Source organism: Calonectris borealis, chromosome 1, assembly GCF_964195595.1.
Source record: "Calonectris borealis chromosome 1, bCalBor7.hap1.2, whole genome shotgun sequence".
NCBI lineage: Eukaryota > Metazoa > Chordata > Aves > Procellariiformes > Procellariidae > Calonectris > Calonectris borealis.
In genome coordinates this window covers 168,256,424-168,328,512 of record NC_134312.1, presented here as the reverse complement: position 1 = coordinate 168,328,512, position 72,089 = coordinate 168,256,424, and positions in this window count along the sequence as shown.

The following is a 72,089-nucleotide window of genomic DNA, read 5'->3' as shown; positions in this document are numbered from 1 at the left end:
TTCAATGTCTTTCTTCTGTGGATCCCAAAACTGGACAGTGTTCCAGATATTTTTCACATGTGCAGAAGAAAGGGGAATTATATCTTCCCTTAACCTGTTAGTTACACTCTTAGTAATACAGCTCAGGGTGCTATAGACCTTCACCATTACAAGGGCATACCCTTGACTCGCTTAAACCCTGACTTCTGCAAAACTGTTTTGCATTCAGTCTTCAGTGCTTTCTAAAAATCTCCTGCATTGCTTGTAGTCAGCCACATTGCCCTTCAGAAAATACTGGTGTGGTTAAAGTCCTCCATCCAATCTCGGTCTTGTAATCTTGACACTTTTCTATGTAGGCTTCATCCCTTCTTGATCAGACATTATGTAACAGACACCTGACTATGACATCGTTCCTTTTGTCTCCCTTCTTACTCTCACCTAAAAAGCTCTTAGCTAGTTAACTTGTCATTCCCAAGCAGAGCTCTGTGCATTTGAGCCTCTCCTGAAGTTCAGAATGCAACTCCTGTCCTCTCCTTCCTGACCTGTCCTTTTTGAAGAACCTGGACCCATCACAGTTCTGCAGTTGTGCAACCTATGCTGCCACATCTCTGTAATCTCAGTGGGATCATACCTTCAACATCACCCAAAGACACTTAAATTCTTCCTGTCTATTTCCCATAGTGCACATGTTTGTGTACAGTCAGTCAAGGTGGTTTCCCAGTCACACTGTTTTCTCAATGGAAATGAGAGACCCTCCCCTTAGCATGCCTCCTCATTGCTCTTTAGGCTTTGTATAACTTCCCTGAACAAACCTAGTTTGAAGCCCTCCGTAATAGGTCGGGCAAAGATATCCACTTTCAAAGATAGATCCTGCACCTCCCCAGCCATTCCTATTCCTCAAAGAGGGTCCTGGGGCCAAAAAGACTGGCACATGACACCAACTGTCCAATCAGATGTTGACTGGCAGACTGCAGCTGCATCTACTTGATTCTTTTCCGTTGTCTGGCAGAAGCAAGGACACCACCACATGAGCTACTATGCCTTCCTTCCTTACACCCAGAGTGCTGTGCTCATCCTTGGTATGCTCAGTGTTTACTTTGGTGGTATCATTGGTGCTCACGTGGATGAGCAGCAAGAGGTACTTGTCCAAGGCCTCAGAAGTTTCTCCACACATTCTGGATACAAGACCCTGAGAAACAGCAAAACCTGTTAGACACCCCAGCTGGTGAGCAGATGGTGCCTTCATCTTCACCCCACACTCACCCTGCCAGAAGAAAGTTTCCAAATAGCACGGACTGCTCTGTCTTTGTGTCAGTGCATGGATCATACTTGGCTGCCTGAGATGCCTTTCCTAGTGGGAATTGTTCCTCCTCACCTGTTACCAGGACTCAGTTCCTCTTCTCTAAGAGCACATCTGCAAGAGGCAAAAAACTTTCTTCCCGCTGCCAGAAGAGCCAGGCTTTCAGCCTGCCCCAACCTTGTAGTCTCCAAGCTTTACTGATTCAAGCACAACCTTATCTCTCCTTCCCTAGTAAAGCAGGGCTGAGGCAGTTGCACTTTCAGGGACTCTGTGAAGAACTCATCAATCTTCTTTCTGTTCAGCACCGCTCTGATGTTTTGCAGACTATTCAGCCCTTCCTGCAGCCCCCTCACTGAGTGACTCAGTGCCTAGCTGGAGTTTACCTGCATGAGGGTGGGGGTCACAACCATCCCAGCCCAGTCCCAGGGAGAAGTCCAGTATTCACTGCAACCTAGCACTAGGAAACCGTGTCCTCTCACAGGACTCAGTAGAGTAAAGCATTCTGATCTGCCCTTGCAGGTCACTGGGCAATGCCACTGAGGGCTGTGTCCTGTAGTGCATTACCACTATGGTTGTACCAACCTTGGCAATCCCATTGCATCTCAAGCAGTGCCTTCAGGACCCCTGCCCTGACAAGTTGACTGCCAAATCCCTTTTTGCTGCCCATGGTTGCTGTTATTCCTAGCAACAGTTAAATAAACACTCCATGATTGCACAGGAGCTCCCCATGCAGAAAGGGCTTGAAGGTGTAGGTCCTCCTTAATCAGGGAAGAGCAAACAGATATAGAAGTCTATCCCTCTGAACAACAAATAGCTGCTGTGCTAACTGTACAGTTCCTGTTTGCCAGCCCTGTTTGGCCTTCTCAATATAATGTAATTGGGGGAGGATGGGAGGGGAAGGAGGAAAACACTGTTGTGCAACAATCACTTTAATTTTTGCAATGTGTGGCGTTTTATTTGTATGACACTATGTATGTTATATCGCTCTAAAAAGGCAACAGACAAGAAATCTCACAGGTGTGCAGTACAACAAAGATTTAAATAATGTTACAAATAAAGGTCAAAGAGTGAGAAAGAAAGAAAACCTAGGAACCAGAAGGGACTGTCTAAAACCCAACATTTGAAAAAGAAACTGAGTTTCCAGGCTGAAATGAAGCTAGGAGCAAAGGATCAGTCTGCAAGGACACAAAAGGCAAAAGACCCTTTTTGGTTTATTCCTGTCTCCTCTGAGTTTCCTCTACTTTTTAAAGTTACTTGTTCTACCATATAGTAAAATACAACTTTTTTTAAAGCACTTTTTGTCTTTTGAGGGTGCTTACCGAAACAACAACAAAAAATTTTTGACAGATACCTTTTAGAAGTCTGGTCAAGTTAGGTTCGTACTATAACTCTCCTAGCATTTTGGACTTGTTTCAATAACAGGAGTAATTGAGCATTGTATTTCAAATATGCTCTTATTAACTAAATTCTGTACTTCAGATATGCAGGTTAGCTCCTTCTCAATTGATGTCAGCAAAAAGCTCCCCATTGGTGAAGACAGGCTACTCGCCGTCACTGCAGCTGTTTATTACATCCTAATTAAACTTTGTTCAGTGAAAAGTTTAATCTATACTTCTCAATCAGTTTCTGTCACTTGTCTACATTTTAGGAGACCTTCCCTGAGGGGATCTAGACATTCCCATGTGGTGTCAGTATTCGTTTTATCTGTAAGCTTTATCATCTGCTCAATATTTTGACAGTAAGAATTTTTGATGCCCTGCATTGCTTTTCAGCACTTTCATTTCTGTGATCTAACAACATACTGGGTTTTTTTAGACAATGTCAGATGACTTTCAGACTGTTTTTCTCACAGTTGCCTGATCTGCATTCCTGGTACACAGTTCCTAGGTTTGTAGCTTGGCACACCTTTTCATGTTTGGCTCATGAACACTTTGTTAATACCATGTTTTCTCCTTCCAAATGGTAACAGAAGAGCAATTCTAACACCACCATGTCTTGTTCTGTCACTAATACAGAGAAGGGGTGGTCAAATAGTGGTGTAGCAGAAGACTACTGCACCACTACTGGAACAGCATCAGCAGTTACTTACTGCTGATTTATATAATGTAAAATTTAACTATTTTTTCTTCTTCACATTTTTATTATCATTACAGGAATGCAGTGAAACGTTAGCTTTTGTGTGCACTCCAGATCTTATCCCTTACTCTCTTCTTCACTGCTCTTTAGCTGACTGAATGAACCAAAGTCCATCTCAGGAATTTGATGCAAGAGATATACAAGGGTAATAGAAATGTTTTGGTTTTTTTGTTTTTTTTTTTTTAAGAGTTCAGTTCCTGTAAACTATCTCAAATTACTTTTCATGTGTCTTTGAACCAAAGAGGAGTATGGATGTTAACACACACTTAGTCATCTTGACTATTCATTCTTGCTCTTCTGAAAGACTCAAAGCTTGAAGAACTGTCCCTAAAGGCTTCTTTGCATCCAGCTTGTATAAGGTTAAGATTCTTGATTAAATTATATGTTTTTCTATTTTTTCTAAGACCAGTTCAAATGTAAAATACAAAAATACTTTATATTTGAAACTGGTACCCTCATGTTCCTCAGTAGCTGTGAATCAGGACTTTACAAGTTACATTTGCAGTGATAGAGATTTTCCTTTCTATAGGACCTCTCTTCATTTTGCCAAGTATTGCAGATTGGTTTGCTTCTACACTGCTAGATTGCTCTCTCTGGGATGGACTACCTGTGTCCACTCTACATAGCACTTGGCATAGGTCTTCTCTGGGTCCCACATGGTATGTCTGTGGAGTATCATTACACTTGGTCTAGGGAGAAGTGGTAGTGCAAAAAATGTAAATGGTATGAAAGCAGCGTCCCAGCCCTGAGAAGTAGTACTTAAATAATGTGAGCCTAAGGGTGTATGTTAGTGTGTGATATGAAGGTAACTAGGATTTTCTGAAGTGTGAGGTCTTCAAAACAGCATTGGAGACCTATCTGGAGCAGAGGTAGCCAACTGTGATGGTTTTTCTGGATTAAGCTCTTAGGAGGCAGTTCCTGAAATGATGTTTGGAGAGTACTACTCAATTTGCTGCAAAGGGGAGCCCTTGAGGAACTAAAATAGATGTTGTGGGGATGTTCAGGAGTTCACAACCCCAGGAAGACCTGTGAAGTTAAGTTAATCAGGTATATTGCTGCACCAACACGGCCTTTAAAATAATCCAGTACAACAGTCACATAAACATCATAAAGCCACCATATATCAATATGGAGAAGGGACATATAAGTGTCTTCTGTTGTAAGTGGAGGATATGATGGATGTCATTCTGTCGGAAAGTAATAGTAACAGGAAGAGGCAGTCTGGGCACCAGTTATGCATATAATCGGCTCCGGTTTAGATAATCTAAGAAATCCAAATTTTAGTATATCTTACTTTGGTAATTAATACTGCTAAACTGGTGAAGCTGACTGAATGAAATTTGTTTATTTGTTTTGCCTTTTCCTTGAAAGAGGTTGCCAAGAATAATTCTTCTCTGTTCTTGTCAGGAGTAAGATGCGAGCTATAAATAATTTGGTTTTAACCCCACCAGATGGCATTGTTGAGAGGCTTAATTAAATTCTGACAGCATAACATCTTGTTAAATTATGGTGACAATTAAAAAGGGAATGAGGGAGAGTGAGAAAGACAAGACTCATTATTATTCCTCTGAATTAGTAAAGCCAATCAATAAATAACCTTAATATAGTATAGAAGTTAGACTACTGGAAGAACTTTTTGTTTAAGTGAAATTTAAATTCTAGATTCTCAGTCCTTGCGTACTAGCAGAAACACTTCTTTCTAGTCTCTAATGCCTGCCTTGCACTGTGAAACAAGCGAAAAAAGAACTACTTATGTGAAAAGTCTATTTAAATGTACCAGTTTCAGGCTAGGTGATGAAAACTTTTATCACTGTATGCAAAAAACTGATGTGAAGTAATTTTGTGCTATGCAGTGTACAAACTCGGGTAGATTTCAACAACTTAGAAGTAAGTATGTTTTTGAAAATGTTTTGGGTTTTTTTATGCATGCAGATGCTACAAATGTCTTACATTAAAAGGTTGGATTTTAATATAAGTTTTTACAAAATATCTTCAAGTACAACTCTGCTACATATTGTGAATCCTTTTCCTACTCTTGAAAATGATACAACAAACCATATCCTCCAGACAACTTTACATAAGCAAAACAATGTGTTCTCAATTATCCAGTTATTGTAACTTTAGTCTAGTGTATGTACTTTCCTGAAAATTTGAACGAAGTTAGCAGATTTTTTTCAGTTAAACAAGCTTAACTTTTTTCCATTAATTAAATGTAGAACTTTTGGTTGTTAAATACATGCAGGATTAGTAATTGCCCAAATGCTTGATTAGTAATCTAATCTAAACCATTTTCTCCTCTTAACACTAATATTATTTATTTATTTATTTATTGCTATTTATCATCATAGGGCTTAATGTCACCTCAGAGGACTAATAAGGAATGGTTGAAATGAAATACTAAGAAGAAGTGTAAATCTCCAAGAGTTTGTCAGCTATAATAAACCAATATACACACAGTCGATAAGAGCAGGTGGATGAAATGGGGACATGAATACAGGGAGGAATATATCCTCATTGACTGGAAGACATTGTATTCTCAATCTGTGTCTACATTAACAGTTCACTTTGTAAAACAGAAGCAGATCACTGAAGTTTGATACAAGATCTACAGTGTGCATGGGTTAGGATTTTTACTTTGGTTTAGTTTTTGTCTGCTCTCTGGCCTGAACATTTGGTTCAAAGTTGTCCAAAGAACAAGTCACTGGATCTGCCACAATGTCTTGATTCAGGCTGGAACAGAGTTCACACTTGCTTCATCTGAAAGGAACTTGGCTTACATGCACTAATGCACGTGATTTGCAGCAATGCATAGTAAGAGAAGATGATTAGGGAACTTTTCTCAAAATCACAGTTCTCTGAACTAAAATGCTGACACATTCCCAGCTTCAGCTTGTACAGCTTGATAAAAGTGTTTCACCTCTGATTGTTCTTAAAGAAACTACCCCAGTCAGATCTAGTCATTGGTATCTCTAGCTACCAGGTGTTTAAACATTGCCAGAAGTCATTCATCCTCCTACAGGTAAAAGTACCCCACTGACAAAATAAGATAGTAAAAAAGAGAACTGTCTATTAATTTTGCAAGTTTAGATGTCATAAATATGTCAAATATAAAACACTCTTGCATGTATGTTAAAAATGCCATATTATTAATTTTAAGTAAAACTGTTTCTTTTAAGGACTTTTCAGAATGATTACGCGCCTTTTCATTTTCTTCTGAATATCAGAGATTTTCAAAGAAAAATCCCCAAACAGTTCTGATGAGTAATCCAGGAATAAGACGATTGTGATAAACAAGGATAACGCATCTGTTCCACTTTTGTGCATATGCTACAACTTTTTATCTTTACTCACATACATGTAATCATTAACATTCCACAAGATATATTTTTAAACTTGGTCTTGAAATGTAATTGGCCTTTTCAGTTTGAAAAACTTGCCTATGAACCAAAAGCATAGTAAGCACAATTACAAAATCTTTGTGGTTTAACCCCAGCAGGCAACTAAGCATCACACAACCACTCGCTCACTCCCCCTCAGTGGAAGGGGGGAGAGGATCAGAAGAGTAAAAACGAGAAAACTCGTGGGTTGAGATAAAGACAGTTTAATAGGTAAAGCAAAAGCCACACACACAAGCAAAGCAAAACAAGGAATTCATTCACTACTTCCCATCGGCAGGAAGGTGTTCAGCCATCTCCAGGAAAGCAGGGCTCCATCACACTTAATGGTTACTTGGGAAGAAAAACACCATCACTCCGAATGTCCCTCCCTTCCTTCTTCTTCCCCCAGCTTTATATTGCTGAGCATGATCTCATATGGTATGGAATATCCCTTTGGTCAGTTGGGGTCAGCTGTCCCAGCTGTGTCCCCTCTCAACTTGTTGTGCACCCCCAACCTACTCACTGGTGGGGTGGTGTGAGAAGCAGAAAAGGCCTTGACTCTGTGTAAACACTGCTCAGCAATAATGAAAACATCCCTGTATTATCAGTACTGTTTCCAGCACAAATCCAAAACATAGCCTCATACTAGCTACTATGAAGAAAATTAACTCTATCCCAGTCAAAACCAGCACAAAAATGTAATGAGTTTGTATTCAGTTTGCTGTGGCTTGTTTGAAAGATCTTATTATCTATACAGAGGAAAAGCATTTAATTATTATTACTCTCTGGTTTTGGTTTTATCAAACCAAGGCACAGAATTTCATCTGCTTTTGCAATCCCAACTACTTTTGAGGTCTGAAGAACTGCAAATATTTGATATACTTCCAAACCTTTTGTGTTGTATCATTTACTAAAGCAGAAACATTATGATACTTAAAAACCTGTTTTTGATATTTACCTTTACATTTTGTGGGCATTTGTTTTACCTTGATAATAAAACAGTTAAATTGTGTCAATAGATGTTTGCTTGGGACTATCAGTTCTGAAGATTAGGGTGAAAGCAAAAGAGAGCACAATTAGGTGTGTGGAAATAATTACTGAGGCAAATTAAGAAATCACTGATGGATGTGGACAGTCAAAAGACCTGATGACAAAGATTTAGAACAGACAAATATTAGATGAATGAAGAGAGAAATGGTAGATAAGAAGAGTATGACCAACCAATGCAGGGGACTTTTTTAAGAGAAGTTGTTTTTTTTTTAAAAAAAACACTGACTGACTTCATTTTTAGTATTCGTTTATCTTTAAAAAAAATGAAAGGAACAGGTGAGTTGAAGTTATAGAAATAAGCTAAGCTACTCAGCAGTTTTCGAGAAAGGGGAAGTTTAAAGGAGTGTGAGCTTATAGAAACTTGAATTTTGTGTTTGTTTTGTGATGCAAAAAAACACAGGTTTAGCATCCCAACTTTATATCTCGGAAGAAAGCAACATATATCTTACGTAAATTTTATTTCCTTTGACAAGAAGAAAAAATGTATTTATTCAGATTAGTAAATTCTGTGATTTTTGTGTTTTCTGAAATTGTGTTCGTATCAGTGAGGACAGTTATAAGAAAATACATTACTGTTAAATTACACAAACCTAGAGTTTAGAAGGTTGCAGGGTTTTTTTTTAATGTAAGAGGATAATCAAAATGCAAATTATAATTTCATCCATAGTAGGTACATATTCTGGGATTCAAAAACATTGCCTCAGACACAGTCAATATGGTTTTATTTTTTTATTCAAGGAAAGTCACTGTTCAGCATGTAAGAGTGTATGTGTACAGAATTACTATGTAATACAGATTATGAGTCAATTTTGTAGTAGTGCAATGACAGTAGTGCAACTACTTTAGAGAAAGGTTAGCAAAGAGTCTAATTTAGTGATTATTGTTATTTTATAGGCTGGGCCTTAGATCCTTTTGATACGTAAGATACAATGAAAAATGCACTAGGTTCTTTTCAACAGCACAAGATCAACACTAATGTAAGTTAGATGGCTCTTCTTGAAATTTTTACATTAACATGGCATATAAATTATTTGCGGTAATAAGTATGAAGCCTAATCTTATTCATATGTAAATTATTGCAAACTTCAGAGAACTGCATAAGAAAGATTGCAAGCAGGGGAAAGAATCAACCTAATATTTTCTGTCCATGTCAATAATACTCAAGCCACTTAATGTATTATTATTATTATCATTATCATTAGAATTATTCAGTTTGCAGTTATAGAAGGTAATGCAGGGATTCATGCTATCTAATTGTGACCACCCAGATACAGGCACCTAGAATTGTATGGTAGTCAGAAAAACGTGATACTTTCTATCTTGAATACCAATCTGATATATGAGACTTTAGTGGGAGGCTCATTCAAAACAAAGAAATTTAAGTACTTCATCATCATAATCATCATTATTATTATGATACAAGGCAGCAGGTCTGTGAAAATAGTATTGTAAATGCAAGAAAATGACATAGGTTTGAAAAGAAATTTGAAAGACAAGAAACTTGGAAGCACTTGGACGTAAGATCAATTTCTGGCTAACAAACAGCCAAACTATAGCATGCTTAGAAAATCTATGCTGAAAGTAGTCAGAAGCTGAGAAAGTATTAGTGCAAGTACCCTATATACTTGTCTTGTGTTTGCTCTGTGGTGTCTTTTTGCAGTCACAGTTGAAGACACTACTGAGCTAGATGGACCATTGGTCTGAAGCACTATGAATTTTCATATCTTCCTAATTATTTTTTTGTAATAGTTTTTGTGAAGGACATGTTCTACATGTTTTTTTCAGTCAAAGCATATCCCTAAATACCCATACAGAAATATTTGGCACAAATAAACCATGTCATTCCTTAAAGGGCATAATTGTAGAAATGTCTTTTAGCATTCATTTCTTCTGCAGATGGATTAAAGTTTTACTGTTGCTTTTTGTTTCGGTGGGGTTTGTTTGTTTGTTTGTTTGGGGGTTTTGGTTTTGGTTTGTTTTTTTTTTAATTTGAGAGAATAAATACACAGTGAAATCTGGTGTAAGAACCAGATATTTCAGACTCAGGTAAATACTTGGTAAGGTTGATGATATGGGATGCTTCCTATTGAACCCCTAAGTCTTCAGTATAGTTGGTAAGACGAGACACGGTATATTTGTATGCCGTGACATGTGAATTGTTGAATTATGGCCTTGTTTTCGCAGCATTTCCATTTAAGTAGACCAATAAAGAAGAAAGAGAGGGGAAGTAAGCTCACACATAGTGCCTTCAAGCAGCAACATAAATCTAGTTTAAAATTCCTCAGCCACTTATACCAAGAGTGAAATCTCCAATTATATTAATCAGCTCTTCAGAAACAGTTCAAAAGTTTCTTGTCACCCAAAAAGTCATGAGTCACACGAAATATTTGCCAGCCTGTCAAGGGGGAAAAGATTAACGTTTTCTCCTAAATAGCTTTCAGATTCAAGTCAAAGCTGTGGGTTTGGAAGGGGAGGCGGAGAATAGGATGGACTATGTTGTTCTTACTTTTTTATTGTTTGATGGTGTTTTCTTCACTCTGCCTTAGCACACTTGATGACAGCGTCTGTAGGTTTAGAGGAATATGAGTCAATAGATGACTGCAGTGATTTGTGAAGAAATTGCAGTACTTGCTGATACAAGAAGAGAGCATCTGCAAACAACAGGATAGGAGTGAATTGTGGTTGTTACTTAGTGTCTGTTGCAGGTGCATTTGACATCTCTGACTTGGCAGAATGATGTTCCTATACTCAAATGGGTCTTGTGAAAGCTCGTTTTTCTGCAAAGAATAGAAAAAAAAAAAGTGGGTGATAAATAATAGGACTAGCATACTCCACTTGCTTAAGTGCTTCTATAATGAGACTAACCATAACAATAGTGACTAAAAACAAATTTTGTAATAGAAACAGTGGTAAGTTATAGCTCCACTTCCAGGGCTTGGATGACTATGAAGCCCCACATGGATATTCTGGCAATATCCTAAATCAATATCCGAGAGAAACTTCAAAGCACACCACCTCTCTCGTTTTCCTTTACAGAACAGGATTTCAGAAATTAAGTCAGTTAGGAGTTCCCAGTGCTAAGATTAAGTACTTGGTCTGGAAATTTTGAAGATCAGGCCTCTAGGATATACAGTGGAGTAAGCTACAGGAGGTAAGTGCAACCTGGACAGAAAAAAAGGGACATTGAAAGTAATGCACACATTATATCGATACTTGTACATGACAATTTTTCCTAGATTCTTCCATCAGCTCTTTAATTGATATATAATTATTTTAAATGTTGACAGTTCCATAAAGTTCTGCGAATTAAAGTACCCTCTGAGTCATTAGCATGTGTCCTGGGTAACATGATTGTATTTTCCTGTATAATTTCATAGATACATATTTCATGACTTCTTCTACGTCCTTCAAATGGAGTTTGAAAGTAAAAATATAAACCATAAGCTGTAGCAATAATTATTAACTAGTTATTCGTTAGTTGTTTGCAACTAAAGATGTGTCTATGTAATATAATGAAGTAATCTCAACTAAATTATTGAGATTTTTTTTTCTTCAAAGGAAAAAGACCACTTTTTTTTTTTGCTTTCAGTTATAGCTTAAAGAGTATTTTGTGAACTTGAAAGTCTGACACTTTTCACTATTTATATTACATGCAACAAGAATTCAGACTTCTCTTTTGTGGTCTGCAGCAAAGAATTTTCAAGTGGCATTTTGCTATAAACAATATTAATAATTTGAGAATTTTGAACTGGACAAAAGTAATAAAATAACCTGTCCTAATTACATTAAAGAAATAACTCTAGTGCTAAACCTCCAATTGCATCTGATGAAAGTCTGTTGATGAGATCATAGAGAGCACAGGTAGAGATATTCTTCCTATCACGATCTATTCATCCTGCGTGAGAGCCTGAGAAAGTAAGTTTTCTAATGAACTGTATGGACTCAATCCAATTATTATTGAAATTAATAGAAACACTCCACTGATTTTGACAAGAGATGAATCGTGCTTCGAAGTCGTAAAATAGCAGAGTTTGTGATGTCAAGTGTTGCATGAAAATATGGAAAGAGTTTAGGTGTCCTAAATTAGCCATAGGTTAAATATAAGTGACTAACTGCAGGAGTGCAATTTGGAAAACTTTGCTTAATTGTGACTAGTGGAAGATTCTTGCAGCTATTCACTGAGATTTCAGTGAAATGAATTCCTTCCTAAAGTTGACAGAACACAAACACAGAACCTGTTATGTAAAATACAGACTCTGCCCTGATTCTCTCTACTCTATAAAAGGCACATCTCACCTACATTCTCCAAACAACCCCCTCAACCCCCTATCCTTTGTAAACCTCTCCTCATGCTATTTTGCAGAAGTAATTCCCCAAATCCATAGATCTAATTATGATTCCTTCTCAGTCTAACACTAGACAGACTGAGTAATAAAACAAAGGAAGATCTGTTTATTGAGGTCCAAGGTTTAACACTGAAGTTGTTTGAAACTGAAAGCAGAATTGTATTTCTCCATTTTGGGCTTCTTGCTTATTAAGAACACAGGTATACAGTAGAAGGCTCCAGCTTTTCATTTCTTCATTAAGCCCTGGCTTAAAAAACCTGATGGAATCTCTTGAAATCCTGAAAATATGATATTAAACATTGTTTTTCTATGCTACTGAATTAGACGAAGTACCCATATTCATTTTACACACATCCTATAAAACCAACAGAGTCTAGTGTGTTACTGATTTCATAGAAAGCACATGCGGTACTTCTGTCACAGCAGCATAAATAGGGGAACTGAAATACGGCGTTTTGCCCAGACAGCTCTACATAGCTGAATATATTTTGGCCATATACTATCAAATAGAAACATTCCTGGATCATGCTGATCTTTATTATCCTGAGTACCTACGGCAAGGTTCTTTAGCTGCCAAAAAACTATTAAATTTTTCTATTATTGAATGTGCTGTTATTCAGTACGTGGAAAGGTATTATGCTATTTAAACCATCTCAATGTTTAAACCAGCTAAGGATTCACAAGTTGTGTTTCCCTGCATCTGATTCTACTATGCAGCCTAATCTGTAAGACATACATTTATAATACCTAATGTACACTGACGGAGAATGCAAAACAGAGAAACCAGGCCAAAGAAGAGGCATCATTTCCCTGTTTACATAATAGCGTCATGATTAGATGTGTCTCTGTAAGTTCTGGATTCAATTATTTAGCCTTTGATGGTTGAAAACCACTTTTCCCATTTTTGAGGAGAGTGGCCACTCTAGTGGGATTGCAAGCAAAGATTGAGTTATTTTATCATATTTTCTAATTTTACAAGTGTACCGTATAAGCTGAATTATTACAAGATTAAGACAGAGACTAATTCTGCAAGCTAATGAAGGAAGCTCTAGTAACAGCAAAAAGTTGATTTCCAGTCTATATTCCTCATGCTATAGAAGTAGCTTATTCCATGGCTCTTTAAAGCAAAATCCTTATGTACTTTGCACAGAGACCAGACCCTCAACTTTTCTCTTTTCACTATTTTTAATTCACTGGTTCTTTCTAATTTTCCGAGTCTGGGTTTCCTTTCTGCAAAAATGATTCAATTTCAGCAGGACACTCTGGGATAATCAACATATCACCCCTCCTTCATCCAAAGAACTTGTGTCTCAGACAGCTAGGATGCCCTGCTTGGAAAACAAAGGGTGTGGGTTTATACTCTAAAATTTAAGAAGACATGCAGGTCTCCCACTTTATGTCCAAAGTACTTATGAATGTACAGCTTCAATTTTTCCAACAATGATATTAAATGAAAGTGTCTGTGACTGCTGTGTTTTATGCTGAAAGTGATGCTGTCAGTTTGTGTTAAGTGAGTTAGTTGCAAGCGTGCTGGCTTGATTGGACCCCTTTGGAAACAAACCCTGAATTTCAAGTGACATGAGGCAAAGGATAGGTTGTGAGATGTTAAGCTTTGCCCACATAGTGGTACCTCTCAGCACGGCTGCTTTGTACATTATGGTTCAGATCAGAAGAGTTTATTTGTTTGTTCATTTTTTAAGTAAATTGCTCAATTGTCCTCACTGTGCTAAGGTGCACTCCGTGGGGTGTTTTCAGGGTGTACACAATGGACATCTTTCAGATTATACTTCACCAGAAGAAGTGACACTAACAGCTAGGACATTACAGCTGCTGGTGGGTTTTCAGTATGCAGAATCAGGCTACAACTAGGTCAGGGTAAAACATTGCAAAATGCATGTAATGTGGACGCCAGGTCCTCAGCACTAGTTGTTTTCCTGTACTCTTCACTGAGTTACATTTACTACTAATATAGATAGAGCCTTACAGTTACAGAAGTTTTGGAGTGTAGGGAACTTCACCAATTTAGATGAAGGTATCTAGGGAACCTCTGTTGTCTAAGCTAGTGAGAGGTGTTGGGGTTTGGGGTTTTGGGGTTTGGTTTTGTTTTGGTTTTTTTTTAATGATTACTCATCAATTTAGGTCACTATATTCTATTTTGTACAACTTAGATGTTTATAAGAATGTTTGTCTCTAAACAGAGATGATTCAGCTAATGAGATTATGCTTAAAATGTTATTTTCAAGACAGATAACCTTAATTTTTTTTCTGAAATGGGGTTTAGCTTTCCTTGAAAATAACAGATGCATTGAGGAAGAATTAGAAAAATCTCCAGAGTCTGTTAGTTGTTAAGAATCCTCCAGTAGATGGAGATAGAGAATAGGACTTTTTAGATGATGTATCAAAATAATTTTTTTCAATGGTAGTGTTCATACATTTTCTGTCAATCTTCCTACAGTGTTTATCAATACTGTTAATAAGTTGCATTCTGACAACTTGCTTAAGAGAGCACAGGCAACAGCGCTCAGATAAGAATATGTCATGGTCTAACCCCAGTCAGCCATTAAGCACCACACAGCTGCTCACTCTCCCTCTCCCCCCAACGGGATGAGGGAGAGAATCTGAAGAGCAAAAGTAAGAAAACTCGTGCGTTGAGATAAGGACAGTTTAATAATTAAAAAGAAAAAAAAATGTAATGAAAGGGAAAACAACAAGAGAGGAAGAGAGGAACAAAACCCAGGAAAAACAAGTGATGCAACTGCTCGCCACCTGCTGACTGACGCCCAGCCAGTCCCTGAGCAGCAGTCACTGTCCCCCAGTTAATTTTCCTCAGCTTATATACTGAGCATGACTTCATATGGTATGGAATATCCCTTTGGCCAGTTTGGATCAGCTGTTTTGGCTGTGCCTCCTCCCAGCTTCTCATGCAGCTGGCAGACCATGGGAAGCTGAAAAGTCCTTGACTAACGTAAACACTACTTAGCAACAACTAAAACATCAGTGTGTTATCAACATTATTCTCATACTAAATCCAAAACATAGCACTATACCAGCTACTAGGAAGAAAATTAACTCTATCCCAGCCAAAAACAGGACAGAATTCAAACAATTTCCACATTTAAAAGGTGAGTGCGACTAGTTAGCAAATACGTTAAGAATCTATTTCCTGCTTTCCTATCTCTCATTTAAGTAACTGTCTTAAAAGGAAACACACCTATATTGGGTGTTTCCTGTATAGATAGGTATTTGTAATTTCCAGCTGAACAGATAGATTATATCATTTTTATTTTGAAATAGTTTATTTTAACATGCAAACTGTCATCTGCATGATTTGACTCTTCACCATACTAGTGGTAGGGGTTTTTTTGTTTATATGTGCTTTTCATTATGCTAGACACAGAATAAATATTGTCATAATTTCCTTCATCTTTCAGTTTTTTTATGAAAAAAAATGTGAGTTGGTTACTTTACTGGCACATTACTTTTCCTCTGTGACCTCTGCAGAAGCAGGAACCTGAATACATTAAAATTAGAGGGAAGACTATGGGAAAGTAAAGAGTGAAATAAAACAAATAATCCATATAGTCATAACAGGAAGATCCAACTGGTGGAACACAAAATACAAGGTCATTCCTAATCACATATTGTGTTTAGATACACAATCACTGGAAAATACCAGTAGATTACTTCCCAAGAAGTGGTATATTTTTTCTGATTGGCTCCCTTAAAATATCCACCTGAAGACAGACACTTAGCCTTGCCATAAAGTATTGACTCTACTGTTATTCCGTAGAAATAGGTACAAACTCTCCTTGGAAAAGAGCTTCTTTCTGAAATAAGGAGTCACTTATATGAAAATATCTTAATTTTATTTTTTCCATTCACCTATCTACTATAGATCTTTAGAGGTTTTTTTATCACTGTGGCACATAGACACTTTGCTTAATTCAAAAGAACGGCTGCTCTATGTCTTTCTACCAGGCAACTTGCAATGCATGTTGATTTGATGTTAAAAATAAATGGAAATTTTCAAAACATTAAAACATTATTTGAAAGTGATGAGGAAGAACGGTCATTGCTTTGGAAGTCAGTTCACTACCCATGGGTCATTATCTGAGAAAGTTTCTGTATAAACCTAATGCTTTTTCTTGTGGGTGGTACTTCAGTGGTTACTGGTGATCATGGTCACATGCAAAAAATTAATTGTGTCTACATTAACTTGATGATAAAGAGAAAAAACAAGCTATGAGATATTTTTTCAGAGCGCCTTACAAATATTCTTGTTTTATGAGGCAGCTTATATTAATATCATGTATATTTTCCAAAAGCCAGTTTTATGCAGGAATTGATATTTGCTCATTGAGAGCTTGATCATATTTCTGAGATGTCTATCTGGAGAAGACATTCATTTTTCTCTCACTGTGTAAGAGCAAAGATTCCGTTTCCTTTTTTTTTCTAGATAATAGGAAGCAATCTTGAGATTTCTGAGGATTTATGGAAAGAACTGGTAGAACTGAAAGAATAGTTAGACTCAAAGGACAGATTGCCTTGGTATCATTCTGAAGAACAGGGCAAAACTGTGGTGCATGTCTGCAACCTCTTCATCAATAATGCAGTAGTCTCAGGAGCTTTATAGTGTTGGATGGATGAGCAAAAGGTCTCTTTCATTTAGAAAGAGATATGGAAAGACTGACCTTGCTTCTCAAGAAACAAGTACTAGAAGAAAATTTCCTTGGAATACCACAGAGGAATGCTTTATCTTCTTTACCTCAAAAAGCAGGAGTCTCTGACTAAGAGCTGTTGCAGCATTTTTTTTCCTTCTCTGTCCAAACCACTCCGTCTTACTACCATTTCTTCAAAGAAAGTTTGCAGAGAGGTTTCTTTTTTTCTTTTTTTTTTAAAATCTCTTTGCATAACGAGGTAATGCTTTCTGTCAGTAATAAACAAGGAGAGGTGTACAGTGACATAAGTCATTATCAGAGAATTTAGTATATATGTATGTATATATATGAAGACAAGGGAAGCGTCTTTAAAGATGTATATCTTGCCCTCAATTTTTTCACAAAATATAACAGCTTGGCTTTCTGTCACTTATTGAGACATGAACTATTTTGGCAACAGCAAGAATTGCCATGAATTGATGCATTCTCATCTTAGCAAGAGTTCACTTAACCAGAACATTAGGGATTTGGAATATGTCAAGGTCAGAAAATACAGAACGTTTGTTTTTCCCTGTGTCTTGTTGTTCTAAAGGTCAATCAATCTCCCTCTTCTACTATCCTATACTGGGATTCTGGTACAGTTTTAAGAGCATAACAAGTGATCTGAATTTGTTCTTCTTTGTGCTAGAAGCCCCTGAAGTCATCGATCAGAGAGGAACATTTGTAGCTTTATTTATGAAGTGAGCATTCAAAATGATTTTCAATACTTTCTGCTGTTCACTATTTCCTTTGTTGTTTCAAGCATAGTGACACTCTGACTTTTTCATCAGCTTTCCTGAGCCAAGCCCAAAGTGCAGTCCTGACAAAAAGTCTTTTCAATGACAGAAAGAGATGCAGGAGAAATTGATCAATACAACAGAAGTCTTCTATGTTCTGCATGGTTTCTGTTTTTCTTGCCTTGTCTATGGAGCTTAGATGAGTGAACGACCTCCTCCTTTAGAAATAAGAAGCCTAGGTAAAATATAAAGCAAAAGAACTGGTGTGGAGGGGGTGGAAGAAAAAATCAGTTGTAGACTTTGAAATCATAGACCGTTAACAACCCTCATGGTTGTAATCTAACCTTTTTCAGGACCATATGTTTTAGTTTCATTAGTATAACCGCTCAATCCATTTCAAAGTATGTACTCCAGGTCTCACCAATTACATAGTGAAAGGATTGGCATTTTCCTCTGACCTCAGAGTTCCTCCTGACAATGTAACTGCTGCATTTCTTGTTTCCACTTTCCACCTTTCCAGACTGTCTTCGTTTTGTAGCAATTGTTAACTGCTTTGGGAGTACTTTTAGTGTCAGCAACATTGAATTTAATGCAAAGAGCTTGTAATTGCCAAGTTGTTTTAAAGGGACAACCATATTGTTTGCTTTGGAGAGCTGAGAGCACTCTCCCTCCAGATTTTACTCAAAGAAATATCTCAAGAAATAGCATAATCCTCTCGATCACCTCATCCTAAGCTTGTCCTACAGTATGTGATCAATTTTGCCTGTGAGTTTCTCCCAAATCTAAAAAAATGTTACTGCTCTTTGTCCTCTTCCTCTTCCTTTCAGTGTCTAAACACTGATGTCCAAATCATACAACTCTATGATTGTCTTCTGCAGAGACTGGTTTCTGCTATTTTTCTTTAAAGTAAACAACACTAGTAAAGTTCATAAACATAAATTTCCTGCTCTATAATGATCCATGCAGAACCAATCAGAAAAGAAAGGGACATTTACTTGTTTCATGCTGGATATGTACCCTTGGTGTGGTTTTTTTCTCAGAATGTCGGACTAAAACAGTTTTACATTTCATTACTATAGCTGTGTGCCATGATAAACACTAATTTTTTCAAAACAAATAAAAGTTTTTATGAAGGCTTGTATAAGATTTCTAGCAGAATGTCACTTTCATTTACAGTAGCATAAAACAAAATATCTATTTTGGACCCTTCCTTCTTGTTCTGGCTCTGCAGGATTTTTATTCAGCTCCTCTATGCTTTTGTTTGATTGACTATGAATGCTTCTTTTAGCATTTCTGTATGCCATAGCAACTTCATGAGCTGCAATAAAATGCACCTTGGAGGTATTATGTTCACTTACAAAATAATTTAACTAATACCTTTGCCTTTATACCTTCACTAACACAGAGTACAGAACATCAGAGGGAAACGTCAGCTGCGTATTTCAACCAGCTTTGGCCTCTCTTCTATGCATCTTGAAATCTTTAGTGCCAATACTACTGAATTTTGTGAACTAGTGATGAGAACATATACATACATTTCTTATCCAGAATTATTTGCTTTTCACTCCATCTTTCTGTCTTTTGCTTTCGTTACAATAAATGTTAGGGAGCATAAACTGATCTTTCTCTCAGAGGCAGGTGCAAATCTCAACTGACCAGAGCCTAAGGAAAGACATGGCAATAGCAATAAAAAGTTTTGGATGCAGTGTTAAAGTAATGTCTTTAATGTTTTTATTAAAAACACCAAGCACCCGTGGAAGAAAGAGTATGATAACCCAGCTGTCCTCAGGAGATTCATATACATGCATTAAGCAAGAAGAAAATACTCAAAATATCAGGTAATGTTTTTCTTTTTTAACCTTTATCTTAAACCAAATACAGAAGTGCTGCTGTGTGATCTTCTTTGATTACTAAATCTCGTCTCATAATCAACTTCATTTAATGACAGATTTGCATGTTATTGTTAGGTAAATTCTGATAGATTTTGACCAAACTTTTGTAGCTTATATTTACATAAAGCTGTACATACTGGTCTTCCAGATACTCTAAGTACTATCAAAATGAAGAAAAAAAATCTACATATTATTACAAGAATGTAAATACTTTGTACATTGTTGTTGGGTAAACAAGGATCTGGAAAAGAAAACAATTTTCATTCCATGGTTTTAATCTCTGTGAAACAAAACAACATATTTGCTTTTCCCACATGTTTTATAGGGGATCTATTAGCATTTGGGGATAGGATATATGACAGAAGGCTGTATTAACCTGTCTACATACAGAAATCTATGTATGCTTTAATCACTCTCTGTACACTCTGTTGTCAATAAAGGAAAACCAGGCATGCCAAGGGTGTAATTTACTGCATCCAAAGCTAGGACCAGCTAGGCACAAATGAACAAGCTGCAATTACTTTTTCTCTCCATTGACTATAAACAGAATATAGAATGAACCACTTCAATTCAGACTTCTACAGCATAAAATGTCTAAAATTTAAATGAAAAATTCTGCACTAACAAACTCATCAAGCACATGTTGGCTAAAAATAGGGCATCTAGCCAAAACTAGCTGTTTACATTCAATCCATAGTGAGCAGAGAAAGAAAGGTAAAAATGACAAATGTTTCTCTGCTGCCTCTTCTATGTCACAACGAGGCTCAGGAATGTCTCTGCTGATTCACAATTCTACAGAAAGGAAATTTCGCATGGAGATTGTAAGGGAGTTGCTGTATGCTTCATTCAGGTTTGCAATGACAGCTGGAGACTATGACTGTGGGAGCACATATTATTCCATACCATATCTGCTTATAATGCAGATGTAGTCAAATGCATCTATAGGGACAATTCATAAAATCTGTTTTTCTACTTCTATTTGAAATGAATTATTCTGTTCTTCTATAAGTACCTATTTTTAGAGTCAAGACAATGGCTTTAGATTAAGTGCCCAATTTTAGATGGTTACTATTAGGTAAAATAATCCTGCAGTGAATACACAGCATTTAAACTTTTAGAGCCTTTCATTGCATGATTTTGGCAGGTTTTCTTTAAACTTAGAATTTCATGTAATTTGTAACTGAAACCTAGTGGATGTAACAATGAGTTAGTGTTATTATCCTGGATCAGATATAAATTCCTCTTCTCAAATTTTTTTGTACGCTAGTTCCACTATCACAGGTCACAGTCTGCTATACTTTTAAAGATTATGTAAATTCTTGTACATGAAAGAAAGTAATGCACTATTTATTAAGCAGAATAAATCCCTGAAAGCTGAAATTTCTGGCAACAGGCACCTGGTTTATATGCTTACTTTGGGAGGGAGGTGGAGCAACTTAGGGGTTGATATTGATATAATTATGTATATTACTTAATAAAAATTTGGAAAAATTCTCTTTTCTCAGACAAAAAAAAAGTCATTTTAGGATTTATTCTGCCTAAGCCCAGAAGATCTCTGCTGTACTTCATGTTAAACAAAAGCTTTATGACAGCACTAGTAAACCCTAGCCAAGATACCTTGCCAATGTAGTAAGGCTGTATTGCAAGGATTTCTCTTAATAGGAGAAGAAAAAAAAAAAAAAGAAGAAAAAAAGACAGCAATACTCTTACCCTCATTATGTTATTCCACATTTTCATAATTTTTATCCTCACAAAATGAACTGTTACTTGAATATGCATACCTGCAGCAAAAAACATTTATGTTCTTTCCACATTGAATATCATTTTAGATCACATGTAATATTTCACTGATGGTGTTTGTAGAGTGTTGATTTCTTAACTCTCACAGCTACTATAGCAAATTCTTAAAAAAGCTGGATTAAGCTACTTCAACAATTTATTAAATTATGCTAAACATATTTATCACCAATGTATAATTACTGTCATTCACAGTATACAAGGTGTGATTATGAAAGTCACTTTGTAAAAACAGCAAATCAGCATTATTTATATTTATATTTATATTTATATTTATATTTATATTTATTTATATTTATATTTATATTTATATTTATATTTATATTTATATTTATATTTATATTTATTTATATTGCTTGAGTGTTGACTTTTTTGGTTATGCCCTTATGCTTTAAATTTTAAGGTCAGCCCAACTTATGGAAATCAATTTTCCTTTTCAAGTTCATAATCCCTGAACATCAGTAACTTAATAACATAGTACATAAATAAACATAAAAGGTTAAAAAAAAAATTTTTTTTTCAAGAAACTTTAGGAGTTTCTGCATATAATTACAATTTCTAAGATTAACAGCTAAAATGCATTCAAGTTCTTCATTCATTCAAGTAATTAAAAAGTCATAATAAAGAAGAAAATACAAGATAGAAGTAGTGTTGCAGATTTATAAAAATGTTTTAGTAATTTTACCAGGAACTCTATTTCTAGCCCTTCCTTGGATTTTTCTCTCTAAAATGTGCATCAAACAATAAAAATCTTTAAATTCAGCAATATGTTGGCTTGACCTTTAAACATATATATTTTTCACAATCAGCAAGGAAAAAATATTAGGATTTTTATTCTAAGCTAGTTCATATATATGCCTTAATTATCTGCTTACTTAATATCTAAAAAATAATTTTGGAGTTCTCAGCCTATCTTTAGAAAAAAGATTCATAGTAGACGTACCTTTGTTCCCTATGCAGTATATGGAGAGAATTAGAAATATAAGAACAATTTACACCTGGTTACAATGGTTAGATGGAACAATTTGTCTGAGGCTGAAATACGAAAGAGGCAGAATGTAGTTGATAAGAGGTAGCCAGTAAGAAATACTTAAGAAGAGGATGAATCTCAGAGGTTCAGTTCAAAGCTGCAGGGACAAAGTTCAGCTCAGCTGAAGACCCTGATATAGCTATGCATATGGCTACTAAAAAATTCTGGATTTCCTCTATGCCTTTGAAACAAAATCTTGGAAGATAACATGCTCTGGAGCGGCAGCAGACGCTTTTCCTAAAACACACAGGGGGGTTCTGGTTCCAGGTCTCATGGCTTTTCATGTAAATTTTATCTTGTAGCCACTTCATGAAAAGTACGCAAACTGACATGACAAGGAAAGAAACTCTCAAGTGTCGTACAGAGTCCGTCTCCTGTGGCATAAGGAATCTCAAAGACTTTCCTGCATGTAGAACAGCTTCTACAGCACATGCAGAGGGAGTGGCGATGGAGCCACACTGAGAAGTCTTCCCAGCAGTGGTACGAGAGTTTTGTGTCCGCTATGTGAGACTTGACCTACTCACCTAATTACATGTAAAAATCTATGTCTTTCTTTAAATCTTAGTGTGGGTTTACTGGCTGTATTGCATCTTGGAAACAAATAACGGCATGTTAGGTCACTGTGAATTGATAATACTCTTGCATAGCTATCAAGTCTAATTGTGGATCATATTTATGAAAATTGTCAGGATAAAGGAAAGCTAAACAGGATTTTTTTTCCCCCGTTTTTATTTCAGCAGAAGGAAGGCAGACTGTTCAATTCACCTCTACATCCCCTTTGTGTTTCAAAGAATATTATGAGCTTTAACGTTCGTGGGTTCTGTGAATGAACATCAACCATTACACCTTCAGCACCCCACATGGCACTTTGTTGTACACTGCTTCTTTCAGCCACATTGCAAATAATCGATTTTTTTTTCCCTGTAGCTTTTACACGAGTATCAATATGGAGCTATATAAAAAAACAGGTTGAAATTACATGCAATGGCAAATCACCAGGGCAACAGGGAACTATTCACAACCTTACAGTGCTGCTTTTCCATTTCAGAAGCTCTAAAAAGATACTGTTGTTGCAGAAATAACTATAAAGCTGGGAGCAAAAAGAAAATAATATTTTCAAAAGCCAGTTAGAAGGTATGAATCAAACTATTGTTAAGACACTTTAGTTGTGTGTGTGTTTGTATTTACCCAAAATTTACTGTGTCCTTTTTGCAGGACTCTTAAAAGAGTGAATGCCTTCAAATGAAATTTATGAAAACTTTACAAAGCATGAGGACCATTATTAGTATCTTGCCACATTGCTGTTCTGCCAGTACTGCAAGACTGTTTCCGTTAAAACATTCCAACCTTGCTAAATCTCAAAATGCAAAGTTTAAAACATGCATACTTTCTAAACGTTTTATCTCAGTTACTTTGAATGCTCTGATCTCACTGATTACATTTGTTACATATGATTTTTAAATTAGGCCATTTCTTTGTGCATTTGAAATAAAATTTCAATGTGATCGTATTTCTACGAGAGCCTGTGAACATGTTAGATAATTTTTTCCATGTCACAAATCTTCACTACCCTTACTTACAAGTCATGAGCTTTGGATTTATACGGTAGACACATAAATGGATAGAACAGTGAAAGAATTGGTAGAATGCCTGGAGTAAAAACTAGAATACATATCCCCTGGACAGGTATGAGATCATAACTCTGTATCATTTCTTTTGCATTAGACAGACTAATTACTACTATCTTTAGTGAGAATCCTGCAGGCAGATAAGAAGAACAAAAGTCCTTGTATACTAATTTAAATAAAGTTGCATTCAACGAGCTGTAGGAGAGAAAGGGTATGGAAAGATATGTTAGAGTCTGATATGAACTTTCTGAATGTATTACTGATTTTTGTGGCTTTAGGTGGGCAACAGAGAGGTTAAGATTTTATTTTCTTTAAGGAAAATGAGAAAATCATTAACAAAAAAGGGTATTTATATCTGTGTGCCATATATACAAAATATATTTTATAAGATTGCAAAAAATAGAAATCAAAGAATTAATAGTAATTCAATCAATGCATTTATGATCAATATTTTTTTATCCTAGAACTGAGTTTAGGATATTAGGTTAGATCTGCCCTCAGTTGGTGTCTCTTTTATAAATATCTGTGGGAAATTCTGCAGTGATAAGAAATATCTGTAAGCACCTAGGTAGGCAGGTTTTTCAACAGCTAAATCACTAGGGTTCCCTTTCCCATCCAAAGCTGAAAGGTATTATGTGCCCTGATCCGCCAATGGGTTGTAAAGTTAACCAAGTTTATATCGTCATCAGTACTAGGGTTCGTTATCCATCTTTCTACCTCCAACTCTTTAATAGAGTAGCTTCAGAATTTCCCCTGACTGTTACCCTAGGAAGTATCTTAGAAAGAAAGATGGAGGTATCATCTCTGATCATCTTAACTCCCCACGATATTTTTATTTTAATTTTTATTTTGCATAGCATGGAAGGAATAAAATGTACCTCCCACTTCTTTCAGTATGGCTCCGCATCCATCTATAAAGTGGTGAGCTTGTTTGGCCCAAGACACACGTCTCTTCTGATTTTATTGGATTCTGACTTGGAGGTTGTTCTCGGTGACTTCCATGATACCAGCTTTGGTGTATTTCCACAGCTACACATCTTCAGATACATTTGCAGCATCACTGCTATGTTGCCTATACTCAGTTAATAAAAAGCAGTCTGATAAGACTGTGACATCAAACATGTGAAATACACTGGAGCTTTTATAAATGAAAGGAATAGTTAATGACAGTGCTTGAGAATGACAAAGGAAAAAACCCTATATGAATACAACTAATAGAAGTGACAAAACACCCACATGGAATACTCTCAGGGGCTTTGTCAGTCTAAAATTCTAGGCAAATATACACTGCGGGAGCCATCACCCTCTTAAAAACCTCCAACAGTAATAAACTCACTTTTCTGAAAGATTTGGGATGAACCATGTCTAATACAAGGCCTTCAGGGAATCACTTTGGCAGGGGTTCAAGGGCATCACTCTCTGAAGAGCTCCACAGATATTAGAATAAAAAATTATCCACATACACCATACTAAAAAAAGACCTGTAGGACATCAATCTAGTTAAGTCCAAGGACGTGTCTCTGCAGAATTCCCTAAGGTGTCAGAGGAAAGACTATCTCTGCACGTCATTGCAGATTTTTCATAATTATTGCAGGGATATTACCAGGAGAACTGCTGCAGGGAACAAAAAGCCTTTGGGTCACATATCTAGTATTGTTCACCTGATTATATCAGTGTGACACATTGTACAGACCATCGTGGTGTAGGTTGTCTGTGGAAAAAATGAAGTGCTATGAAAATGAACATTTGAACATGTGGAATGATTTTCAAATGTAGTCTAATATGGATCTGAGGGAGCAGTTTACATAATGAGTCTCAGAAATCATGATTCCCATTGCTCTTTATCCACAGGAACTGTAGGGCACACACTAGGCCATCTTGTAGCCAACAAACACACATTCAAACACAATAGAAAGAATACATTAATTAATCAAAAGATAGATTGTGGTTGATCACACTGGGAGTATGGATGTTCTAAGCACCCACAGGGAAAACACTGCCCCTCAACCTTCAGCTGTTCAGGTGCAGAAATTAATATTCATCGTCAATTTTCAGATTGAAAATTGTTTTTTAACTGCTTCATGCAGCACTGTATATCTGCTTTTTCTTTAGTTAAAATCACCAGGTAGCAAGCACAATAGTTCTGCATCAGGATGAGTTTGTTCAGTCTTCTAAATATTTGCTTCTAAATGTTCATGCCTAAAGAAAATAAGGATAATGGGGTACAAAATCTGTCTGTGACAACTATTGGCTGGAAGACACTGCCTGAGGCTGAGAAATTTACATGTCAGTACATATAAATTCACACCTCAGGCTGTGATAAAAGCTCATCTACACATCCACAAAGGAGCACAGGGGCACAAAGGAAGGTAGGAACCCGAACGAAGGGACTCCTTGTCCTGACTCTTCCCAGGACTGTTCCAGGAAACTCCCAGCCTCTGGGCCAGATGTAAAACCCATCAGGAAGAGTCAAGGGGAGCAGCTCTCCAGAGCGCCTCTGGGACTGAGGAGGGTCACTGCCTAGAGGTATGGGACACATTATGGGATGCAGGGGAAGAACGTTTTGGGATTGGACAAGACTCACTGTGGGATGCTTAGGGGAGGAAGAAAAGGTGGGGAAAGGGAGGGAAGTAGGTGATTTGGGGAGGACCAAAAAGGGAAAATTGAGTGATAAGGTGATAAAAAAGGCTGATTACACGTAAACAGGTGGCTGGTCAGTAAGCTTCTCTGACAATGCTCTGCATTGGATCGGTACAGTCTGTCCTACCTTATGAAATGCTATTTCTAATTCCTTTCCTGGTGAATGGACTCTCAGTTCAGTTGGGGGGAGAGGGAGGGACAGAGTCTGAGTGCCAGCCACTGGAGTCAGACCCCTGGAGTCAGCCCTGGAGTCATGGTGATGCAGCAGGTACAGTCTGTTACAGTACCTATTATTCCATACTGCTCGCTTCTTTAAGTCTAAAGAATGAAGACTTGTTGCTTAGGATTTAGGTAGCTAGCAGGTATTGTGTTTGCTGGTGTGTAGCATTCTTAGGCCCTAGTAATGATTAACCTTGAAATTAAGAACCATAAATGAACGTGGTCCAGACATGGCTCGGAGGTAAACCTTGACCTTATAAGGAAAGAAAGGAATAGGTTCATGAAGAGTTCACCACCCTACCGACCACCAGAGACCACTCGAGACCCTCAAGAAGACCCTAAAGACTTTAGTGCGCATGTGTCTAGGATGATGTAATATTATAATTAGTTCTTGGAAATTTAATGAATATGTAAAAGAGAAACTTAAAATATGTATGAGAAGCATGGATATAAACAGAAAGATGATTAGACCAGGTGTGCTTGATTTGTGGCAAGCCCACCGAGCACCCAGGCCCAAATAAAACAATCTCTCTCCTGAGCATGTGGAATTGGTTACTTGCATGCCAGGCACGAATCCACTTTTTGGACAACAATGGTACCAGGAACTAGAGAGACCAGAGTGAGTGGACTTATGTGTCAAGAACTAGAGTGTGACCTCAGGCCATAGGGCCCTGTGTGTCCATGCTGCTAGGAACTGGACCAAGTGCAGGTGTATAAATGAGTGTGTGCTCACTAGCAAAGATCGAGCCAGACTAGTCAGAGATTAGATGAAGTGGCCTGGGAGCCAGGGTTGTGTGTGTCTTTACAGGTGAGACCATTGGCTATCATCAGGTGAACCAGTAATGTCCTGGCCATCTCTGGGTGAGCGAGTGGCTATTTGTGCATCTGTGTGTGTGTGCGCGCGCGTGTGCATAAGTAAGGCAGTCTGTACTGTCAGGGGCTGCAGCCACGGTCTTGTATTCCTGGGGAGACTAGGATCCAGGACCAGCTAGCGGGCAGACTAAGTGTCGGAGCCCAGTTGCTGGAGGGATCCACCTTGTACTTATATCTGTGTATGTATTCTCACTGGCAGATCTCTCTCTTGCTCAGCCACAGCAGGATGAGGCCACTGATGCTGTCTGTGTTGATGTGAGTGCTGAGTGTGTCTGTCTGTGATCTCTGTGCCCAGCTGTCTGTAAGTGTATACGTGTGGTGTATACATGTGTTCTGTGTGCACGTGCCTATTGGGAATGCATCCTCAGCCTCCCTACAGGCATGGAGATGCAGCAGCCTCTCCTCAGGCTGCAGATTCTGCAATCTCTAATACAGAGTATAATTGAGATACACACAACTTACAGAATAAAGGATTCATTTTAACAGTTATGAGAAAGACCGTGGAGATTTGTTAATCTCTCATAGTATTTATGGTTGCAGGTAAATAGTGGTGTCTCAAAGACTGATCTAAAGCCATTAAAATCAACAAATTTGAGATTAATTTAAAAATTTGAAAACACAATAGAACAAATAATGTTAATCTCTAAAACCAAATAAAAAATCATTAGACATATCAGAGTTCAAAATTTTAGAAACTTCCACTCCATTCATAAGCATCTGTCACTTAGAAACACTTAAATGCCCACTGAATTATATAAAGTGCTCAACCTTGTAAAGCACCTTGAATATCATTAATTTTGGATTTTTTTTTAGAATAGACAAGAGACAAGGGTTGCAAAACTGATGCATTTTTACTGAAACAAAAAATCTGTAGCAGCTGACTATCTGTTTAAATCTGCACATTCTTATTTTCCTACCTGCATCTTTCTAACGTGATTACCTTTCAGAGACACAGAGCGTCTCAGCCTGTATTACCTTTTTATCTTCCTCACCCCAAATGAAAAAGTAGTCTGATTTGTAGCAGGACATTTTTTTCCAAAATATGTTTAGTTTTTGAAACAGACTTTTAACACCTATGCCTTTGAGGGTGCTGCAAGACTTTCAATTTTTCAAGAAGAAAGTGTGAAGTTTGGTTAATGTTTTATTTAGGTAACACCATTGGATCTTAGCTTTTTTTTTCTTTGAATATGTTTCTTAGAGGCATCCAGAATGACTTTAAAATCAATATATATAAACCCAGGATAAGATTATTTATCTAAGTGACAGTAAGGTCAAGGCTTAGGATTTTTGGCAGATCCTGAATAAGGAGCTCAGTGTGACTGAAGCGCTCAGAAGTACATTGGAGCCTTACTGTCTTTTTGATTCAGAGTACAGAGGGCAAATTGAGAGCAGAGTGATGAGAATGAAATCCAGGGAGTGTGCTGGAGTTCATTGCTTTCTTAAAGTCAAGTGTTAATTTAATAAAAGTTAAATTATCCATAGTAAAATATGCTTTGCTCTTTCTTTGTTCTTGTTCAGAATGAGTTCATTCAAAGGGCATTATATTCAGATTTATCTGTGAGTCAGAGAATTCCTTGTAACCTAACATGCATCTGCTAAAAAAGAAATTAAAACATGGAAATGTTTTATTATTGTTCGAATTCTGTCTATATTATTTGTCTATACTTCTGTCCTTAGGAAGACCTAAGGATGTGTTGCATTGGCTCATTCAAACAGACAGCCCTTCCTTTGTAAAGGTGTGATCACCATGTGAACCTGACACTTCAATTTTACTGCAGGAATTAACTAATTTGTAAGTATGATCATACATTTTGCTATCCACGAGTTCTGACTTACTTTGTCAGCTTTGTACATTTCCATTTACTACATAATGGTTGCCAACGGTTGGACTGAAGTCAGAGTTTTAAGAAGTCTGCACTAACTTCAATGAAAAAGTTTGTCTTAATCGGTGGTAATACTCTCAAGCATTTGCATCTATAATCCTATGAACACGTTCTTTAGAATAACTCCTGTACGACACATTTGTTGAAAAAGCTGAGTTTGTAATAGAAACCTTCAATCAGCATAGCATTTTGATTCCTGGCTTCATCAACTCATACTTATCTATGGTTTACATATAAAAAGTTTTGTTCAAACTTTCCATAGAAACACAAAGGACCAAACAAATAGATTTTAAGCAGTGCTCAACATAACCTTGTTTAACTTAATTTCTTAAAATCCAGATATATTTGTACAGGTAATAGAAGGTGGACTATGATAAACCACTGAAAATCCTGGATTCCTTTCCCCCCTGCCCCTGAAGAAAGGCTTTTAACTGCCATTAAGATTTTTGTTTGTAAATTCTTTATGTTGATATAGATAGCAGGATATACACACTGTACATTACATAATGGATGTTCCCAATCTATTTATCTGAACTTTAATCAAGTCAAACATCTCTGCAGACCCATGAATCTCTGTGATATTATCTATTTCTGTATATTTGCTTTGTTTGCTTTCCATCACATGATGTTACTAAGGGAAAACCTTTGGATCTATAACATCCAGAATTTCTCCTTAAAAAATAACTTTTTACAAAATTAGCTTTCTTATGTTTCCAATACTGTTGATACTTAAATAATGAATTATTTTTAATTTAGATCCTGTGAAACCAGAGAAGGAGCAAGCGAGTGCTTATATGGATCCAAATCATGAATGTTTCAGTATAAAGAAACTTCCTTAGCAAATTACAAACCATAAAGAAAACTGCTATTTAAATGCTATTACGCACAATTCTTCAGCAAAACAGTCAGTACCATACGGTGAAGGGTTGTCATTGGCTCCTACCTGAATGAAATTTCTTTCTTAAAATAATTATTGCATCAGCATGAAATTAAATGAGGAAAGTGAAAAGTAATTATATGTAATGATATGCCTTGTAATGAGTAGTTTTTGATAACAACGATAATATTCTTACATAGCAGGGCATATTGGCTGAATTTGATATAACAGCAAGCTACAGAGACGATTAAGAATGGACAACTGAATAGCCAAGGAAATGGAATAATGTTTTCAGATTAAGAAACACAAAGTGCTTCTACCCAGACCATCTTAGAGGAGAATTCTGTGGACAATTATGAAATAAACAGGCTCAGGCCTGCTCTCCTACTGTGTTGATTATTGCACATCTGAGGGCTGATCAACCTGAATAACACCCTTCTACAGAATCGCAAAAGTATTTTTGACTTCTTATTTCCATTCCTTGCTATGAAGTTGTATTAAGCCAAAGTGTCAGCATGGCACTGAGAATCGGTAAATGTCTTCATTCAGAGCTGAATGTAGTGAAGAGACTTCATTAGAGCAGGTGGAGGTCCCTGAATAGGGGATATCTAGAGTGCTAGGAATTGTAATATCAAAGTGAGGGGTAAAAGTATGGTGTGAATGCGTTTTGTAACTGTCAGATCTGCAAGACATTTAGAGTGTAAAGTGAGGGGAAAATGAAAGTTGTTTAGGAGCCAACAGGAAGGAACAAATGCATTTATGCTTCTGAAAAGTTCACAAGTTTTATCTTAGAGCGCCACTGTAAACACTTTTAATGTTCAGTTTGTCATTTTCCTCTCTTGTTCTGCACAGTATTAAGCTCACAAAAAAGATTTTATAAAGATTAGGAAATACAGGGTCTTTTTCAATTGCACATAGATAACAGCTACTCTGAATCTCAAAAACAGGAAAAAGGGAAACCGCATGTTTCAATGATGATAGTAGCTCAGCTGAAACCATAAAAAAAAATCAACCTGTGAAATATAGTGAAAGCTGCTAATTCTCAGGCTGTTCTTTCTTCAAAGTGAAAAGAATTACCTCTGAAAATGGCATTTCAGTTCCCAGGTGATGTCAAAGAGTGAATACATTTAGTTCCTCTAGTGAGGTGGTACCCCATTCTTTTTCCATGTTGGATCAGTATATATCATAGCTTTAAGGAAAAGTCGTCTTGGTTTTTTTAACATTTGATTTTGTTGGCATTGGACAAATACAGTTAGTTTCTTCCTAAGTTCAAAGCTGTGCTACCTGGAATGACAGAGGGGTGTCATGCTCAGAATATTGTTATCAGCAAAAAGCAGAGCACAACCTACATGTGAAACCCAGACTATTGTTTGCCTAATAAAATAATTAGCATTGTGTCCAATATACAGCAACTATTATTACTAATTCAGTTACAATAATACTAATACTCACAACCAAAATTATCTATTTAATAAAAACCAAATCTCATTAACAGTATCACAGTTGAAAACGATGGGACAAAAAAGGCCCTTTTAGTATCTACCCCTTTCTTTCTGGTGCTATGTTCACCCTTTCATTGTCACTCAATGGCACCAGACTTCCTTAAGAAGAAGGCAAGGGGGATGCCATGAATCATCAGTATACTGAGTTCTTTGTATGAAGTAGTGTGATGCTAATGACAGATGCTTCTTATTCCTTTTGATGTCCTTATACATTTTCTAAGGTGCTTTGCACCGTTCTTTTTTCCATTGGCCTGCAATTCTACTTTGCATCTGACTTTATATGGTGTACTTTACATATGTTAAATTCTCTTTCTTTGTTCTTTTTGTTACCCCTAAAATCATCTTTGCCTGTTTTGTCTCAGTGTGTCTTACTATCAGTAACTGATCACTGCTGAGTTGCTGAGTTAGGCCTTCTGTATCATTCTGTGCCCTCTTTTTCAAGGCCTCTGATGTCACCCCCAACCTGTACTGCTGTATCCTGCATCATTGTTCTGTGGTCAAAGACAGTAATTCTGCATAGCACAATTCCTATGATTTTCATTACCAAATTGGTTTTCATTACCAAAATTTTTATTATCAAAAATATTAAAAGTAGGGACTACAACAAAAATATTAAAAATAGAAATTATATCCAATTACACCATGTTAAATAAAGCTAGAGCAAAGTAAATAGTAGTTCCACATTGTCATTTCACAATTCCTCTATCAATTACAGCTAAAACAAACCTATAAGCAAAACTAGTCTATACAAAGCAAGCCTTACAGCCCCAACCCTGATGTCTTGAAGAGACAGTGCAAAGCTTGTGACCTGTTGCTAGCCATGCCGACACTGTATTTACTAGGCTACAGGATGGCAAGGGCAAGCTTTGGTACAGGCAAACACTCTTGATAGATAGTAGACAACCATCTGAAATAGCTATCAGCTATCAGCAATCACACTCAGGTGAAATGATTATTACTTTGCAAGAGGATTATCTGAGTTGAGTCAGATCCAGGGACTATGCCTAAAATTGACAATAACACTGAAACGTTTGAAAAATTTGACAGGAAGAATCTATCTTATTTATTGAATCATCAAGTTTAGGGAAGATCCGTAATTGCTTATGAAAAATACCTTTTGGGAGGCTAAAGCTTGTTCGTTTGTTTTGAAACCATCAAATTATACCTTTATTATTCTAAAGAATTTTTGTCCTTCAAACTTAGTTTGTGTCTTCCTAAATTCCCTAATTGCCTCTATTTACAATTCTGTATTCCTTCTCTATTTTCGTCCTTTTCGAAAAAGAAAACCAGAAGCACTAGGGTACTGACCTGAGATTATGATAATTTGAAACTTTTTGCCTTTTTTTTCTTATCAGTTTGATGGATTTTTTTTTCAGGAAAAATTCAACTGCATAGGGAAAGAAACCCAAAAAGCTCTTGTCAGCTGTAGGGTTTTACCAGGAAGTTTTCTCACCAAAGAATTTCGTTTATATGTATTAATTTGATGGAAATGAACTCTTCTTCATTTCCTGTTCTTTTTCTTTACACAACATCAAAAGATAACCTAAAGCTAAATCACCATTTTATGTGACTTTATTTCTCTAGATAATATTTCTTTTCTTCAACTATTATTTCAACAGTTCTAACTTCTTCAGAAGAGTTTACATTCACAGTCTAAATGTAGTCTTTTTGCTCAGGTAATCTATGCTTAGCCACAGTATTTATAAAGTCTATATAATGTGTATGCATAACCATCATCACCTCAGTCAAAACTTAAACTCTTTTTCCTCCTTTGCCCCTTGTAGTTAATGCTCTGTGTAGTTCTGCCAATACGAAAGACTATGATAAGTTTCTTTCTCCTGTGGTGATGACTCAGTTCCCTTGGTTGACATGATGTAGAGGCAAAAATATGGATCCATTCTTTTCCTGATTGCTTGCTTCACAGTTGTAGCAGATTATCTATATATAGATAGAATATCTATATATAGATAAGAAGATGCATAGTCATTGTTCCTTTATCTAGTTACACAGGAGTAAGGCTGAAGTCCTTATTCTGTCTACATAGAGAAAACAAGAAGTTTGGTTTTCAAAAGGCCGAATAACTTAGGACCCTAAGATTCATTATTTCCCTCTGAGATTCAGGCTCCTAAGCACAAAAATCAGTTTTAAAATGTTATGCTAAGTTATATTCTGGGCCTCTGAGATAAGAAATGTAATATGCATGGAAAAAAGTATGTGGCAAATTTGGTTTTAAACACCTGAAGAAACCAAAACAAAACAGTAGGATGATTTTCTGCAACTCAGATGTATCAAATACCAATGCTTCCAGTACTGACTTGGATAATATTTATGTAATAAAACAGTGGAGGATTGCTTGGTAGTATTTCAAATTTCATGACAACTTGGAGCTTACTAGTCATGCTTTGCATCATTATCATATATATTGCATTCTGTAATGGCATGCTGACATAAAAAATAGTTTGGAGGCTATAATTATGAGTATAATTATGAATAGTGATTGACAAAAAAACAAACAAAGAAACAAGAAAAGCCCCACACCTAGAATAAGGTGCATATGGGAAGATACTGTAACTAATGAAGGATATAATGTTAAAAATATCTATTTCATGAGATTTCTTTTGCTTTTATACGGTAAGCTGATCCAGGGAGTGTGTGCCCTCTGAGAAAGAAATGGAAGTGCAACACTTGAATAATAAATGTTTGGTTTACTCAAGGACCTAGAGTGACAAAAGATGTAAAGATACCTGATTCACCAGTGTAGCATTGCATCCTCAAACTAGGGTATATGTGCTGAAGTTTTGTATCAACCTTTGACCCTAAATTTTGAAAAAACAGTAGGTATAGGACTGAGAATCCTGAAGTTGCAATTCTTTCTGAGGCTGTTCTCCTATGTAGGCAGGTGATACCAGGCCTGATATTATCCCTGCGCTTTGCCTACAACCAAAGCCTCAGTGCAGTCTGGAATTTGCGCTGGATAATGATATAAGTCAAGTTTAAGCTACATTGTTTGCTATGTTATCTATTCATATTTAACAATTATTTCACATAAACACTGAAGCTGAGATAAGGAAAAAGTATCCCATAAAAGACAAAGTCCATATATTCATCGGGAACATAGGCTAAGATATTTATTTTTCAAAAAAAGGGAATTTGAATATTGAACTACTTAAAAACACACATTAAATATGAGGTTTTATATATTCTCTATTAAAAGTATTATCTGGAACTGGTAGGCTTCTTTATATTTAGGAACTATTTGCATTTGTCCGTTGAAATAGACCCATTTTGAATACTTTTAAAATAGATACACCATGTCCAAGGGAAAAAAAAACAGCCGGAAGTCAGGATATATATCTCTGCAGTGATTCACTATGGTTGTCTACAGTTATATTTTAGATGGTGTGTCTTCATAAATTCAAAGTGTCAACCTCTGAGTTCATCTTTCATTTCCCTGGAAACCAGAGCATTGTAGATGAATACTTGGCTCTGCCCCAGAGCTGACTCATAAGCAGCTTCTGCATCTGCTGTCAGAGTCCAAGATCTCTCCTGAAGCTAGCCGCACAAACATAATTCTGTGTATATCCTCCACAAGTTACTTTTGATAGGATTGTTCTCATGTAGCATAGAGATCTAAATGATATGTCTAAATTAGAGCCTACTTTTCCTCCTCTGTCACTTGAAGTGAATGCAAAGAGAAAAAAAAGCCAGAAGAAGAGTGATAGTTTTGAATAGTTGGGCAATCATGCCTATGTCCATGTTTAAAACAGTGGACTCCTGGTTTCACCTGTGTACCACCTTCATATAGAGAGGAGACATGGATTTGTACTTTTCCTTTCCAAAGTGATTGCAGGGCACACTTAGGGACTAGGGAGGGTGACAGGGGGACCTGAGTTTCTGGGTATGCTCTGGCACATACAAGCTGCTACTTCTAGATGCAGTGCATTGTTCTCCCTCAACGAAACAGAGAAACCTGTCTCCTAACTTAGGCATTTTAGTAGTGCCCAACTAGCTAGCTGAGTGGGTGACATAAATATCTTTGCATTTTATTTTCCTCATCTGCAAAATGAAACTGATGTTTAAATGTAACTGATGTATAGAACAAATACAAGTTTTCATCCAAAAGAAACCACTACTGTTCATCCGCACATGAACTGTAGCTCAGTATAGATATCAAACACATACATAATACTCTGAATTTATCATCTTGTCTGTAAACACTAAGTTGGCTTAAATGCAAAAACAGGATGAAAGCTAAGAGATGGTTAGCATTAATCATGAACATTATGTTAGACTCTCAGAGAGCAGAACAATATATATACACTGAAGCTTTTTTTCATTTATGCTCAGCACTCAAAGTAACAATAAGGGAATTTTTTTGCACTGAGGAATTTTACATATGAACTGGTTTTTAAATATATTTATGAACAAAACTATTTCAATATTATTAAAAATGTTTTGCTGTCATAGTTATTGTGAATAAGCAGCTCACTATTCATTACTGGTATGAGGCATTTTAAATTGCATGCTAAATTTCAACAGTATTTGAAAAAAGGAATGTCCTTGTGAATTAAGTTTGGATTCAGTGATACATCTTGCTGTTCTTTTGTTCAGAACATTCATAGGAAAAAGAGCGGACCAGCCATTTTTGTTTGTTTATTTATTGTCTACATAGGTTTAGAGCAAATTTATTATGGGATGTCTGAAGTTCCTTAGTGAATATCAAGGTAATCTCATCTCTAATGTTTTTATACAGTAGCTATTTAATCTTTATGGAGAAGACAGAATGACCTTATTCTTCACTTTTCCTAATAAAACTTCTTATGGTTCAGAATTTCAATGAGATGAAAAATGAATTTTATCTTACTGAAAAACAAACATACTGAAATGTCTCTGAAGTAGGAAGAACATCTTCCTCCTAAGATTTAACTGAAAAATAAAATGTAATTTTGTTTTAATGATTAATCTCTTGCCATTCTAGAGTTATTTATTGGCAATAATTGGCCTATAATGCAGAAAATTATATTTATCTTTTCCAGTTGATTAATTTAGTGATCTTAAAAATAAAGGTATCTATACTAAGGCTGCAATGTGGAAACATTTCCTAAAGTCTGTTTTCATCAAATAATTTATTTTATTCACTGAGTTTAACTGCTTAGTATTGTGTCTAGTTTCGCTTTTAGAATGACAGATACTGTCAACATTTGTATTAAATTCCTTTCTGTAAACAGACAAAAAAGGTCTGTTTTGACAGGGTCTCAAAAATACAGAATGATTTCAAGAAAAATCCTTACAGATAGAAAAATATATTTAAGATGAATCACTGCTAGTGTTTTTGACAGAAGGAAAAAAAAAAAAAAAAACAAACCGAAAAAAAAACTTTGGTTACCTTCAGCAATAGCAGCATGAATGCCTATTATCTGCACAATGGTCCAGAGGATGCCAGAATTTTAAGCATCATGTTATTTACCTTAACTTACAGAATGTTTAGAGTAGAAGTACATGTGTAACTTTATATATCGCTGTCACTATCCAATCAAATTGTTTTAATTACCATTAGTCCAGTTGACTTCTTTGGAACTATGATAATTTAGTTATAGTGACTGTGCCTCCCCATATTTGTGTATCTCTGTGTGTGTGCGTGTGTCTGTGTGTACACACATACCTATTTGTGTGGGTGGAGGATACACACACAAAAAGTGAACAGAAGTAACAGTAATAGAAGTAACTGTCTTCTTTAATAAAAGGCAGACATATCTGCACAGTTTTACAAATACTGAATGTTGGAACAGTGCATGAGGAAGAATCAAGTACCCTTCACTCCTTCTGTTCAATCTTTAATTTCAAGAAGCTTTTATTTTTTCCTTGCTGTGATATACAAAACTGAGGGGGATATGTCATTATTTGGGTAAACAGTATGTTACACAAATAAATGATAAACTTACCCTCCAATATTTCAAAAACCCCTACAACAACCCTTATTCTTTAAAGTCTGATTTTATTTGATTGAACCAATTATCTTGTAAAATAGATACAAGAGGTTTTTTAGAGGTTTTATGAAATACTGTCCTTTAACTGCTTGATGGCATATTTCTGTTTTATGAGTCCTCCACTGTACTTCCACAAAGAACATATGGCAGGTCTGTTTAGTTTGCATTGGAAAAATATACACAGATAGGCTGAGGTCACTGATATTTCCAAATCCTGAACTAAAGATGGCAATGTTCAAATCAGAACTAAAACACATAGAAACATGCCAGTTGGTGACATTCATCATTCTTTCAAAAGCACAACACAGGACTTCAGATTAGAGAGGGCTAAGTCCCTTCTGAAATCTTCTTTGTCTCAAAGTGTCTCAGAAATATTACAATGTTATCTTAATCAATATTAAGAGGTGATTATGTTAGTATGGACAAAATTAACCACAACACTATTAATTCAACAACTTAACATATTCAGCAACTCAATGTTCTTATTCAACTTCACCTCATCATTCCCTGTTCTGGCATATTTTGTGGGAAATGATGGTCAGTGACATCTCCAATTCTTGAATTCAGAAAAATCACTCTTGGCCAAGACAATTATCCTTAAAACCTTTTTATGCAACTGAAGTTTTTTACCTAAAGGACAGAAAGAAAAGGGATTGTAAGAAACTTAGACATAATCTTTAGTAGATTTTGGAGGATTTTACTCCTAGTTGGCATAAAAGTAGATTTAAAGTTCTTTTATACAGTAAGTAAAAACACAAACCATTGTCATGGTTTAACCCTAGCCAGCAACTAAGCACCACACAGCCACTCATTCACTCCCCCCACCTCCAGTGGGATGGTGGAGAGAATAGGGAGGGTAAAAATGACAAAACTTGTAGGTTGAGATAAAGACAGTTTAATAATTGAAATAAAATCAAGTAAAATAGTAATAATAATAATAAAAGAATATACAAAGCAAATGATGCATGATGCAATTGCTCACCACCTGCCGAACAATGCCTGGCCAGTCCCTGAGCAGTGATTGCTGCCCCTCAGCCCCCTCCCCCTGTTCATATGCTGAACATGACATCATATGGTATGGAATATCCCTTTGGCCAATTTGGGTCAGCTCTCTTGGCTATGCTCCTTCCCAGCTTCTTGTGCACCTGGCAGAGCACGGGAAGCTGAAAAGTCCTTGACTAGGGTAAACACTACTAAGCAACACCTAAAACGTCAGTGCGTTATCAACATCCTTCTCATACTAAATCCAAAACACAGCGCTATACCAGCTACTAGGAAGAAAACTAACTCTATCCCAGCTGAAACCAGGACAACCATGCAGGAAACTTATGAATGATGGAAGTTTCTCAGTTTGAGAATCATATTTCATCATCTCACAAGTCCTATTTATGCTGCATTGAATGAACAATCTTCAGATCAATAATCAGATAGCTGTTTATAATGATAAATATGGATAAAAGACCCTTTGTGCATTTTTTATCTGCCTATATTTGGATTCTTAACAATTTCTTTGTCATTTGAAATTTTTCAGAATCAATTAAGCATACCAAACCACTGATAATGACACTTCACAAACACACTGTACTGAGTTTGGATCAAGGGAATTTATCCCTTGACAGGAATTAACTTTACTGGAATGTGTAAACAAGTAGCAAGTGGAAAGTCTTATTTCTGTAGTTTTTCTAATTAGGCAGTGATATTTAACATTACAAGAATTTGAGATAGTGGAAAAGACATATAATTGAACTCATGTTACTGTGCTTGCTAAACATGAATATTAACATGTTTGTTGACACATTTCAGAGTGATTCTAAGCAAGGTTTTCTGTAGTCATTTGGAATGTAAGTATTAATAATATTGCAGCTGGCCTAGTGGTAAGTATTTGTTGTATTGTTGAATTGTTAAGATTATAATTAGGTCAAAAATAAATCCTTGGGTCTTCAGTTACATAAGGTTGTGAAAGACTGAATTATAGAACTTTTGTCTCAAAGACTGCTTATCTGGGCGAGGGTTCCTTTGGCTGCTGAATATGATAAGATCAGCTGCAAGGCGTGAAAGATCTGGGCGAGGATTCCTTTGGCTGCTGAATATGATAAGAATGGCTGCAAGGCCACAGAGATCTCCGGCTAGTAAGGTGTGAAAGATCTCCGGCTGGCACGTGCTTGGACAGTCAAGACTCAGGAATGCGGAGACATGTCGTTGCCATGGAAACTGCAGCCCTCGAACGAGAATAAAAGGGACTGCCAAGAGGACCCCAGTGCGATTGCCGACCCCGCCGAAACACCGCGGACCCCGGAGCGACCGCCCACCGCCGGAACACCGAGAGACTTGGACCCCCGGGACGCCACGGATCCATGGTGGGGACTATTCTTGCAAATCTATCCTGAATGCCTGCTTGACTTCTGTCTTTTTACTCTGTTCTATCCTATCGCTACTAATTTTCTACTTTTGATATTAAAAGTTGCTGTTTTGGGTATACGGCATTTGATCTCGTTTTGTGTCTTAATCTCGCTCTTGGGATCATATCGAAACCTCCCCCGACTTCGGATCGGGACATTCCCGACATCGGATCGGGACAAAGGTCTGTTCCCTTTTGCACATAATGAGATTCTCAGTTAACATTTAAAAACACCTAAAACCAAGGTCAGCTGCGGTTTGTATATTTTCATGTTGAATTATTTTTAAATGAATACAAAAATACATAAATGCAGTCATTAACTGGTGGGGAGAATGTTGGAAAGTGAAGTGAATAGAGGTACTCCGGAGTCCTTGACATTAATTAGGGTCACTTCATTCACTTCTGTGACTTGAAAATTGACCAGTGATTTGGTAGATTATCAGACATTTGCACTATTGACCTAGTCATTTTGACAGGGCTTGAGTGGGGTTTCACATACATAAAAAAATGCTTTCATCTTATTTTGCAAGGGCATAAAAGAGGTGGTTTTTTGTATTTTTTTTCCCCACTCAGATGACACAAACTACACAAATGATATCAATAGAGATTTAAGGAAGATGAAATATGAGACAGTTGTTAAAGAAGAATGTACTGTTGAGATTACAGAAGTAGGCAATGTATTAGTCTTCTGCTGATCAGGGAGGGAGGAGGGAAAAGCTAAAATCAAACTCAAGTGTATGAAGAGGAGAGAAAAGAGGAAAAAGAGTGGACCTATGGATCCCACTTATCCAAGCCAAGAGAATCCATTTTCTGTATAACAAAAGATGCAGGATATCTGAGGAAGTCTAAGGATTTAACACTGTTAAAAAGTGTAATTTAAGTACTTCTAAAAAAAAACAAAACCCAAAGGTATCAACCACTGAAATTAAATATGGGCCCATACCAATATGTAGGGCTATGCTTATACTGCTAAATGAAAGGTCAGATATTAACCCTTGCCCTGAGGCTAACTTGCTGCTTTTTTTTTTTTTTAATCACACTGCTTGGCATCAGCTTATTCCGCGGGGAGATTCATCTCTGAGGAAGTTAGTCACCCATGAGAAAACCAGGGAATGAGTTAACAGTTAAACCATGGATCAGGGTTTTGGTGCTAAACTCATTCCATTGTACCTGTATTTCATTGTACAAGCATATCACAAATTGCTAAGTCATTAAGGGAAAAAAAAAAATCGTGCATTGGGTAAATAAGATCATGTTGTAATACCCCGAGCAGAAAGTAGCTATGCCATTTTAAATTGTTATGCATGTGTCATAAGGTACTTGTCACCATGAATAGAAGTTCCAGAAATTCACCTATAAACAAATGTTCCTTAAAAAGAGAAATACTCTTAAGACATGTAAAAAATGTTTCAAATAAAGACTCAAATAAACATCAAAAGACACTTACTTTATATAACTTATTTTTATGAAAGCAAGAAAATTCAGAAAGCTTGACAGTTTGACTCAGCATGTATGCTTTGTATTATCCAGATTTCTCTGGGTAGAGGTTAACCTGATCATATGAGATTTCTTCTAAGATTTTCAGTATTTTCAAATTTAGACTAGAAATATCATATGAACAGTCCTAAAAAGCAATATATTTCCAAGAAGCATGTGTTGAAAAATTTTCATAAGGATAGATTTTATGTATCACAACAATTATGAGTTTCCTGGATGAAAGTGTGGCTATTCTGAGGGGTGTATTTTTCCTCTGTTTATTAAGTACTGCTACGAACTTAACATGTCTTCATTGTCCTTTATTGTTTCAATGTTTTAAAGTAGTTCAAAATAATGAACTAAGTGTGTAAAAGTTGATTCTTCTTTACAAGTTATGACTATTTGAAGTGATGTGTCTTCCAGAACATCAGATCTTCAATAACTGCATGCAGAATTGAATCTGTCATCTGACCGTACTAAATTCACTGCAGTTTTTTGATTAATATTGATGTCTCTTAAAGACAATTTAGATTTTGAGAAATCTTTCTTTTCTTGAAGCTATCAATATTTACTGTTAAGTGTTTTCTTATTCTTTGCAAAATTTGGCTTTTGATTACAATGTATGAAAAGAGTTGGGTGGAGAATTAGGCTAGAGTTAGGCTAGTTCACAAATGGTGAAGAAAATCCAAATTATCCAAAGACATCAATAGGAATTTTATATGCATAGGTTTTAAAACTATACAATATGACTGCACTAGTCTCCCAAGAGACACCATTACTCTAGTGGAGTAAGTCTTACACAGAAAACGTGTATGTGATATATAGCTACATGTCTAACCAAGTCTAATTGATCAGATTCCCTTCATAATAAAAAGAGAGAGCGAGAGTTATGGTTAACTTTTAGAGAGTTAATGTTAAATTGCATAAGCCTTACCTAATATCTCTGAGCAGCTGTTCATGGAAAATACTTTTTTTTTTAAGGTTTTTTTTACTTAAAATACATTTAATTGTGTTTTGTTTTTTTTGTTTGTTTGTTTGGGTTTTTTTTAAATAAAATACCTCATTGTACACCAGATGATCACAATCATAAGAAATAACTCTATTAATGCAGATACAGATATGTTAGTTATATTTGGGGGTTTGTAAGTTCAATGGTGGGGAGTACAAGCATTTGCATTGCAAAAGAAGAGGCCTTGGTCTTTTATCAGAGATTCCACAATACAAAGCACAAATTTGAGATTTTTAAGAACGATGGCAAAAGCTCATAACCAACTGAAGAAAGACACATTGATAGAATTAGATGTTTTGAAGAAAAAGAGGGCAGAGAAATTGTATTTTAATATAAAATTTTGGATTATCCTAGCAATTAAATTGTTATTCTTTGTATCCTTATACTGATAATCACAAACCAGCTTTCCTTTATTCTTTGTAGTAAAACATTTTAATAGGTCTCTGTTATAAATGGAGTTTATATATTTGGAGAGCACTGAAACTGAAACGTGTTTTCCCTTCTTTTCTGGCATAAACCCCAACAGAAAACAATTATATTGAAACAAACAAGCAAAACAAAACAAAACAAAACAAAACAAACAACAATAAACTACTACTGTTTTCTTTTTCAGGGTAATCTTTTCCACTTCCAGGTCTTAAAAAGAAAATATTACATGTTTCACTACAAATTTTTCAGCTGTTTAATGACAATTATAATGCCAATTTGGCTAAACAAAGATGTACACAATAAATTAGTCAGGTAAAATATACTTTTATTAACTGCTTATCTCTTTGAAAACAGAAACAACCTTGGCCATGGGAGATTTTCCATATAGTACTGAAACATCATAAAAAGTAGATAAAATCTTTTGCTGTCAAAACATCACTTTTAGTGATTTGTAGATGGAACATTAGCTGAAAGGTTTGTGTTTGTGTTATGGAGTCTGCCATCATAATATTGAGATACAACAGAGGTAACCTTCAGGTGTAACTTCATAAGATCTTTTATAGCTATCCAAACTTAGAAATTTGTAATACTGATAGATAGATATCATTGCTCACAACATAATTTCAGTCAGGAGAGAGGAAAGTACTTAGAAAAAAACTTATTTATACCCTTTATTCTTTTAGGCACTAACAATTTATTTCCTGCCACATGAAATTGTGTTTCTTATCTTCAGTTGCTTACCTTGTCATTAATTTTGGAGGAGACTAATGTGTTGGACTAACAGAATCCTTATGTTTATTTCCAATACATTTTGATTTTATCCTAATCTAAGTGAGTCAATGCTTGTTCAGAATAGTGAAAAATACATCAAATTCATATGCATATAATCCATGTGTGGTTACATATATGTCAGCCTCATTTGGGCATGTACTTCAAGTTGGAAACTTTTTTTAGCCCGAACTTGATTGCTTAACTACTAAAAGTAATTCTTCAATGATAGTGATTTCACCTATCACTAGTATTTATGTTAGAACCTATTTTCTTCATAAATCAGTGGATTCCCATATCTCTTAAAAAATAGGAATTAAGTCACTGGTGTCTAAATATTATGATCTGCTTGCATTTGCATTGCTATGTGTTTAAAACCAAAACGAGTAGACCCAGAGTTTATCACTCAAGATAATGTCACAAGTATGAGGCAAGCAAGCATTGTTGTGTTTTTCTTGAAGTGCTGGTGTGAAATTAATTATTATATTTAATTATATACGTTGTCCACTATGAGGTTACCATGACCAAGAAAAAAAGATTTACATAAAAACTGTCTTTTGTCATTTCAGCTAAACAACCATCTTTCAAGATCTCTCTTTACTTTATATGATATTTTTTCACAACTTTGCTGAACATATTGCTATCTGAATCAATGGTGTTTAAGTCTTTGTTTTTCAAAGGCCTTTAACGTTCCTACTACATGGAATGGAAACTATAATTCTGGTTCTTAAAACACAGTAATACTTGTTAATGGAACAAGACACTCTATTTGCAGAGGGTTTTTTTTATTTTTCTTTCTCTTTTTCTGTTTCATCTTAAACCATCGCTGCCACCTCTGAACTTTAATCATTGTATCTTAACTTTCATTTTAAAGTCTCGGATGTAGAAAAAGTTTCTCAGATGAAAGTTAGAGACTGAAGTCATGAACTGTCCGGACTTCACTATTTCTTTGTCTATTGCCTAAGGACAGATGTATTGTGCAGCCTGCTAAGAAACTTAATTAATGTTTAAGTGAATAAATGCCATTGGATACTAAAAGAATCCTCATAACTGTAATGTCTATGGAGTTCTGGAAAAAAATTACAATAAAACTGTCTATTGGTCTTCCAAATGGATTTTGCTAAGTTCATGAAGGGTAAGAAACAGGAACAGGTGCTTCAAGGCATCTCTATAACCCTGTGTTCCTTAGTCTCCAATAAAAACAACGGAGGATATTAAACATCTATTTCATAGAATGAGAGAATCATAGAATCATAACATCAGAGAATCAAAGAATGGTTCGAGATGGAAGGGACCTTTAAAGATCATCTAGACCAACCCGCCCTGCAATGAGCAGGGACATCTTAAACTAGATCAGGTTGCTCAGAGCCCCGTCCAACCTGACCTTGAATGTTGCCATGGATGGGACAGCTACCACCTCTCTGGGCAACTTGTGCCAGTGTTTCATCATCCTCATTGTAAAAAATTTCTTCCTTATATCTAGTCTAAATCTACCTTCTTTTAGTTTAAAACCATTCCTCCTTGCCCTGTCACAACAGGCCCTGCCAAAAAGTTTGTCCCCATCTTTCTTATAAGCCCCCTTTAAGTCGTGATAGGCCACAATAAGGTCTCCCTGAAGCCTTCTCTTCTCCAGGCTGAATAACCCCAACTCTCTCAGCCTTTCTTCACAGGAGAGGCATTCCATTCCCCTGACCATTCTTGTGGCCCTCTTCTGGGCCTGCTTTAACAAGTCCATGTCTTTCTTGTGTTGAGGGCTGCAGAGCTGGGTGCAGTACTGCAGGTGGGGACTCACGAGAGCAGAGGAGAGGGGCAGAATCACCTCCCTTAACCTGCTGGCCACGCTTCTTTTGATGCAGCCCAGGGTACAGTTGGCTTTCTGGGCTGCGAGTGCACATTGTTGGCTCGTGTCCAGCTTTTCATCCCCCAGTACCCCCAAGTCCTTCTTGGCAGGACTGCTCTCAATCCCTTCATCCTCCAGCCTGTATTGATACCAGGGGTTGCCCCGACCCAGCTGCAAGACCTTGCCTTTGGCCTTGTTGAACCTCATGAGGTTCACACAGGCCCACTTTTTGAGCTTGTCCAGGTCCCTCTGGATGGTATCCTGTTCCTCAGGCGTGTCAGAACCTCATACCTGTTGTACAGAGGCACCTGGGAAGGCAAGGTGGGCAAGGAGGGGGTTCACCTGCTGCTCCCAGTGTGGGCTTCTGTCGTGGTTTAACCTGGCAGGCAGCCAAATACCACGCAGCCGCTCACTCACTCCTCCCACCCCATCCCAGTGGGACGGGGAGAGAATCGGAAGGGTAAGAGTGAGAAAAACTCGTGGGTTGAGATAAAGACAGTTTAATAGAACAGAAAAGGGAAAATAATGATACTAAATAATGATAGAATATACAAAATGAGTGATGCATAATGCAATTGCTCACCACCCACGCTGACCGATAACCAAGTAGCGATTGGTACTTCCTGGATCATGCCTACCCTTCATATACTGAGTATGACATCACATGGTATGGAATACCCCATTAGCCAGCTGGGCTGGCTGTCCTGATTATGTTCCCTCCCATCTTGTGTACCTGGCTCAGTCAGTAGGCATAGGAGCTGTCCTTGGACTAGGAGGGCACTAAGCAACAACTGAAAACATCAGTGTGTTATCAACATTCTCCTCATACTAAATCCAAAACACAGCACTAGGACGAAATTTAACCCTATCCCAGCCAAAACCGGGACAGCTTGCCTCCATGTTCTTCTGTAAAAACATACTTCCCTCCACATCCGCAACACACCAAGAATGTTGACTATTAATTACACTGATTCTTTTTTTTTCTTACTCAAGGGCTTTTTGAAAACTAAAATCCCTTCAAATTTTGAACGGTCAAAGCTATCAGACTTGTTATTTGCTATTGAAAATGTGAGCATGGGTATATTGCATGAATTCATACTCTGTCCTTTTTTGGGATCCAAATAGTTGTATTAATTCATACCTTCGGGTATTATGATATTAATATGCACTGCCTATTTTTTTTTTCTCCAGTCTAAGTGTATTGCTAAGCTGCAGTATTATCCTTGCAGGTGAAACTAGTGGAATTTTAATGGAGTTATTTCGAGACACTGTATACCTAATTTTTAACAACTGAGACAAATTTGAGATCAGATTAATATGCTTTAAAATAAACCCTGCTTGGAAATAAAGTAATCATATTTTTTCCTGTCTTGTATTGTGGTAGACATGCATACGGTACCTTATTATGTTATTTTATATTACTGAGAAATAGTTAATTACAGATACAATCTGTCTGACAGAGAAATAATAAAGAAAAAAATTCTATATATATTTTAAAGGAGAAAAAAATACACAAATAGGAGGCATTTTTTCATGAGAAAGCATGAGATAAATTTTGATAGTACTAGGCAGAATTCTGTAGGATCAAGACCAGAAATAGAGACATCATGCTGCATGCTGGAGCAGAGTATTCTATTCTCACCATTTCCAGTGTGAGACTGCTTCGCAGAGCTCACGTAGGGGTTTTTCTCAGAAAGCACTGCAGCTTTGCAAAATAGAGTTGCTTTATGCTTTAGATACATATGTCATATTTCTGGTGAGATAAGTTTTCTTCTAGCTGGCTAAGTTGTCTGCCTGTTCTCAGTAAAAGAATTGCAAAAAAAAAATGTTCCCATAGCAGGACACGTAAAGGAAGGAATTAGAAATTTTGCAGGAGAACCATTTGTAGCAGACAGCTCAAAAGATGTAAATAAATGGAGATTTTCCTGTTCCACTTTACAATACTTTCAAAGTGAGATTGGAAACTCCTAACTCACAAATTTGGTGTTCATCCTGCATAAACCTGGATTCAGCTTTGACATGTGCATGTACAATTACATTTTTGTTCCATGTGTGAAAGACCGATAAAACTCAGATACTTTTTCTATGCTGCAACAGAAACTAGAACAACAGGAAATGGACCTTCATGGGAACCAGGATTCAAAAGATTTTTATGATGATCACCAATGAATTAGTAGCAACAAAGGTGACTGCGAATAACACAGGTCCCTAAACTCCATGTAGCATTTCTAGTTCATTTGAATCCTATGCACCTTCATTAGTATATAGGAAATGCAGATCCACCAATCCAAACTCACTCCTTCCACACCAGTACAGAGAGTAGAGAGCATTTAGACATTAGAGCACTTGAAATCCTGAAGAAGGACACTGATTTTTTCTCTTTTTCTTTACTTACGTTATTTCTTCTTTCCAAGATTATTTTGCTACAGAAATCCTAATTTCAGTCTAAACCACTCAACTGCTTTAAGATACCTTTAAAGCATTCATGCTGCTGCAACACTCAAGATTTATGATTCTTTTAATATGGGCATATCTCTAGTCCACAATCACTATGAGTAGCTGGATTTCCTAAATCCTTACTAATAAGTCAAGCATTTTGGAATATATATAACTTATTTTTATGTAATCCATAGCCCTAGAGGTTAGAATGGATTTTCCATGTATGTTCATCTATGACCTGAACTTGCACTTCATATCTGTCCTGGTTCCGGTTGGGACAGAGTTAACTTTCTTCCCAGTAGCTTGGTGGTGTGCTGTGTTTTGGGTTTGGTAGGAGAGGAGCGTTGATGGCCCATTGATGCTTTGGTTGTTACTGGGTGGTGCTTGCACTGGGGACTTTTGTTTCTCTTTTCAGCCTCCCATGCCCTGCCACATGCAGGGGAAGCTGGGGAGGCCGGGGAGGAGCCTAGCTGGGGTGGTTGACCCAGCCGGCCCAATGGAGTATTCTATACCATGTGACATCGTGCTCAGTATAAAAACCAGGGGTATGCGGGGGCTCACCCCCCGTTCGAGACACGCGGTTGTCGGTCAGTGAGCAGTTGCATTGTGCATTGCCTGCTTTGTATATTCTGTTATTGTTGTTGTTATCATTGTTATTATTACTGTTCTATTTTGTTTTATTTCAATTATTAAACTGTTTTTATCTCAACCCGTGAGTTTTCCTACTTGTACCCTCCCAATTCTCTCCCCCATCCTACTGGAGGCGGGGGGGTGAGCGAGTGGTTGCGTGGTGTTTAGTTGATGGCTGGGGTTAAACCACGACAATATCTTGAAGTACATTGTGCTTGAATCTAAATCTGAATCTAATTCATTCAGATTTTGTAATGGAAAACATCAACTTCCTGTACATATCATCTCTCTCCCAAGTATCTTGCAAGTTGTATACCAACAAGACAATTTCAGTCTTTCAAATCAATGTCTTGTGAATTACGTTGCTTTCACATGAGGAAATCTGTCACTCAGATTTTTCATGGGGCCCACTGTGTTCTTCAGTGTCTCCAGAATTCACATCACATGGTCAGATTTATGACAGCATGTAAAGCATACATTTTTACTTTGTTGTTATTTGTTTGTTTGTTTGTTTGTTTGTTTTAAATCAGATAAATAATACAGTGTACTAAGAGAAACACATGTATCAAATATGTTATATTAAAAGTTATAATTAAATAACATGTACAGTTACCTTTCATATTTTATTGTCTCTATATAGGTAAATGGCTCCTTTAAAAGCAAAACAAATTAAAACCAATGAATCTGTATGGACTATAAAGAGCTTTTATGTAGCCTTGTGTATCAATACCTCAAAAGAAACAATTCATCTGGAAACACGGATTGGAACAGCAAAGATAGAAAATGGGTAGAGAAAGGCACTTGCTAAAAGCTGTCAGATTTTTTATTTCTAGAAACTATTTAATTATTTCAACTTAGCATGAGTGAAGTCCTACCAGGTGTCCTGATTGTGAAACAAATATATCCTTTACTACTGACCTGAATACCATCTACAGGGTGAAATATAACTCTTCTGTGCTGCTGTTTTGCCTCAGCATATGCTATTGCAGCAAATGCAATTTTGTATCTTTCTACCCAGCATTTCTGAGCCATGTTTTCATTATGCTGCTTGTTTTTGCATAACCTTGTCTACAAATTCAATGGTATCAACATAGGACAGAACCTTCCCTGGTATTCGAAGGATGTGAAAGTCTTCTGTGTGCCTTCCCTTCTACCTGCATACAGTTCATGCAGTCTTGGAGTGTGGCTGACCTGGTACAGTGGTTTCTGCATGCTGGTATAACATTTTCTGCAGTGTTTTTCACTACTTAAAGATGTAAGCAATCCAGGACGTACTACGATTAAGTGCAGGCGTCATCTCTTATCTCTCACTGCAATGGGGTCCATTTGTCTCATTGTCAGGTGCTATGAATCTTGGCCTTTCAGTCCTTCCCATAATTGCTCCATAACACTCTGTGCAGTACTTTCTCCCTACTGCCTTCAAAGACGGGATGCAGAGCACTACCTGTACCTGTCACACAGCAGATATTTACTGCAGGGCAAATCATAGCTACTTTGGCTTCAAGGATGTGAAATATTTTTCAGCTCAGTTTCACAGCCTGCTGTAGCTAAATTTACGCTGGTGACTTTCCTTAATTGGTTTGGTAGCATGTCAGCAGCTGGCATATAATGACAAGAACTGAAGAGCCTGCTAGCATATATTATTGAATTCAAATTCTGATGTCTTCTATTCTTTTATGAACTTTTCAGTTTAATTGTAGTCAGTCCCATATCCAACAAAGAAATCCACAGGACCATTATGCCTGCATGCTGCCACAATGAAATTGTGGTGCCCTGTGTGGTAAAGGAGCCTCCTTACCTCTATGCCTTGACAAGAGCATGGCAGAATTTCAGTTTTAGAATTTCAAAACAATCAAGTGGCACTTAATATTACTTCTTGCCCTCACATTCAACTAATTTTTGAAACAAACACCTAGTGATACAAAATTTTCTGTGGTTTTACATCTGGCACATAAAACATATTAAGCAAATTTGAGCAAAGTTCCTTCAAGTCACAGAAAAAGTTTTTCATAGCGTGAATACACATCTTTATATATCCTTTTCTGAGAATTGCTAAAGAAGACTTCATTGAAGTTGACACTGGAAAAGCTGAGGACTGCAAGGACTTTCCACCACCCTACCCAAGGCATTTAGGCTTTACCTACAAAGCAGTGTCATGCAGATCTCCACGATTACCCATATACTTACATCCAACAGTGATCTGACTGGGAGAGCAGAACCAGCAAATCCACTTCACCTCTGCAAATGTACAGGCAGTGCTGAATGACACATCTAGATTTAGTCTCATTTCTGCATTAGCCTGCAATATCAAGAGTACTACACTGCTTCCTGTACCTAAGCTACCCCTACATGCCTGAAATAGAAGGTAAAAGCTTTTGAAGGTTTCACCATGAGCTGGCCTCCAATTCTCACTCCAGGCTTCTAAATGTATTATCAGACTCTCTGTTTCTAGTTATTTTCCCTCAAAATTTCTTCATTTTAGGAGTGACACCTTACAATCCACCTTGTAGTAAGACCACATGTAGTTGGGCTGCACAGGGTTGCAGTTGAAGTGGAACAATGGTTCTTAGTGTTTAAACTTTTCTTACAGAAGAAAACTGTGTCAGTTTGTTTGGCATATCTTTGTTTTCCCTCTGTCTAAAGCTTACTTCATAGCCACTTGACAGCAACCTCTTCTTGAAGTGATTACAGATAACTCAGTGTCTGCTGTTTACCCTCAGTAAGTGTGGCCTCTGATTAGCTTGCACAAGAAAGTCATTGTGTTGACACAGAGGTAGGGACATGGCTAAACCTTCTCTATTCTTCAGAACATTCATGGACATGTGTGAGTGACTGGGATCTCAGTGAACAAAGACACTTAAGTGCTCACACAAATACCCAACCACAGCAGGACTGCAAATTGTAGTCTCAGGGGAAGAAGAAAAAAAAAGAAGAAAAAAAGAACAAAATATAAATATTAAACCTTCTGAAGTAGAAACTCTCTTAGAATTATCTACAGTTTCAGACTGTTGATGATTTTTTTTCTAGCCCCACCACAAATAGATAAATACATGTTTCCTAAGCAAGGGAAAAAAAAAAAGCTTGTGTTATCTTGATTAGTTTCTCTTCTCTTTTCCCTGTCAGCCTCTTACCATGAATAAAAATAAAATGGCCAGCTAAAATACAAAATATTGCCTTGCGGTGACCTTAGATCCTCTACCAGCTACTAGTACAGTGAAGATTACTATGTTTCATAGATTTTTAGCTCTGAAAAATAAATCTCTCTAGATCCCATAAAGTCTGGAAGTCTGTATTTAAGTCTGCATTTAACCTAGATTTCTTTGAAAGGTTTGCAAAGCTCTTCAAACTTTATTATGGCCATCGATAATGTATTATCTCACAGCTGAAACCACAAATTTTTGAGTGATTTTACAGTATCTTATGACATTTTGCATGCATGCTTCTTGCTGTTGTTATCATTCTTGACTTCCAAGATGTATTGTTGTTTTGTGTTTGGATAAATGCCCTGCAGGTGTCTCCTTTCTATTGTACTTTTATCCTTCAGATTTATTCACATTTTCAGTCTTCTTCATTTTCTGTGCATGATCTCTTTCTATATGTTTTGCTTTCCATTCATGTGATTGTCCTCTTTTCTACCAAACAAGTGTTCTAGTGTACTCAATTTAATCCTAGAGAACAGCTCGATCTGGATCTTGGTGTAAAAAGAAGAAATAGAAATATCTATTGGATTAATATTACTGAATATTAGAAATACAAAGAAATACAGTTTATCTTGGGTAAAATGTATACAGTTTGTGCATATTTTGATTTATTTTTTTCCCCAAGGAAGATTTTATGTATTTATTAAAGCCATTTTTAGAATAATGCTTGTCGTGGTTTAACCCCAGCTGGTAACTAAGCACCACACAGCTGCTTGCTCCCTCCATCCTGGAGGGATGGGAGAGAGAATTGGAAGAGTAAAAGTGAGAAAACTCGTGGGCTGAGATAAAGACAGTTTAACAGGCAAAGTAAAAGCTGTGCCAGCAAGCAAAGCAAAACAAGGGATTCCTTCACCTCATCGCGTTCTACAGCTACCTGAAAGGAGGCTGTAGTGAGGTGGGTGTTGATCTCTTCTCCCAAGTAACTAGCAGTAGGATGAGAGGAAATGGCCTCAAGTTGCACCAGGGGAGGTTTAGAGTGGACATTAAGAAAAATTTCTTTACTGAAAGAGTGGTTAAACATCGTCCCAGGCTGCCCAGAGAAGTGGTAGAGTCACCATCCCTGGAAGTATTTAAAAGACATGAAGATGAGGCACTTAGGAAGGTGGTTTAGTGGGCATGATGGTGTTGGGTTGACAGTTGGACTGGATGATCTTAGAGGTCTTTTCCAACCTTAATGATTCTATGATTCTATTCTATGATTCTATAAAAAAAAATTTCAAAAGTATGATTGTGCTGGTTTTGGCTGTGATAGAGTTAATTTTCTTTATAGTAGCTAGTATGGGGCTATATTGTGGATTTGTGCTGGAAACAGTGTTGATAATACAGGGATGGTTTTGTTACTGATGAGCAGTGCTTACACAGGCCTTTTCTGCTTCTCACCCCACCCCACCAGTGAGTAGGCTGGGGGTGCACAAGAAGTTGAGAGGGGACACAGCTGGGACAGCTGGCCTCAGCTGGCCAATGGGATATTCCATACCATATGAGATCATGCTCAGCATATAAAGCTGGGGGAAGAAGAAGGAAGAGGGGAACATTTGGAGTGGTGGCGTTTGTCTTCCCAAATAACCATTACGCATGATGGAGACCTGCTTTCCTGGAGATGGCTGAACACCTGCCTGCCAATGGGAAGTGGTGAATTAATTCCTTGTTTTGCTTTGCTTGCCTGCACAGCTTTTGCTTTGCCTGTTAAACTGTCTTTATCTCAGCCCACGAGTTTTCTCACTTTTACCCTTCTGATTCTCTCTCCCATCCCACCTGGCTGGGGGGTGAGCGAGCGGCTGCGTGGTGCTCAGTGGCTGGCTGGGGTAAACCACGACAGCAGTCCTTCTCTGTTTGTGAACAGCAGGTCAAGCGAGGCACCTCCCCTGGTAGGCTCGCTTACCAGCTGTGCCAGGAAGTTATCTTCCACACACTCCAGGAACCTCCTCGACTGTTTCCCCTCTGCTGTGTTGTATTTCCAGCAGACGTCTGGTAAGTTGAAGTGCCCCATGAGAACAAGGGCTAGCAATTGTGAGACTTCTGCCAGCCACTTGTAGAATGCTTCATCTGCCTCTTCATCCTGGTTAGGTGGTCTATAACAGACTCCCAGCAGGATATCTGCCTTGTTGGCCTTCTCCCTCATCCTTACCCATAAGCACTCGACCTCATCATCACAATCGTTGAGCTCTATACAATCGAAACACTGCCTAACATCCAGAGCCACCCCACTGCCTCGCCTTCCTCGCCTGTCCCTTCTGAAGAGCTTATAGCCATCCATTGCAGCACTCCAATCGTGAGAGTCATCCCACCATGTTTCCGTGATGGCAACTAAGTCATAGCTACCCCGCTGCACAATGGCTTCCAGCTCCTCCTGTTTGCTGCCCATGCTGCGTGCATTGGTGTAGATGCACTTGAGCTGGGCTGCCAATTTCTCCCCCGACATTGGCGTGCCGCCCCTAGGCTCTTCTCTAGTGAGCTTGGTTTTATCCCCTTCCCCCTTCGAACCTAATTTAAAGCCCTCTCAATGAGCCCTGCCAACTCATGAGCAAGAATTCTTTCCCCCTGTGAGACAGCTGAACTCCATCTGTGGCCAGCAGGCCCGGTGCCTACATACGTATTCATGTTGTTAAAATGAGTTCTTACATAATGTCTGCTCTTTGTAATTATAGTCACTACTTTTCCCAAATCTTATTTCAATTTAAGGAAAAATAATTCAACTGAAAACTAATCCACAAAACACACTGTAATCTTGGGTATGCAATGAAATTAAAATATTTCCATGCTCCTGATCATCTTGAAATCTGCAAATGAGGTTTATTAACTAAGGAATACTGGGAATTCAGTTCCCAGATGCTTCAGAATTTATGCTGGAGTTTTACAGTAAATTGATATTACTGTGTAATAGTATATTGACTCCCCTATATTTTACCATGAGTGAAATTAAAATGATTTGGGTTCCAGAAAGCCTACTTGCCTCTCATGATATGAGATTTAACGTGCGTGGATTCACATTTCAGGTTTAGTGCAAGCACTCCTCAGCCTGAAGGCAACTGCCCCCACCTGCTGCTAAAGGAACACTCTTTCTGTGTTCATTAGAGCATTGCTGGGGCAGGCTAACCATAGCAGCTCCTTGATGCAGCTGATCCACATCTCCCTCTAGACAGGAATCTTGATAAGTGCTATTAGATTAAGCTACCCGAAATGATGATTTTTTGGTTCCTATCAATTTTTTTTGTCCACACAGGAGGCTTTTATGCCTTAATAATGCTTTGCAGAATTACAACAGTTAAGTAAAAAACCACTGAAGTCAAAAGCTTGGAAGAAGATGGATTCTGAGGGTTTTTTTGATTGGGTTTTATATTAAAAAGATGAGCTGCTTTGCGTCGATCAGAGTGTTCCCAGACTGGACTGGTGTTTCATATGAGGTTTGTTGTTGCTTTCTTTGGACTATGAGGATTGTAATCATTTGTGTATGTCTTCAGACTTCTTTTACATCAAGAAATCTCTGAAATTTCTGTGTTAAGGCCTCTGGTTCTTTTCTTTGCTTCTGCTTCAATGTTTCTATCAATTTTTACTAGCATTTAGAAAGCGATTGCTGCTAATATCTATTACACTCCTTGGAAGGAGAACATCTTTATTGATGTTGAGTGTCATTATTGTGAAAACTCAGAGGTAGTTACCAACAAGGAAACAGGGCTGCCATTATGGCTGCCATTAAAAAAAAAAAAAAAACAGCCTTTTTTTTTGGCTGTTCCCTAGCAAGAATGTGAACTTTCTAGAGAAAATGTGGACATTCCTAGTTTTCCTTAATAGTATAATTATATCTTACAGTCATCTCCAGTCCTTATGTTTGATTGTCCCACAACCTCAGTAGAGAAAGAAGTAATAGCATTTAGAGCTTCATTCTTCATCCTATAGTGAATCCTCAAGCATCCTGGATTTTTTTTATCCAAATGTTCATCTAACACAGAACGGGTGCATTTAGTCCAGCAGTCAAAGGTACTGTATACAGAGTAATAGGGGACTCATCTGAGATGTCAGAGATCCAGATTCAAGTATCTACTCTTGTTACTATTAATAAATCTGTAAAATGGTTAAACTCCAACAGATTTAAGAAAATTTTATATTCCAGAATACCTGATTTGGAACTATAAATTCTGCATTGATGTTAATCTGAAATAGAGCACCTGGTACAGTCAGAAATTCAGTGAGCCTTCCTTCTGCTTCCTAGATCAGCTTCCTATTCAGTAACATTATTGCAGGGTCAATTTCTGTTTCAGTTTCTAATGTTTGTTTGTTTGTTTTTGTTACATCTTTTCTTCTTGACAGAGGAGGAAGGACCAATATGAGGCATGAGTATTTCTTTTTCATCAATGAAGGTATGGAACTTTTAACACCACTATACCTCTGTAGCAAAATCAAACTACTTATGTTAAAATACCAGCTAAAGTGCAACTGTTATAATTAGCTTCAGTTTAAGCAAAGCTATTTAACTTTGAAGGGAAAGGAACTGGAGAAGAAACATTCATGTACTGACCAACAGCTGAAAGAGAATTAAAGAATCTCTGATTTACAGCTATTCTTTATTGTCTTTAACCTGAGATTGGTACTTGAAGGTAATAGTTTGCATGTGAAGAAGTATTTGGCATGCTAATGAAACAATGCTAATGAATGGGCTCAATATCAGCTGAGATCCTTGTATGTGCAGGGTCTATAACTTACTGCACAAATGTTCAAAGCGTTTTGTTACTGTACTCACCTATTTTTTTAACCTCCTCCTGCTCTCTTCCTTCTGCCCAATGAATAAGCTGTATTCGGAAGGATTTTCAGAAACACACTTTTCATCCAAGTCTGTTCTTCTCTCACTTAGGCTTAGTAGTGATATGAATCTGAGATATCTAAGTAGCTCACATCTTAAAGACAGATTTTAAAATTTAATTCCGACTACTGGGAACCTATTGTTTAAACTAAGAAGTTGTACAATTTCCTCTTGTGAATCAGACTCTAAATATATTTCTTTTGTAGATTTTTATTGCAAAACTTTTATATATGTGTGTATATATAAAAATATTACTTGCATGGGTCTTCTGAAGGGCCATGGGAAAAGAGAAGACTCTAAAAGAAACCATATATATTTAAGCTTTTCTCCACTGAGAAAATACACTGAAATAGCAGATCATAGTTGCAGCAGCAGCTGCTACTGAAGAAATGAAAAAAGTAAATATAACACTATAGGTCTTTTCTACTTCTTTGATTGAGGAAAACAAAAAGGAATCATGTTACTGAGAGAACATTATGTACACTTAAAATGAGTTTGCAAAGAAAGACAAGATTTACGTTTCATTTCACACTTGTCTTTAGATACCCCTTTGTCCACTTTGTTTTTCCTTATTATTCCTGAATATCAGACAAGGATATCACACCTCTGAAAATAAGAATAAGGAAGAAAAAAAAAGTTTTTCAAAAATAAAAATACAAGAGAAAGATCAATTGAGGAAGGTTTTGAAGGTAAGTTTTCTAATAATGAGTGTGAAATACAAGCAATGTTGATGGGTTAACAAGTGTTTTGATGTGAGAGTATATGGCATGGTTTTTCCTCTCTTCTCTAGCTAAAATCAGTAAAACTATTTTACTGTCTTGATTTCTCTTCCACTGTAAGGAAGAGTTGATTCTCAACACACTCTGAGTGGTTTGCTCTGCTCGTAAAAGGTGTTATCACTACAGCCACCATAAGTATGATGATGAGGAGAATATGTGGTTTTTTTTTCTTTTTAATAGCCGTGACACACTACTAATTAGAAAATCATTCTCTGCAAACAAAGGAAATCCAAAGAAAATTAAATAGTGAGTGTTATTTGAATGTTAATATGAGTAACATTATGGCTTTGTCATTATTGGAATGACTGCAAAAAAGTTAGCACTATAACAGGAACCTCATTTAAAACACGACTGAACCAGTAATGATGCTGAGATGAAGGCAGAGTGTTTTCAGATCCAAAAATGTTTAAATTAAAATATTTTTTATCTGTACAATGTTTTCTTGCAATGAAATGATGTGCGAACAAACACAAGCACAACAATAAACACAAAGCCAGAAAGTTAAGAGGCATGCTAGAGACATGGCAAATTAGCACTTTGCATATTTATGACTCATAAATCAACAGCACTTTGAAGTAATGCAAAACAGTTTAATAGAAATGAGAAATGTGTCAGAGACATCAAAAAGCTCCATTAAATCAATATTAATCCAAAGTGTTCTGTTATTTAAAGAAAAAGAACATGGTAATGCAACATTAATTTAAATACTTGGAAGTCACAAAATTCAAAATCCTAACTTTCCCTCTTCATTTAAACCACAGGGAAACAGATTTTATAGCATCATATATAACTATAATAGAATAATAACAAGCACACTTTGTGTACAGTAAATTGTGATACTTGTAAAAGAAAGCCAAATTAAAATATTACTAGCCAATATTTTGAATATTTTCTTTAAGTTGAAGAAAATTCTGGATGAAAGTTCTCATCAATCAGATAAGAGTTCAGTTAAAGTGTAGAATTTAAATATATAGTAGTTTAAATAATTGTCTCAAATATTATGAAAAAAATATTATGAGTTAATTATCTTTTCCCAAACTGTAAAGTTACAACTGATTATAGTGTTGTCTTGTTGAAACACTGTTCAAATGCTTAAACCCCTGATTTGCCTATTTAGCCAAATGCATAACTGACGTGTAATTCAGTCCATATAACCTTAAACATCAGATCACTACAATTGCTGTTTTTCTAAAATAGAAATGAGAGTTGCTAAAGTTTGGTAACATTGATCTAAAATGTTACCAACTACATTGAACTAGCTTTATTGCTAGTGTATGGAATACACAGTAATATACTTTGAAGCCTTTTATCTGAACCTACAGTAACCTAATACTGTTGAGCTGACAGTTCACTGAAAGGCACTCTTTTTTATGTTCACCAATTCCCTTGTGCTCATTATGGTATTTCCTGGACCCCCATTTGGCTGATTCAGTTCACTAAACCAGCGGAAAGAAAATCTTGGGGGGGGGGGGAAAGATAAGTGAATACATTTCCATTCATCATTGACAAACTGAATTGAAGAAGTGTCATGCCTTATAAGAGCCAACAACATCAAAGGGCACATATTGTTGCTAGCAAGGAAGTAAAATTATTTCTCAAGTATTTCTTGCTAACAAAATCTGAATTTATGACAAGATCTATATAAGAAAGTTTCATAATTCATTTGTACAAATATAATTTTTCTGTTCTTGATTACAAGAACAGAGCTTCACAGAATTATAGAGCAAATACAAGCACAAACTAATCTAAGCATATTGACAGTACAGAGCATGGCAATAAACCAGAAGAAAAAAAAAGCATGAGAGTTGGAACAGACTGTTTTTAGTAAATCTGCAGTGAAAGAAGAATGATGAAAATAAAAAACAACAGCATTTTTATTTATTCTTTCTGAATATTATCTGTGCCAAAAGGTAGGGTAATACACTGAAGGCACCTGCTAAAAATTAAGGTAGCTCTAGAAAGGGAAGAAAATGGGAAAACTGAAAATGAGAAAATGAAATAAAGTAAAAGCTAGTAGTACCATAATACAGAAAAGATAAATTTAGATGAAGGTGAAGGATGAGAAATATTTGAACTGAACTGAAACCAGAAAAGAACATTAACACTGAGCTTAATATTTCTGATACCATTCATGACAGGTGTTATCTTTTGAAAAAAGAAAATAGATAGCAATTTTCCTTTGAAATGTATTCTGATTTTTCTGATCCCCAAAAATAATATAAGCAAGAAAATAAATAAATCTGTTCTGACTTTAAAATGTATGTTAATTTTGTTAATTCTGTGTAATTTAAAAAAAGACCCTTTCACCAAGAGAAAATTAATGGATACAGATACTTGAGGGATTCCACAACTGTTTTCATGTCCAGTTTTCTCTACTAATCTAAGTGGAATAGACATGATTTCCCTTTTTTTTTTTTTGCATGGGAGTGAAAATTGTTTTAAACTGCCGTCTATCTATGTGGAGCTGTAGCTTCCCTGTACGGCAGAAACTCAACATCTAAACTGTTTTTTTCCTCTCCAAAAGGTGCAAGTTCCTCCAAAGGACTTGGAAAGAAGGTGACATAAAATAAGATAAAATATCACTTTATTAGCTGAGGAGTTTATGGGAAAGCTTGTTGTTTCCATTCTGAAAAATCATCAGCGGGTAATAATTAAGAAATTCTGAGCAAACTGACTGAAAACAAAAACTCTCTTACAAACAAGTAATATGTTATCCTTACTAGTGGAGTTCCTTTTTTCAGGTAATAGAAATGCCAGAGGGAGGGTCAATGCTATATAAGGTAGTACTATTACTATGCAAGGCAATTTACTTTCTTTATAGTGTTACCTTTCCTGCTTTCACAAAGTCAGAAAATAAAATCTCCATGGGCAGTTTTCCTGGGACAATTACAGTCTTAGGAAAGGATAATATTATTTCCACAAAACTGAGATAGATAGATAAAGCCCAGATAAAAAATAAGGTGTAATGAAGAAAAAATACAAACTTTAGGTGATTAATATCAGGATTCCTTTATTTGTGTATTTAGAATTTTAGAATAATTCCTTTAGATCTGTTCAGCTTGATGCTTCTCAAGTAAAGAGAATTACACTCAGAATCTTCTTAAGAAATTTTTGAAAAATGAAGTGGTTTGAGGTTTAACATACAAGGTTAAGAAGAGATTGTCATGAATAAAAGAGCCTGTAGATGAAAGTGGTTGAAAAACATAAAGGTTGAAATTGGTTATGCAATAATCAATAGAGAAAAGATAGAGAGAAAGAAATGACTGAAGGCTGTGAAGTTAAGAGAACGGTTAAAATATTAAGTAAAAAAATAGCAGCCTTCATCTAAGTTGTATTACAAAAATGTAAGAACTAGACATGCACTTTTGTAAACAAAACATGAAGCCATAAGCTAGTTGGAGATAACCACTATTTTTCAATATTCTTTCACTGAAAGAAATACATTAGGATCACCCTGCTGAGCTAGCAGTCTTTGAAAGCACATTAGATAGGCTGGTGAGTTCGCTTTGCAGGCAGATTTTCCAAGGTTCATCCATCTCTAAGATTAATATAGCCCTCTGTTATAGCCTTTGCAATGTAGTAAGGCTATATTTGCAGTCAGGTATTACCTCCTCGGTTTTATATTAAAATCTTAAACTGATCAGTCACATTAGGCTTTAAGTCCCAGATCTGACATATATTTATGGATTACTGCTCTGTAGAAGGTTATTTCTACAGCAAAAACAACAATGCAATTTCAATCAAATCTGAAATTTGATTCTGCACTAAAACAAAATGTTTCTGTATGACTACTATGCTGATCACATCTCAAAAGAGAATGAGATTTACTTTTTGCTTTATGGCTTATTTCCTTTTTCAGTGGAATTTATAATCTATATGTAAAATATTTCAATTATAATTGATGCCGTCAAAAAATTCTCTGTGGATGTTTTCAGTTATTTGGGTTTTTTCTCCTTTTCTAATAAGATCCACTTTTGAATTTATCATAGCAAAATGGTTATGATAAATGATCAATGGCTGAATGGCTGGGCCTAAAGGGCCCAACTGAGGCATGATTTTTTTTTTGTTTTCTATATGATAAATAAGGAGAAGGGAAGGAAATCAGAGATCTGGAGAGAACACAGAATTTCAGCATGACTGAATCTGAAATTTCATTCTGAGGTTTAGAATATTTTAAACTTTGGATCTTGTCTTTTGTGTGTGAACATAAATTGAGAATCATTACCAAAGACAGTGTATTATGTTTACGTGGCAAGGTTTTGGTAGCAGATGTGGGGGTGGGGGCTGCAAGCATGGCTTCTGTGAGAAGACACCAGAAGCGGCCCCCATGTTGGACAGAGCCAATTCCAGCCGGCTCCAAGACGGACCCGCCGCTGGCCAAAGCTGAGCCCATCAGCGACGGTGGTAGAGCCTCTGTTATAATACATTTAAGAAAGGGTAAAAAACTGCTGCTAAACAGCTGGGAGAGAGGAGTGAATAAATGTGAGATAAACAGCCTGCAGACACCAAGGCCAGTGAAGAAGGAGGGGGAGGATGTGCTCCAGACTCCAGGGCAGAGATTCCCCTGCAGCCCCTGGAGAAGACCATGGTGAAGCAGGTTGTCCCCCTGAAGCCCATGGAGGACCATGGTGGAGTAGATATCCACCCTGCAGCACGTGGAAGACCCTACACCAGAGCAGGTGGATATGACCTGAAGGAAGCTGCAGCCTGTGGAGAGCTCATGCTAGAGCAGGCTCCTAGAAGGTACTGTGCCCATGGAGCAGTGCGAGTGGGGAGAAGGTGTTTTTAGATTTATTCCTCATTATCCTACTATGTTTAATTGGCAATAAATTAAATTAATTTCCCCAAGTTGAGTCTGTTTTACCTGTAATGGTAATTGGTAAGCAATATCCCTGTCCTTATCTCGACCTATGAGCTTTTCATCATATTTTCTCTCCCTGTCCTATTGATGCAGGGGGAGTGAAAAAGTGGCTTGGTGGGCACCTGGCAGCCAGCCAAGGACAACCCAGCACAGACAGTAAGCCACACCAGTGCAAAACTCACTTGGCCCCACTGTGAATCTAACAAATGTAATCACAATCTACAATGTACACTTCTTTGAAAAATCCCAGACTTTCTGTCTTAATCAAGTCTATATTCTAAGGTATTAAAACTATCAAGGAAAGCAGAAAATAGAATCGAACAATATGGTAATATTTTAGCCAGTTTAAACATGATTGTGGGAGGGCTTTTTCATCCGTGTTTACATTTAGTTCAGGATAATTGTGTGGTTGGATTATAAGTACGTTAAATAGATACTGCCATCCTGAGAAGAAGAAATACTTCATCCCAGTAATTATGCAAATATACTAAAAGTACTTATTCAATGAGTATTCATTTTAGGAGGAAGACAAGAATACTGAAAGAAAGTTTTATACTGGAAAACTTGAATGGATGAATATAGAAAAGGTTAACATTATACCTTTCTCAATTTACGTTTCCCATTTCTAACAAGTCTTTGGAATTTTCTTAGAATATTTAGTAGTGAGTTATCTATGAACATGCTCTGCTTTAATTTATTCTAAATTTATTGCTGAATAATTTCTGCAAATAGCTTGTGGTGGGTTTGCTGGATGCACTTACTTCAAACACAAGCTGTTATTAAAATCATCAGTCACAACTTTCTCGTGCTTTAGCTCTGTCATTGTAATTTTTTAATCTTGCATATTTTCAGTGCTAACACTTCCTATTTCCAATTTGAATAATTTTGTTAACATCTTCTGATACTTAATGCATCTGGAGCTTGCTGCCAGTAAATTATTCACTGGAATATTAGCAGAGAACAAGTACAAATTGCACAGTTGCTATAGCAAATTTTAAAACTAGAGTGAATGGATATTTTTAGTTGTATTTGCTGTTTCTATTTTTTTAACTTCCCAGTAATTTGATATCAGAGTCACAAAATATTGGCTTAACCAATAACTGTCTACCTATCTCATTACGTGCTTGCTTAAGGGAGGTAAGTTACAGCTTCCTTAAGTGAGGCGTTATGAATGAACCCTATGTAATTTTTTCCCAAATCTTCATTTCATTTTGCCTCAGAATAAGAGATATGGTACTGAAATGAACCCCAGCTGCCCCCTTTCCCCAATTAACTATGATTAATCTTTATTTCGGTTTGCTACATCTGCTATTGTAGGTGACATCATTCCATAATAATTTTATAAATTTTTTCTTCTGTGTTCTATGAACTTTGCTCTGCTGCGTAAAGAGACATCCAGAAGATCCTGTTGTCATTGTTTTTTATTTGACTGTGTCAGAGATGTGAAGTTGAATAAGGATTCAGTGACAGATTTTCCGAGTGTCCTGCTAAAACTGGACCATTTAATTTTGCAAAGTCAGATGAGGCTGGTAGTTGAAGAGACAGTGGCTTCAATTCAGTTGCTTAAGTATAGGCACCTGAAGCCATTTGAGCTTTGGTTAAGCTGACTGGCCCAACTCTACCAATTCAGGAAGATACAGGCCTCATACAGGCCTCTTTTGTCATATCTGCCAGCCCCAAAGGAATGCACTAGATATACTAGGGTGTCTCAAATGGCAGCAGAAGCAACTTTTACATAACTAAATCAAGTTCGATAAATAGATTTTTTTTTTTTCCTATCTCCAGGAAGATGATATCTGAAGAGTGAAATGGGAATCTGTTCTGGAAGACACCTTTTATGCAGACTACTCTTGCAACCAAGCATACTTAATATATAGATAAGACTTTTTCAGTTTTTTTAAAACAATAACTTAAATAATTCATGTCTTTGTAGTCTTTAGAGTACTGCAGTAAATGTTACCAGAAAAGATAATTCAGACTAATAGCACAGAATGCAACTCTTTGTTAGACTCAAAGTATAGACAGAAGATTACAAATCACCATGGCTTAATGACTTACTTATCAGCTCAGTTTCAGTAATTATGTGTTCTTAGCCATTTCTGCATCTAGAACAAAGTGTTACCCTAAGCATTTTTTTGAAGCTTGTTTTGCTATGGTTTAGTTTACAGTTATCATTTGTTACACATATAAACTCAAACAGCTCCTGTGATGTTGCTGAATATCAGTTAACTGACTGTAAATTTATATGTGGTGAGGGGCGGGGAGGGAGGTTTTGGGGTCGAGTAGAAGGTACCACTTACCTTTGTGCTGTTTGCACCAACAGTAACTAGCCAAATACCTTGATTAAAGAATGTCAGTGGGATCAAGCTTCAAAAACTTCGCAGATCTTTTTTTATCACACTGCCACTCTCTTTTTCAGTAACGGTTCCATTTTTAAAATACTAGGAAGCCGTGAAAGATGAACCAATGAAAGCGAACATGAGTAAATCACAATTGACCTGAAAGAAAATGATGAATGTAGCCTGGAGGGCCAACTATATTGCAGCCAAGAAGTTTTGACTGCATTTTTGGTAGCAGCAGGAAGAATAGCATCATCTAGGGCTATACAGCCTTCTTCTGCACCAGGAATAAAGTGAAGGAAATGAGAAAAATTGAAAAATTGTTCCTACAGGAACATTTTTTTCTGAACAGTTCCAACTGACAGGCAAGTATGCCACTATTTCTTTTTTAACCCATCTGACTTCTAAAATAGTCTTACCGTAAGATTTATTTGATTAAAAGTAGTCATTTACATCTGAGTTTGAGTACATACTCAGTGGAAAGAGAAGGACAGTTTGAGAGAGTCATTTATGTGATAGTATCTAAAATGCATCAGATAGACTAAACCCTCCATTTCTCTCCATTGGCTGTTAAAGGAACTCAAGTCCACTCCACCAGACCTTTGGAAATTTAAGCATCCACACAAACTAACTTCCTTTTCTCTGCATGTGTGTTTTGCCATATACTGTCTTGTTTTACTATGTCAGATATTTTGAAATTATGGGGAGTATTTTACAATGACTTACCTGAAAAAATCACAATCTGCTGTGATTTCAGTATGGAAGTGGATCTTTAAGCCAAACAGATTTTAGGTTATGATGCCTTTGGACATCTAGCAAACAAGAACAAAGGAACTCTGTTAAATATATCTATGGCTTTGGCTATAAAACTAATGATTTTTACAGTCACAAATCCTGTTGATACAGAATTTCTCCAAATTTAAGGGTAGAGGCTATCATTTTAGATATCTCAGGAAATCTACAGCTGAGGATGTACCTCCTCAGAATAGCTCTGCCTCTGAAGTGGTGCTCTAGTGGTAAAGGTGTATATGGTTAAAGTTTTGCTAAAGGAGATCTTCAACAGAAAAACGTGTGGGGTTTTGTTTGTTCTTTCTTTTTTTTTTCCTTCAAGATGCCTTGCTTGTGCAAAATCAATAACATCTGCCATATCATCACTTTTAGATTAACTGGTTCACTAGTACTGCATGGCAGTCTCTCAGTCTTGAACCTCAAGATCATCTTAGTACTTCTTCCTAATATCTCTAAGGCTACCTCAAAGATAAGTCTGACAGCTTATAGGAATTCTTTGGAAGACTGAGAATGAATCCAACTAATAAAAGCAACCTGTCTTCTCAAGAATGTACCTTTCTCAAAAATTCTGAAACAATTGAAGGTAGTAATAACTGCATCCCAAATAGATGGTCCCTGTATAAACAGTCTAAGCCTTTAGATAACCAGGATCCATGTTGGAATCTGACACTTAGATTACTTTTCTAACAACGGTAAACACCCAGAATACTAACATGAAAATTTTATACATCCAGAGTCTTAAACAATGTGCTGACAACATTTTCTTTCTGTCTGTAGTTCTAACATAATTCGTAAGATAATTTATTCCTGTTTGTTTCTCCATGTATTTTCAACATTTCTTGTTCATAATAAGAAGTCATAATTTACCTCTAGGCAAAATTTCCTCCCCAAAAATAGCAATGAGTGCTTTAACAGAGTTCAAAAACATATTGACAGATATAATTTGATTTTGATTTCATACTTGATAAAGGTAATATTTTTGACCTTTTCATAATAATTAGTGTATATCAAAGGTTGTTATATCGAGTTTTTTGGTTGGAGCAAGTTCCATTTCACTTCACTAAGGAACATATTAAGCTGCTGGAAAACAAAAAGGAATGCTGAGAATTTTTTACCTTTCCTTTCTTTTTCCTATTAACTCTTTTATCCAAAATATGCAAACCAGTCTTATAATTTTTTTCCTAATTATTGTATGAGCCTTAACAAGACCAAGTGCCGGGTCCTGCACTTGGGTCACAACAACCCCATGAAATGCTACAGGCTTGGGGAAGAGTGGCTGGAAAGCCGCCCAGAGGAAAAGGACCTGGGGGTGCTGGTTGACAGCCGGCTGAACATGAGCCGGCAGTGTGCCCAGGTGGCCAAGAAGGCCAACAGCATCCTGGCCTGTATCAGAAATAGTGTGGCCAGCAGGAGTAGGGAAGTGATCGTGCCCCTGTATTCGGCACTGGTGAGGCCACACCTCGAATACTGTGTTCAGGTTTGGGCCCCTCACTACAAGAAGGACATGGAGGTCCTGGAGCGTGTCCAGAGAAGGGCAAGGAAGCTGGCGAAGGGTCTGGAGCACAAGTCTTATGAGGAGCGGCTGAGGGAACTGGGAGTGTTTAGTCTGGAGAAGAGGAGGCTGAGGGGAGACCTCATCGTGCTCTACAACTACCTGAAAGGAAGAAGGTGTCGGTCTCTTCTGCCAAGTAACTAGCGATAGGACGAGAGGAAATGGCCTCAAGTTGCACCAGGGGAGGTTTAGAGTGGACATTAAGAAAAATTTCTTTAGTGAAAGGGTGATCAAGCCTTGGACCAGGCTGCCCAGGGAAGTGGTTGAGTCACCATCCCTGGAAGTATTTAAAAGACGTGTAGATGTGGCGCTTAGGGACATGGTTTAGTGGGCATGGTGGTGTTGGGTTGATGGTTGGACCGGATGATCTTAGAGGTCTTTTTCAACCTTAGTGATTCTGTAATTCTATGATTCTATATGTGAAGTACAAAAAACCAGTCTGTGTGGAGGATAACAACATTTCAAAGAGGTTGCCTGTCAAGATTAGAGGAATTCACAGAATGAAAATAGCTGGGCTGAACTTCCATTAGCATTTAGCTAAAAATCAGCTTCATTCTCACCAGCTGAAATTGTGTATCATTGCCCTTTAAGGAAAGTTAAATTGCTTGATTTGTTTCCAAATTATGGTATAATGTATCATCAGTAATAATTGTTATTCAGCTTCTATCTACTGGTACAATCAGAACCATTGGTCTGATTAGCCTTAATCAAAGATTTAGTCATATGATTTCTATTCATGCTAATGAGATGTGACTATGCAGTCTGAAGGTCTGCACTGAGCAAGTTTGGAAGTCCTGGTACTGAACTCCATGTACTCTGGGTTTGTTTACCAGGGGTGCTGGTTTACTTCTGTCCATAACGCTAGCATCTACATCTGATATAATCATCTAATCATCTGATGTAATCATTAATTTAAAGTTAAGGAAGAGAATCAGGCATTTTGGAGGAGTGATTCATAGTATCAAAATATTGATTAAAAAAAAAAAAAAAAAGACCAAATAATTAGTTCTACCATAAAAGTTCTTCTTTCTATTAAATAATCATGAAATGAACCAAATACAAAAAATTGAGATGTTCAAATGTATTGAAATCTTCTATTTGTCTGTGTAGTCCCTCATCTCTGTCTCAAGAGTGTCTAGAACTCCTTTTCCTGAATTATTTTTTGATAATCACATCAGTGTTTATTTAATTGCTGAACCTACTTAGAAATTGAAAGCATGTCTTGCAAGGCAGTAGGTATTCTGGAAGCTTACTGAACTTTTACATATAGAACATCTTGCATAAAATGTAGTAAAATGAAGGCTTTTCTTATAAAACATGTCCAAAATGTGGAGAGATTTTTGTGTGTGTGTGTGCTATACAATAGCATGTTAATTGCAGAACTGTCAGAACACAAATTCAGTTTCCTTATTCTCAGTGTGAGAAGATTCAAGAAGAAAGTATATTTTATAATTACAAATTATAATCATGAATTATAATTCATCATTCATGATTATGAATGCCACAGCTAGAAGAGCATTTCAGCTCTCTTTGAAGGTTTCCATTAAAAATGTAGGAATAGGGAGTCCTACTCTTTTGGTCGGAAGCCTTGCCCCCATGGCTGTGCTTAGTAAATGCCTTTCTTAAAATCAGGTTGGGAGAGACTGTTAGCAATTGCTGTAAACTGTAGGCTATGTTCCTCATGCTTCCCAATGAATCTTAAATTATTTTGTAAACATTGGTGTAGCTACAATGTTAGGGATACAAATCTGAATGGTTATGATTACGACAGTTGAATCCTAACTTGTGTGCTGATTTAAAAATATGACTAAGGATCTCGTTGTGATCCTAGCTGCTATTTGCCCATCCACCTGAGAGAGTGTTTTCAGTCTTATGGTTCCATTAATTAACAAAAAAATTAAGTAATGAGAAACAATACTCTATAGAGAGTATCTGATTTTGATTTTAAAAAGCATAAACAGATGTAATCACAGGATGTCTACAGGTTATCTTTTTTTCCATTGCATTGACTTTACAGCATGTCTGACTCTGACAGTTGCCCAAAGATTGCCCATGACACGAAGTGTCAAGGAAACTAGTTGTTGTGGTTTAACCCCCACCGGGGACTGAACACCACACACCCGCTCGCTCACTCGCCCCGTGGTGGGATGGGGGAAAGAATCGGAAGAGTAAAAGTGAGAAAACTTGTGGGTTGAGATAAGAACAGTTTAATAATTGAAATAAAATAAAATAAAATAGTAATAATAATAATAATAGAATATACAAAGCAAGTGACGCACGATGCAATTGCTCACCACCTGTCGACTGATGCCCAGCCAGTCCCCAAGCAGCGGACCCGTGGCCAGCTTTCCCCCAGTTTATATACTGGGCATGACGTCATATGGTATGAAACAACCCTTTGGCCAGTTTGGGTCAGCTGTCCTGGTTGTGCCCCCTCCCAGGTGCTTGTGCATCTCCAGCCTTCTCAGTCAGTAGAGCATGAGAAGCTGAAAGGTCCTTGTCTAGTGTAAACACTACTGAGCAACAACTAAAACATCAGTGTGTTATCAATACTATTCTTATACTAAATCCAAAACACAGCACTATACCAGCTACTAGGAAGAAAATTAACTCTATCCCAGCCAAAAGCAGGGCACTAGTACATCACTCAAGTTGCCACATCTTTCATAATTATGTAATCATCAGCCTGAGGAATGGCCTCTGCTAAGCTATATGTCAGCGTAACACACGATGCTACCAACAACTGATATATTACCATCTGTTACTGTAACAACATGTGTTGGTATGATGCTAACAGTTCTTCTGAATTCCTACGTAGAGTCATTATCAACTAGAAAAGAGTTACATTAGTTTTTAAAGCTATTACAGAAAGCTATATTAAAAGCAAAACTTTTTCTTTTGCTCAATACAGGTTAAACAACTCATTTCAGAGGAACAAAAATAAACTCCCTTATCAAAAACAAATTACTTCCTATTAGTCACTTCTTAGATAAGAGGAATTTTATAGAGATTCTCCAGGAGGATAAAATGAGACAAGTGATATAACTTGCCCAGAATTCATGATCTCTTCCTTCCAGTCCTGTACAGTAAATATTAACAAAGGTTCTATATTCACTCCAAAATTGTGACCTTCTAATGGATTTCATAGTAATACTTCTCTTAAGATGAATTTGAACCTATTCATCCAATTTTCCCCCAATAACTTGAACTATAAATTAAACCTCTGTACATGAGAACAAATTTTTGCTTTCTCCTGACCAGTATTTAACTAGAATTTCTTCTGCATAATGAGTTGTACCGTTATCACAGTAGGGTAGGAGGCACCCCAAGAAGAGATATACATTCTATCTGAAGATGAGGTATAACTACTTATTATACCTCTTAAATAAAGTAATTATTCCATATCATAAGTTCAGGATCTCCCTCTAGCAGTTTTCGAAAGCATACAGGTTCATAGGGCCCAGATCTGTTGTCTGCACATAGGTGTCTAGAGGGATCCATGGAAAACTTGTGATTTCCTTCAGAAATACTTAGAAAACAGTTGAGATACCATAGGGAAACTCAAATGGTACTGTATACCTTCTTATATGTGAACAGTTGACTCAAGCCTGGTAGTCAACTGCTTTTAAAAAAATCTGCAGAATTGCTCTGGGAAATCACTAGAGACACTGCAATGTATATTTTAGTAATAATTGAGAAATTGTTTTTTTCCTAGATGCTTATCTTCAAGTTGTAACAATAAAAATGTTAGTCAATGCCAGGTTACACTAGAATGTTATAGAGAATAAATCTAGTTTTACTGTCATTAAACTTGGGGTTTTTACTGATGTAAGAAAATACTTGCGTAATCTTGATTGTGAAGTGGCTTCTAGTATAATTGCAATCTAAAAGCATTTTGATAACTCATGCCTGAGGCATAGCAAAGAATGAGCAAATATTAGAGTCTTCTATACAAATGGTCACAGCTTTAGGCATTAACAAGTTTATAGAGTAAGTCTTAATAAATATTGGCAAAAGTTGACAGGGCAGGGATAAAAATAATTCTTAACTTAATCACTGGACACCCCTTTTTCCTTGGAAATATAACATTCTAAAGAAAAATGAAAGAAATCTTAACAGGAAATCTTTCCTTTTTGAAACAACCAGAAAAGTGCACTGGTAGCTTCATTCGGCATTGGTTAGAAGGCTTTTTTCTGACTGATAGCATAAATTTTAACAAGATCACATATAGCCAACCCTCAGAGTTCCCTGAAATGGTCAACACCTTTCTGCATAGTGTTAGTATATTAAAATAACTTCTGTTGACTTTAAGGTCCCAGAAAGTGATATACATACATATGCTTTTTTTTTTTTTTTTCCCCCATGCAAAATAATTTATGTAAAAATTTAAATGAAATCTAGAATACTTCCTGAAGCAAATTCATCAAAAAGAGGCATCTTATTAAATGTTATTACCTTTATGATTAAGTTTTTAAAATCAAGTTATCAATAACACTATTTACTATTATGGTAGCTTGAATATTTATGTCTTATAGACTAAAATATGAATAAATTTGGGGAATGGAATATTAAGAAACTAGAATACCATAGTCAATCATAATGAGACTAGAAGAAGCCTATTGATTCATCAGTAATAGTCTGCTGCAGCAGGCCACCCTACTATATAATCTCTCTGCTAAACTGATCAAACTCTGTTTATTCACAGTTACAGTTTTGTTTTTTTTATTGGTTTGGTTTGTTCCTCTTTTTTATTCTTTACCAAGATAGTGTTTTATAATTTTCCTTCTCTAATATTTAAAAGTAGTTCCTTAATTCCTGTGTAAATTCAGTGG